Below are 72,089 nucleotides of genomic sequence, written 5' to 3' on the forward strand. Positions count from 1 at the left end.
CTATGCAACCTTCATTGAATGTAGTCATATTCTCTAATAACACTAATATCATGTCAAATCTCCCATTGGTAATCATTAGGTAACCTACTTCTCTCTATCCAGAACCAGCAATTCAGAAACTGGGCTCTGAAGTGGTGTCACCTGCGTCAAATCACTTAATTTTGTACAGTTTCCCCTATCTGTAAAATAAAATTAATTAGAAAAATGTGCCAACTAAAAATTGTTGCTTGCCATGTGGCACCAGAATGAAGTCACTAGCCACTGCATTCGCTGACCTTCAACACACCTTGAAAGGAGTTCACGGAGGAGGTGAGGAATGAGGCACTCTGCAATCTGGGAAAAACTAGCAAAACAGGCTTTCAGATAAGTATTTTCAGAAGATTTTATGAGCCCAATTTCTTGCCTCTTCTCATATCTAGAAAAGCAGTAAAATCATAAAGGGAGACACCTGCTCCTCATGACTAGCAGCAACCTTCTCGTGACTAGCAGCAAGCCTCTACCAAAACGTGTGCTTGAGTACACGTATTCCCCCTTCACTAAAATCATGTATGATACTGATTCTCCCCTGCCTCCTCCAAGCAGTTCCTCAGAGCAACCTGAGACTTGGTCTACCCGGCTATAGTCCTCATTTTACCCCCAAATAAAACCTAACTCACAACCCACAAGTTACATATACATTTATTTTCAGACCACAAATGGTAAAGCCTCTTTTAAGTCTGCTATTCTATAATCTTAAATTAAGATCTAATTAATTCTATGTCCTAGGAGGAAAATAAACCCCACATTACCAGTTTTGACTCAGTTCCTATTAATGATACAAAGTTTTCCCTTTCCCTCTGTGTTGTGCCGTCAGACAATACATACATATATAAATGCATATATTTGTGTATATATAGTTATTTTTAAGGTGGTCACCAAGAGCAAGGTTTTACATGTGATTCAACCCTTTTGCATTTTGCCAAATGTACCTGATAATTTAGCTACAGCATGAACTTCGCTGCCCTCTGCAGATTTTCTTTTCAGATGGTAAAGAGGTTGAAAAAGGATGGGGGGGGGGGGAGCGCTGACTGGTGCTTATTTTGTTATTGCCAAAACTTAATTTTTATTTTTCAAGATAAAAGGTCTCACTCTCCAAGGAGGAGTTGTGGTTAGATTTTAGACAGTTCCTGGGGCTAACGCTGGACATAAAGAAGGGCAGCAAACCACGGGAAGAGAGATCTAGTTTAAGCCCTAGAGGGGGAAATAACGAAGACTTCTACAATTTAGACAAAAAGAATACTGCAACGAAAAAAGGGCTGGACACAGAGATGGCCCTGGGGTATAGGACGCCTGCAGAGCCCTGGGTCTCCAGGTGACTTTGTACGCTGGGACCACGGGAGGCCCAAGTTCTTGCTGTGGGAAGGACTGGATGGATAAAGCGGGTCTATTTCCGTTTTAATGTCTTTCAAATATATTTTGCAAGTAGTGCTAGGTCGTCTGAGTCAAAAAAAAAAAAAACAACCAAAAAACCAAAAGACCCAACCCCGAAAACTGATAAATGTAAAATGTTGAGATATTTACACCTTTAAAAAACAAGTTGTATTCAAACCTCTTTACCCCAAGTATTTCCTTCGAAGCCAAAGATTTGAACTGTCAAAGAATCCATCTGACAGAGTTTTGCACCTCTCTTCAGCACTTTCAGTCCTCGAGCTTCCGCCCCGTCGGACGCCAGCGAGCCCCGCTACCCAACCCCCCGCCGGGCGCGCGCCCCCGGCCTGGGGGCGGGAGGGAGGAGAGAGCGTGGAGGTGGGTCCCTCGGAGCACCCAATCAAAAGCGAAGCCCGGCCGTGGCGCTAGTGACGTAGGCCGCGCTTTCCTCCGCCCCACTGCGGGCCAACGCTCGGCACCGTCAGCCGCGCGAGCTCGCGCGCGAGAGGAGAGGGAGGAGGAGGGCTCGGGGCCGGCCGGCTGTCGGAGGGCGACGGGTCGCGGGATGGGGTAGAGTGAGCATGCGCAGCGGCTCCGTGGATTTGGGGGAAGGAGGGGGATCGAGCGCGCGCGCGCGCGCGCACAAGCGGCCCGCCGGCGGCCGCGGGTGGAGGGGGCGGTTCCTCGAGTGTCGGTGGCTGGAGGGTGGGCAGGTTGGCGGCAGGTTCCGCCGCCGCCGCCTCCGCCGCAACCTCTTCGGAGTCCTGGGTCTTCTCGTCCTCTCGTGGTGATGAGCTGGGCCCCGTCGGGGGCGGCACCTGCCGGCTGCCCATCACCCCGGGCCTCCCGGCGTGACCTCGGCCTCCTCGCGTGCCCGGTCCCCGCGTCGCCGTGCTTCCCCTGAGAGGGAGCGGCAGCTGCCTCCTCCGCCCCGAGTCCTCGCTCGGGGGCCGCGCGAGGACAGCGCCCGGCCCCCTCCCCTCCCCCGTCCGCCGTCCTCAATGTCTCCCCGGCGGGGAGGGGGCTGCCTGGGAGACGCGCTGAGCGGCCCCCCCCGGAGGCCCGTCGGCGGCAACAGCAGCGCCCAGCCCGGTGCCCCGAAGCCTCCCCTGGCGGCGGCGGCGGCCTGGAGGAACCGAGCACCCGCCGCCGGCCGCGGAGCCTCGCAGCCGCCGCCCGGCGCCCGAGGAGAGGGCGGCGGGCGACCCCCGGGGAAGATGAAGGCGGAGGGTGGCGACCACTCCATGATCAACCTGTCGGTGCAGCAGGTCCTGAGCCTCTGGGCCCATGGGACGGTGCTGAGGAACCTCACGGGTAATTGATGCGCCTGGGGTGGGGACCGGGATGCGGTGCCGCCCCTCGCCTCCCTTCTCCCTCCCGCGGAGGGGAGCGCTCCTCTCCGCCTCACCTCCGTGCGCGCTCCTCTCGGGAGCTCGAGGTCCCCAGTCCCGGCCCAGAGAGTGTTAATAGGATCCGCTCCGTGCCTGTTCTAGGGGCGCGACTCCGGTCACCCGAGCCCCCCGGCGCTCCGAGGCTCCTGAATCGCTGGGGGAGAATCCATGACCCCCGCTTCCCTCTCTGCGACTGCCCTGCTTCTGTAGTACGCGCGGAATTGCTTTAGTGCTGAGACTTGAGTACAGCTAGCCTTAATTCCCTACCCCCCCCCCCATACACACGCACGCACCCTGCTATTTGCTGTTTAGATCTTTTTCTGGTTTAGCTCTTTTTCTTTCTGGCAGACCTCACATCGAATGCAGGGCTTGAATCCCGTTTGCTTCAACTGTTAAATTTTTTTTGGCTTTATTAAGTAGATGACAGTAGGTCACCGGCTGGACCAAGTGCATTCTAAGCATTTTTTGCTTTAACCGTGTTTGTCCTCCCTTTGCTATTTCCTTTTGTCTATCTGTCTCCTTCCCACCCTCTGGCCTCAAGCCGCCTCTTCTGTGACATTTGATAATTTTGTGTACTTCCCTTCGTATGTCAAGGCTATCAAGAGGGAATCTGACTTAACTACATTATAATATCAATTTCTGTTTATAAAAAGCAATAATACTCATACTTTTTAATCAAATTTGTTGGTTTGCTTTGTGAAGAAACTTCCGGTTTGGTTAATGTGGACATGCTTATACCTTGAGTTCTGAATTTTAAAAATACTCTTTAAAGATTAGTGTTTACAAGAAAAAAAGATTTCAGTTACATTTTGGTGACTCTTCAGCGCCTGCTTCTCAGGGAAAAAAACTTAAAAACTCTTAGGGTTTAATTCTTGAAAATGTATAAGACACCTAATTTTGATAGAACATTAGTATTTCAAAATACATTATGTCAAACTGGTTAAAGAGTATGAAGAGTATTTTACAAATATAACCTGTCTTGTTATGTTACATACATACGTGTATATATAATACAAAGATATTATAAAATCTGGTATTATATGGAATTCAGATATTCATAGAAAAAAATATAGGGAGATTTTATACCACAAGGTTGACTTTAAAGACACTGGTTACCTTGAATGTGGAAACTATAAAATTAATAGAGATTCTGTATTAATTTATGGTGTCTTCAGTTTTAATCTGTGGTCATTTAACTTGGAGCAGACTGACCTTACATGATGGTTGCCCGTCAGGAACATGTTTTTAGTTCTGAAAACCTACACTGACATAAAGACCATTTCAGAATTCAGTTGAATTTTGAGATAGACCCCTTTATCTTGCTTATGACTTTCCTTGTATTTATCCACTGTTAATATTTCAAAATGTTGTATCAATTATGTTTATTGCAGTAAAATGAAAAATAAGGATTTAAGAATATATATTTGTATCTGTTAATGACTAGCTTAGCTCATCAATGGGTATTTAAAAAAAATTAGCTCTGGGAACCAGAGTAAGTGTAAAAGTAGCTTACCTCTTGGCCAGATTTAACAACATTTTAAAATATTTACTTTAAGATTCTAAATCATTATAGTGGCTTCCAGTTTCCTTTGGCCAACCATTAGGTTAACAATAGTAGTTTAAATCCAGAGTTAGCTCTGATTATCTCCTAATATAGTCTTCAGTTGCTCATTGGACTTGGCCATTTTATGAAGGATATGGTGAACACCCAAAACTAGGACTGAGGTTGGACTGAGGAGCATAGGAACCTCTTCTAAGAAAGAAGCAGAGTCTGAGTATACAAAATTCTGTTTGTCAGGGTAAAAATGGAGGAAAACAGATTTAGAAGTATGCTTCACCAGCAGTTGAGTGTATCACATATTAGGAACCACATCACTTCTAAAAAGTGTACTCTGTAAGTGGTAACATTCTGATGTGGTTTATTTTGGCCTTCTCCATGCTGGTGACCTTCGTGATGTAGCTTAGCCATTAGTTAAGAGATGCTGCCTACAGTGCCATTTAGAACTTAGTCTATTAAAAACAAACACACACTTCTGAAATAAGATAACTCCTACTTATTGAATGCCTGCTGTGTGTTAGGCGCTTGACATACATTATTTTTAATCTTCAGAATAACTCTCCAAAGTAGAGTTACAAGGAAGCTCAGAGAGGTAAGTTAAGTTGGCCCACAGCAAATAGCTCAAAAACGGTTGTGCTAGGCTTTAAGTCCAGTCTTTGCGAGCAGAACTACTCTCTCCCCTTTTCCAAGCTGTTTTAGCTATTTCTTCTCTATCCTCTTGAAACAGAAGCAATTACTCACTTCATCCTGCTGCTTATGCTCCTTGTATGTGCTTTTATTATTGTATTTTCAGTTACATTATAATTTTTATTTGTCTTCTAGTCTGTGAGCTTTTTGAGGGTCAGGTCATTGTTTTAATCATGGAATTATGGAACCCTAGTATGTACCTGGCAAATAGTATATGCTCAATACATATTTATTGAATTGAACTTTTAAAACAGTACTTAGTTGCATGATTAAAACATTCTAGTTGCATTATTTTTCAGCTGCACTTATTGGAGTGAATATGCTGTTAATAGGACATGAGGTGTTTAAGCAACTTTTATGAATAATTATCATACGTTTAAAACAGAGGTGCTTATTGAATGTACTTTTTTTGTGCTCGTTACCATCCTTGCATGTATTTTATTTTATCTTTTCAACCATCTTGAGAGGGATTAGTGTTTAATCTTACTTTACAGATTCAGACATTGAAGCAAAGAGTAACTTGCTTAGATCTAATAGCTAATAAGTGAAAAATTACTTTTTTCAGATTATGATAACATATTAAGTTAGAAGGCATTTTTGTCATCATCATAAACTTGGAAATGAAACAGGTAATCCAACATGGTTTCCAAATCTTGCTACATATCAGAATCACATGGGGCTGGTTAAGGGGCCCGTGGCCCCAGTCCGTATCTATGGAATTAGAATCTTTGAGACCAGGGCCTAGGAAGGTACATTTTTAACCAGCTATTAAGGTGATTTTATTATTGAGAACTCAAGAGTTGGGAAAACGAGATTTTTAAAAATTAATTTTTTGATGATCTCTTTGTAACTATGTTGTGATATATAATGCAAGTTAATATAGAGTGTTCAGTATGGCTAAGGACTTAATTAAAATTCCAATATAAATGACTCATTTATTTCCAAGAGGAAGCTATAACCCAGTATTTTTAAAGTGACTATCTTTTGACATTAGAGGATTATATTAGAATTTATCTTTTAAAAATGTTTTCTTTATATTAGCCATTAGCTATAGAGAAAAATTCCTAGTAAATGGTAGTATTTTAAAAATTCTAAACAGTTTAGTTATATTTAATCTGAAATATAGGGGAAAATGAAACATTAACAATGTTTATGTAAATACTTATATACTGGGCAGTTATTGGAACTTCTCCCTACTAGGATAAATTTGGTTCTAGTAGATTTCTGTATGCAAGTAAAAAGTCTACAGACACAGTAGGACCCTTGAATTTGTGAGTCAAGACACTGAGTTTTATCCTTGAATGCTATTAATTGGCTCTTGTACTTCAGAAAAGCCACATACTTACTGGCCTTAGTTTCCTCATCTGTAAGACAATCTAATGCCAATAATTTTCACACTGATGTTAAAGTAAAGCTGATGTAAAATTTTTAATGAGTTAAGAAAAAAGTTTAGAGATACATGTTAAGAAAAACATTTACTCATTTGCATATAAACTTTTTTCTTTTAGCTTTAAAATCAAGAAATTTTCTTTTTTAAATGAGGCTTCAGACCTTTACTATACTAATTTGTAGGGTGAGGTTTGGGTCCTAGAAAATCTTTGTTCTCTGACCACCATTTAATAGTTCTTAGAATTAGGCCTTCTTAAAACTTAGTTTGGGAAACTCTGGATTCAATACCTGAAGATCCCTTCCAGTTCTGAAATTGTTTTTTGTTTGTTTGTTTGTTAATCCCACCGCAGCATTACTGCTGCCTTAAGATTACTATCAGTGATGTCCCAGGTGTGGCTGTTCTGACCATGCATGTGCGTTACTTAAGTTTCCCTGCTTGGTCTCTTATTTTTTGATTTGTCATTCATTTGGTCTCTTTTTTAGATTTAATTTTAGGAATTTGTTATATTGGGAATTTCATTGTAAGTTATGCTCATTGATGTAAAAAGTTCATTATTCAATATTCAGTGTAAATATCCTTTGGAAATACTGTATCATGAGATTATAAAACATTTTATCAATCACTGAAAAGATTTTTTTTTTTTTAGATCAGTGACTGATTCAAACAAATATGTTATTACTGGCAACATTTTTTTGGTAGGACATGTATAATTTAAGATGTTCAAGGGCATACAAGTAACAAAACTATTGTATATTGCTCTCATAAATTTCATAATAGATTCAGATTTTGACATTTAATCCTTATACTTTTATCACTGAGAAACTAATCAGTTATGAGGAAGAATGAATTGAATGGCATCTTTTAGGAAGATAGTGCTATGTCTTAAGTATAGAGCAACTTTTCAACTGTTTTGAGTAGCCTTAACCTGATTTTTTTTAAAGCAAATGATATTCTGATTGTTTTAAATTAAAAACTTGTTTTTCTGAGAATTTTCTTTTTCTCTTCAATGATGAGTACTATAATTTATAGTTTGAAATTATATAATTAGTTGGTTAAAGGGCTATTTAGTTTAAGTGGGTAATGAACAGTATTGCCATAAGCTTTGAGAGAGGCAGTATATTAAAGCAGCTCTTGAAGGTGTCACAGTTAAATTAAACTAATGTTTTTGCTCTTTTAAGAAGCGAAAGTAGACAACTATTAAATATCTATAATAGTTTTAACTTCTCCCTATGTTAAGTGAGGTTTTAGGTGAACAAATACAGCAACTAATTTTTAAAGCTGGCTAAAATATTAGAGTGATTAAAAATAAGAAAAACATAAGGTTTACCTTCATTTTAACTTTCTTTGTTGCTCATTTCTTTGTGGAGAGTTAAGTTTCCATCTAGCATTACATTCCTGTCTTGAGAGCTTCCTTTAATATGTTGTAGCACAGGCCTGCTGGCAGTTAATTCCCCCCAGTTTTTAGGAAAAAAACTTCATTTCACCTTCAGTTTTGAAAAATATTTCTCCTGAATATATAGGTTCTGGCTTTGGAGGTTTTCTTTTTGTTCCCCCCCTTTCAGTCTTTCAGAATCTTACTCTCTTGTCTTCTGGTTTGATTGTTTTTGATGAGAAGTTTGCTATCCTTTGTCCCTCTGTGTATAAGATGTCTTTTTTTCTCTGCCCCCTGCCTTTTCCTTATTTCTTCTTCAATATTTTCCTTTTATCTTTGGTTTTTAGTCATTTCACTATGATTTATGAGTAAATATGTGTGTGTGGTTTATTTTGTTTTGTTTTTTGGTTCTTTTGGGAGGTCTTTATCTTGCTTGGGAGAGTCTTAGATTAGTGGTTTGATATCTTTCATTATTTTTAGAAATTTTCAGCCACTGTCTCTTTGAATTTTTTTTTCTCCATTCTTTCTTTCTTCCCCTTCTGGGACTCCAGATTACATTTATGTTAAACTATTTGAAATTGTCCCATAGCTCTTGGATACTTCCTCTTTTCCCTCCTACTCCTCCTTTTTTCCCACTTTTTTCTCTTATTTTTCAGTTTGAATAGTTTCTATTGGTCCACCTTTAAGTTCACTAATTCTTTGCTTACCTATGTCAAATCTACTGGGGAGCCAATTAAAGGAATTCTTCATCTCTGATGTCGTGGATGTTTTTCTGTTTTGTTGTTGTTGTTGTTGGGTTTGTCTTTTTTTTTTTAATTTTAAGCATTTCCATTTGACTTTTTCTTGGACTTTCCATCTCTCTGTAGAAATTCTCTGTTCATGTAAGTTGTCCACCTTTTCCTTGAGAGTCCTTGACATGTTAATTATAGTTATTTTTAAGTCCTTGTCTATTCTAAAATCTGGGTCACCAGTGAGTCTGATTGCTTTATTTCTTGACAATAGATTGTTTTCCCTGCTTTTGAGAGTGTCTCATTTTTTTAATTGAATTCAGGACTTTGTATGTATAACAGTAGTGACCGAGGTACATAATATTTATGCCTGGAAATGGGCTGCTTCTGTTAGCCTGGTACAGTGAAGACTGATTTAATTTACTCAGGAGTGAGCATGGTGTGAGTTTTCTTGTTATGGTTACCCTCAGTGCACCACAGGCTTCAAATTCTCTAGAAGGTGTTGGTGTTGTTGCCTTGTTCTTAGGATGGGGACTGGGTGCTGCAGTGTTATTCTCAGTGTTAATGCTGCATTGTCAGCTCGTAGTCATCTGCATGCCTGCACCATGGAAGAGGTGTCTGTCCACATACTTGCCTTCCCCCAGGCACAGACTTCTGAAGCTCATTCCTTGCTGTTAGGCTCATAGTGGGGGCAGGGGAATTTTTCTACTGTCCTGGTCCAGTTTTAGTCTTTGGCAGGCTCTGTGTAGTGGGGTATCTGGGTGGGGCTGTCCACGTTCTTACCTTTCTGAGCCACAGTGGCCACACTCTCCTTCGTATCTGTGATTGGTCTTGGGCAGGAGTCTCCAGTCCTTCACTCAGCAGTAACTGACTCCGCTTAAAATAGGATCCTGGGCTCTGGATGGTTGCCTGCCCCTCCCCAGAGGGGGAGGACTTTTCCTTCTATTTTTCCCCAAGCTGGACCTGCAGTGGGTTTTGTTCCCTTAGGGTGACAGGATTTGCTGCCCTCCTGCAATGGCTAAGGCTTGTTTTGAGAAGAAGGGTTCCAGGAAGCAGGCAGGGTTGTCTGTGTTTCTCTTAGCAGCTGCTGATCACCTCCCATAGGCTGACATGCATCACCAGGGGTGGTGCTGTCCAGTCTCCTGCCTCGGAGTCCATTTTTCCAGGGAGTGCCCAGTAGTGACCCAAGGAAAAGAGCTCGCAGGTGACTGTGCACTTTCCGTGTGTTACTCCAGGCTGGCAGGTTAAGCGACCCCACTTGGACTTACAGTTGGTTATAATTTTAGCTGATTTCTTCTTACCCACTTGTATGGGGCCCATTTCTCATTCCTGTGCTTTGCCACAGGTGACATTGTATATATGTCTCTCTCCTTGGAGGTTCTTGTCTGTCTTTGGAATTCAGGTTAGTTTGTTATCTTGCAGTGTCACTTGACTGATGGGCTAAAGAAAAGTTATGATTTGGTAGTTTATTTTTTTTTCATTGTTGGGGTTAGAGTGACATTCGTTACAGTTTTCTATGTCCTAAATTTGATTCAAATTTAAATCTGACAACAGAACTTTGTAATAATTATAGATTTAAAATCTGACAAAATAAATCATGCATTTAACAAGATTGGAGACTCTCAAACTTGAGATTTCCTGCTTTTAAAAACATGGCCCATAATATAAACGTATAGGTAATCTTCACATTTTTCTACTTGACATTTTCTTGCTTTTAGCTTCTTTACTCCTTGCTTCTCACCAGCATTTGAACAGTATTGCAGATGTACTGAACATATTTTCCTGTGCTTCCAAATCAGTTAGCATTGTCATCTATTCCGCTGGTCGTAGCAGAAATCTGGGAGGCCAGACATCGTATGTCCCTCACCTCTGTCATCCAGGTCATCAGCAAATCCTAAATATTTCAAATTCTTTTCAATCCTAAAGCCAGTGCCTAAGTGCAGGCCTTAATAACTCTTTGGACTCTTGAAATATTCTGATAGTCTCTCATCTCCTTCCAGTATCACTTCCCCATATCTAACAGGATAATTAATTTTTTTAAAGGTAAATGTGATTGTATCACTTCCTTATTTAAAGCCTTTCATTGGCTCCTCAGAACCTTCGACCTTCAGTATAAAGTCCACATTTTCAGGGTCTGTAAGTAGCCTCCCCTCTCCCACAAAAGCTACTCTGGCTCCAGCCCATCTCTATAATCTGCAGCCTCTCCTCTCCATATTTCTTGGCTTTAGCCAAACCAGAATTTTTGCAAGTTCATATTCTTCATTGTACATAATCCTATGATTAGATCATTTTGTCTTAGAGCAGTTTTTCATTCTTGACTGTACATAAGAATCACTTGGGAATCTTAGAAAAATTCTGATGCCCAATTAAGTCAGTTTGTGAGGGTGGTATTTCTTTTAGGCTATCCCAAGTAACTCTTAACATCTAGTCACGGCTGAGAAGCATTGGCTTAGAGTGCCCCATTCCCCATTCCTCACCCTCATTCCATCTCCAGTGTTTATCATTCTGTTAAATCCTGTCTGTTTTTAAGAATTTAGGGGACAGTGGCTTCTCTTGGGATCTTTCCTGACATTCCCCTCTCTACGTGCCTTTGGGTACATGTGCCCCGTGGCATGGGCTGCATTTTGTGCTCTGAAGAACCTGAGGTATTAGAATATGCCATTGAAGCACCATTAATTAAATCCTCACGTGTCAGGTCTTGATATAATATGAAAGTACCATGACTAATTTCCATTGGGCTGTAGGGTGACAACCCAGACCCCTGGAATATATGTCAAAATGATATAGAACCAGGAGTCATCAAGCTTTTTCTCTAAAGGACCAGTACTAAACATATGCAGCATATAGTAACTGCAGGAAGTATCTTCAGCTTTGCGGGCCACAGGGCCTCTGTCATAACTACTCGATTTTGCCATCATAGTGTGAAAGTAGCCATCGACAATATAAATGAGTATGGCTGTGTTCCAGTGAGACCCAACTGCCATTGAACTTTGAATTCTGTGTACTTTCTATGTGTCATGAAATATTGTTCTGATTTTTTTCAACCATTTCAAAATGTAAAAACCATTTTTAGCTTGCAGACTGCGCAGAAACAGGTGGTGGCCAAACAGGCCTCGTGGGCCGTACTTTGCCGACCCCTGATGTCGGGGACTATTTCAGATTGTAAATGCGTCGTCTCTCTGAGAGTCTAGTAAGCTGCCTTTGTGCCTTCTCACAAACTGAGAAGTCACTGGTGTCAGAAGCCAAGGGGAACAATGGCCACACCTTAGATTTGATGGAATGGAAACAAAGCTTGAGATAACTGAATTTGAACACAGATTATGTAAACATATAATGAGGAAAGAAGATAGAAATTTTGAACAGCCTCCAGATTTAGTCTTACTGGCATGTTATTTTCAGCTTGAGGTTTAGAGTATGTTGAGTACATAACAAGTGTTCAGTATCTACTTGCTAATGATTTTATTAGAACGGCTAGTATGCTACATAGGATTAAAAAATATGTTTAGCATTTGTCCAATGAGATAGATTTTGTTGTTTTTATGACTTTTATTTTTTTTGATTTTTAAGTACGTCTTATGTAAGCTTAGCCTGGAGTAGTGACTTCCATCTTTATTGCACGTCATGAGTATCTGGCAGAGTTGATGAAAATGTTTAGGTCCCACCTTTAGAGATTGTTTTGGTTGCTCTGTGGGTCATTCTTGTGAGCAGCCTGAGTAGGGAAGCATTGGCCTTGTAGAGCATCTTCTCCTTTGGTGAGTTCTAGAATGAAAAATTCTTTTTTTTTTTCCCATCAAAAACTATTTCTTAAAGACAGCATATCTGCAGTAAGTTAAAAAAAATACTTCAGGCTGTTTGCTAAAAAAATAATCAGTAAATCATATATAAAATAGTATCACTCATCTCCTATCTTATCTTTAAAAGATAGCCATTGTTTTCTGTTTGTTTATGCATTTCTCTGTGCATAAACAAACACTGAATTTTTGAACAAATAGGATCATACAATGTGTACCATTCTTTGACTTGTTTTTTACTTAGTTAATATATTCTTGATATCTAGAGAAATTCATTTCTCATAAACAGTTTTGTCCAAGGATTAAAAACAGAAGCATGGAAGATAATTTTCGGTGGCTTGGCAACCAGGGCTGATGAGAGATACAGATTGGGAGCAGGGCTGTTTCTAGTATTGTTTGGAGGCTGGAACAAATCACAGCTCTGCTGCCTCTTATGCCACTAAAAGTAAACAAACACACTGCAACAATTCAGGCAAAATGAGTTTAAGAGAAGACTGTGGACAGCCTTGAAAAGGGAAAAATAATGAAAGGACTTTATGAGATGTGCCCAGGAAGATGGACTGTTTCCTTTCAGGGAATTAAGGTGATTCCATGGATGGAATGCTTTAAAGTTTTGTACAGTGTATTTTTAAGTTTTTGTTTTGTGTTTTGTTTAGCATTAGCAAAGTCTCCCTCTGGCTTCCTCCTTTCATTGTTGCTAAGTTGCTAGAAACTTGGGTTAGGCAGGATATGGATGGAAAGAGAAAACTGGGCCTCTGGGTGTTCATGTTAGCTGTACGTCCTGCACAGTTTAAGAAAAGGCAGTGATATTCCTCTCCTGTTCTTAGCACCTTCCTCTCTCCAGGGCTCAGGGGCTCTCCTGTTACAGAGCCTTTCCTCATCTCAGAGCTCCCTTGGTGAAAATGCCCCCTCTCCTTGTTACTCCCTTATATTGTCACTTTGTTAGCTTCACTCTGGAAAATTAAATCTTTTAAAATATAAATATCTTCTGGGCAAGTTAAGCTTTTTTGTCTTTAATTCATTTATTATCAATTGAAGGCATTTGTTTGAGAGCGACAGCATTAAAGCACTATTTCCCTGAAAGCTGGAAGAGAAAAACCTCTAAAAGGCAAACTTTGTCTGATTTCCTTAATCGCCAGCATCTCTCTGTTACGCCACTGAGAAGCATGCATGGTACTTTAACACACATTGGAAAATATATCAAATATCTCTTCCTTGAAGTGATTTTAAATTATGAGTACATTCTAAGTGTCAATTCTTAAAAATTTGGCAGGGTGAAACTGATGTTTTTAAAAATGTTTTTCTATATATTCTCCCTTTTTCTAAATTAAAGTTTTCATTTTGAGATAATTGTAGATTCACCTGCAGTTGTAAGAAATAATACAGAAAGAACATGTGTGCCCTTAATTCCATTTACCCAATGGGAACATCTTTGAAAACCACTGTATAATATCAAATGCAGGATATTGACATTGATACGATCTACCAACCTTTACAGATTTCACCAGAATTTTCTTGTATACTTGTACTCATTTGTGAGTGTTTAGTTCTGATAGCATTATCACTCCTGTATGTATCCATCACCACAGTCAAAATACAGCACAGTTCCCCTGCCACAAAGATGTGGTGTTACCCTTTTATAATCACACCCTCCTTTCTTTCTTGAGAGTTTTTTTGCCTTGTTTTTAAATGTTACTGATGGTCATGACAAAGTAATTATCTTTTAAATTTGTACACATAATTTTAAAGTTTTACTTATTTAATTTTTAAGTGTGGTTAAAAAATAACATAAAATTTAACCTCTTAACCATATTTAAGTGTACAGTTCAATAGTGTTAAGTATATTCACATTGTTGTGCAGAAGATCTCCACATCCTTTTCATCTTGTAACGTGGAAACTTTGTACCCATTATGAAACAAGTCCCCATTTCCCCTTCCCCAAGTCCCTGGCAACCACCATTCTGTTTTCTATTTCCATTCATTTGACTGCTTTATATACCTTGTATAAGTGCAATTTGTCAGTATTTGTCTTTCTGTGACTGACTTACTTTACTTAATATGTCTTCAAGATTCATATATGTTGTAGCATGTGACAGAAATTTCTTCCAATGAATACTTCTCCATTGTATGTATAAACCATATTGTTTGTTAATTCATCCATTGATAGACATTTGAGTTGCTTCCACCTCTTGGCTATTGCGAATAATGCCACTGTGAACATGGTTGCACAAATACTCTTCATGGTCTTGCTTTTCATTCTTGGAAAGATACCAACAGGTGAAGTTGCTGGATCATATGGTAATTTTTTTTTTTAATTTTTGAGGCACCACCACACTGTTTTCCATAGCTGCTGCACCATTTTACACTCCTATCAATAGTATGTATCTGTACTTTGATGTTTGGATAAATAAATTTTAATTCATCCATTTTGTTCTCTTTAATCGTGACTTTATTGACCTTTCTTTCCCACTTGATAGAGTGAATACTTGCACGAGTAGTAGATGAGACGTTTTGCTTTATAGCATGTGTACGTGTCACTTCAAGGTGACATATAAACATTTTAGAGTCAGTTCTTTCAGCTACAAGTAACAGAAACCTTACTTGGGCTAATTAAAAAGAAGGATTTTATTACAAGGAAACTGCATTGGTCTAAGGGTATTAATGTGGTAGGCCCTTAGATATCACTGGAGTGAGATGTTGTCTCCTACCTTTGATGAACCTATTTTTCTTTTATCCTGTATTGTGTTTTTTGTCACGTGATGATGAAATGGCTGTTCACAAATCCTGAGCCTTTCAGCTTCATCCACTCAAAGACTGAGGTGCTCAGTTGGTCCCAGTACAGAATTCCTAGGGGAAGGGAGTGATTGGCCCAGTTTGGATCAGTAGCCTGCCCTGCTGTACCGCACCACAGGCATGATCAAGGAGATGGAGTCAGTGCAGGGACAGGCAACATCCCAGGTACTGTGTGCATTGACAGAGTGGGCAGGGACCAAGAGGACAGGGAATGGATACTAGAGAGAATAAAAGGCTTGCTCATCAACCGTCTGTAAACTGGGCTTCAGTGAACAGTAACTGAGGATACATTGAAGAAAGAGGAATAGAGCTTGAAGAGTTCTGGGTCAGGACTATTAAATGACCTGAGACAAAGAATTTTTTAAAATTCTGACTGATTCTTTAAGTTGAGAACCAAGAGGGGAATTGCCTGAAATTCTTAAAATCATAAAAGAATACAACGTCTGGACACTTAGTGTAGAAAATAGAAAATTATGTATCAAACAGTAATTAATTATATAATTTATTACAAGAGATTTGCAAATGTATTCAGGCTTATTAAACAAACGAACAGATGATAGCTATACAATGGGGACACTGCGAGGAACTTAGAGTGTGGCCTTGACCTGTAGTCATGGAGTTATTTCCCCATCAAGCATTAGTGATCATGATAACCATTAAAATTTACTTAGAGGTACTATGTATCAAGCACTGTACTATGCATGTTTTTATCCATTGTCTCATGTAACCGTCCTCCAAACTATGGGTGCTCACTGTTTGTTAAATTGGGTTTTCTAAGACGTTTTTCAACAGAATAGTTAATACTTTGCCTTTCCTTTCAGAGATGTGGTACTGGATCTTTCTCTGGGCTCTATTCTCCTCTCTGTTTGTCCACGGTGCTGCGGGAGTGTTGATGTTCGTGATGCTGCAGAGGCACCGGCAGGGGAGGGTAATCTCTGTCATTGCAGTCAGCATCGGATTTCTGGCTTCCGTAACCGGAGCGATGATCACTAGTAAGTTGATGTTGTTTTGTTTAAGGATGTAATTGTATATGCATTTACAGTTTGGGTACCTTTATTCTAATTGTAAATATAACAGTGTCATCTTGCACGTAAAATGTTTTTCAGCACTAATTACACTTCATCTAGAAGGTGAAGATCAGCTCATTTATTTATTGAACAGATAGTTTTTGTATTTTTGCTATATGAATACTTATGCAAGGTTTTGGGGGAAATAGAGAAACTTGTAAAAATTGGCAAGAGGCAGAGCAGTTTGTGGGAAATGTAGTTCCTGCTTCAAAGGAGCTCACTGTGTGGTAAGAGAGAGGTAGGCACACAAATATGACAGTGATACTTGTCATTAAAGTGAAAATACAGCCCTTAGGTCCTCGATGTCAGCTGCTTGTGACCACAAAGTAAAAGTGCACTTGCTTCTTGAACGCAAATTATTAAGACATAAGTCTCCCCTGGGCTACTAGAAATTAGCCACTTTACAGAGTATTCTAGCTCCTTGCAAGTTTCAACTGTGCTGCCTCCTGTGCCTGTTGTAAAGGTCCTCAGGTTCATGTCCTCCGGGCTTCCGCACTGACAATACTTAGGCCTCAACTCCAGCTTTGGGTTCAAAGTTAGTTGCAGTTTCTACCATGCTGGTTAAGCCAGAACTTGGATGCGTCCTGTTGAGCCTCGGGGGGCCTCAGCTGCCTCCTTCACGTGGCCTGCTCTACACTGGCTGCTTGCTTCTCTGCTGTCGTCGGTCCCGTCGCCGCCAGGCACAGAGCTTCTGTTGCCCTTGACGCCGGCCTGCTTCCGTGAGGCTCAGGCAGCTTGCTGCCACCCCAGCTCTATCAAGACTCTTCAGCTAGGGCTTCTTCCTTTCTAAGTTGGTTCTTAGCCCCCAAGGTGAGAGGAAGTCCATTTCTTCTGTAGTTTGAAGGCCTCCCTCCTTTTGTGTCCCACAGTCACCTCTTCCCAGAGTGATACCTTGCCTTGAGTGGAAAGCCCTGTTCCCATGTCTCTGGGTATGTCCTGTGGCACGAATAAGACAGTCATAAAATAATTGTGGGAAATAGTAGGCTGTTTTTTCATCCTTTCTTGAGTTACTATTTGGTTTTTGTGTGTTCTCTTGCGTTAGGTTTTTGTTGTTGCTACATTCAACCCATAACTTTATCATGTGGTGCCGCATTCATTCTGCTATAGATAGGGTTTAGCTGAAGCACCAGGCGTGCTGAGTGGAGTAGTAGGAGCTTCAGCTGGAAAGATAGAGCCAGGTCCTCAAGGACCTTGGAAGGCCAGCCACAGTTTGAACTTTATTCTGTAGGCCATGGGAAACAAGTAGATAATTTTGAATGGGGTTGGCAAGGGGCAAGGCAGTTCAATAGAAAAATTTGTTTCATAGCTGAATATAGAATATATGTGAATAGAGAACCAAGAGAAGACTCTGAAAGAGTGGGGACCTGGTCTGTCTTCATCACTGCTGTATCTCCAGCAATAAAACAGTACTTGGAACATAGCAGATACTCAGAAAATACTGGTTAGATGGATGGATATAGTGAAGGAGGAAGAGCAGAAGAAAGGAGGAAAGAGGGTGGGAGAGAATGGAGGAAAAACAGGAAAGAAGAGGAATTGATGCATTAACTGTAATCTGAATTTGAGCCTGGATCTGAACTAGACTGGTGGCAGTGGGTTGGAAAAGGAGTTGATGTAAGGACTATGGCAAAAGGGAAAAATCCAAATTAGTTGATATTCATTGGTGGCATACAGAGAGACATGAAAGGAACTGCTAATGTTTTTGATGTGGGCCACTGCTGTAACTGTGGAACCGTGACAGAGGAGGAAGGAAGAAGGAACAGTTTGTTCAGAAGTCGATAGTAGTATGTGTATTTATTGGCATAAATCATTGTAAAACTTTAAAGAGAGCATGATTCTACTATTTATCTCTAATGATGTGTATGTATATTCAGTCAAGAATAAAATAAGCCAATGATTTTAGAAATTACAGTGTTATATTTAAAAATTCTTACTAATATGTCTGACAAAATTTCAAGTGAAAATTTGTACAAGTTAACAATAAGACATTTAAACCTTTCTGGCTAATTTTCTGACCTGCAAACACCTGAATTAAAACTAGCCACTGTAAATTTTTAATTACATTTATTTTCGTAATGCATTTTGTGAGTGCTAGCACACTCATAGCTGTATGTTCAATTCAGCAAATGATGGTTCTGTTTTACTACTATTATATTTTACTACTTCTTAGATTTTTATTTCCAGAATGGAGTGATTTTTCATTTTAGTTAATACCAGAATTGGGAAAAAGTGGCTTTGTATATAATGCTATTATTTGACATTATATAGGTATCTAATTTTAGCAAGTCTGAGGGTTAAGTGACATCTCTGTGTTGGTTTAATTTGCCTTTCTCTGATTACTAATACAAGCATCTCTTTCTATTCTTATTATATATTTAGATTTCTTTTTGCAAATTGCTTCTTTAAATTCTGTGCCTTTCTTTGGGGGTTCTTGTTCCTTATTAAATGATAGGTGTTTCTTAGAGATATTGATGTCATGTTGGTTTTGAACTTTGCAAATCACCTCTCTCTTTTTTCAGTACCGTCATCCATGATGTTATTTAATGAGCAGAAATCCTTCATTTCTATGTAATCAGCTTAAAGAGTTTTTTGCCTATAGTTTATAATGTAGAATTTTAGTTAAGAAGTTCTCCCCTACACCAAGGTTAAAAGATATTCTGATATATTTTCTTTTGTTAATTTTATAGTTTTATCTTTAAGGTCTCTAATTTACCTAGAACAGGACTGAGCAGCCATTTTCTTAAAAGGCCAGATGGTAACTATTTTAAACGTTGCAGGCCAGATGGTCTCTGTCACAACTATTCAACTCTGCCATGAAGGCATAAAAGCAGCCATAGACATAGGTAAATGAATAGATATGGCTTTTTCCAATAAAACTTTATTTACAAAAATAGATGTCTGACATTCAGGTCATAATTTGCCTTCTGGTTTAGAGTTCATCTTTGTGTTTGGAATTAGATAGGATTCCAGGTATATTTTTTTCCTCCCATACAGTAAATCAGTTTTTTATCACACCATTCACTAATGCATCCATTGATTCACCTTTTTTTGTGCATTATGTTCTTAAGGTATGTGGCTCTGTCTCTGAACTCTGCTCTGATTTGTTAGTCTTTTTATCTATTCTTGCAGCAAGTCTTCATTTCTGTCTCTATTGTTTTGCAGTATTTCTTCTGGTAGGGCTAGGTCTCTCATTTCTTTTCTTTCTCAAAGTTTACATAACTATTGGTGGACCTTTATTCTTTTATATAAATTTTAGAATATATCTACTGAGTTCCTCAAAAAGTGTAACTGTGATTTCTATGGGGATTTAATTGAATGTAGAGGTTACTTTGGGAAGAACTGATATATTAAACTATCCCACCCAAGAGCATGTAATATATCTCCATTTGTTCAGATTGTCTTCTGTGTCTTTTGTTAGAGTTTAAAAATGTTCTTCTCAATAGGAGGGTTGCATATTTTTGATCAATACCTAAACTCATGTTATGGTTGTTGTGCATGGTGTCTTTTTGATTACATCATTTAGTTTTATCAGGGTAAAGAAATGCTGTTAAATTTTATAAGTTGAGTTTATGAAAATTAATAACAAAGCAAAATTTGATTTTCTGGAAAGATCATAAGATGAATAACCTAGGGCTGAACAATTCTACCTTTTCCCACGTGTTGCAGAGAAGCTCTTGACTGCGTATGCATGCCAGCAGTCATGTTCAAGGATGTTCACAGAAACAGGGATTGTCATTTTTAAGAGTTAGAAACAGATATCATCCACAGTAGGGTGGATCAGTAAGCTGTGTATATTCATACTTGGAATTGTGTATAGCTGTGGAAATGTGTGAATTGTAGCCATGTACAACGACATGGATAATAATATTGAGCCAAAAATTCAAAATACTTACAGTATCAGTTTATATAAAATTAATTTATTTCAGAAACTAAGTAATAATATATTTCAGGTTTAGGCAGGTAGTAAGGCTGATGAAAAGCAAAGAAATGATAAAAACCAAATTCAGGAGGGAATGGATGTGATTGAGGGGAGTCCACAGGAACCTCAAAGGAAATAGCAGTGTTCTTTTCTTCATTTGGATGGTGGTACTTGGGAATTTGTTATTATTTTTATAATATACATATATTTCTATAAATATTCCTTCATAACTGCTCAATATTTAATAGCAATGTTTCCAGAATCATTTAATAGGCACACACAATTGTTTTCTTTCAGCTCTTTTAGATTTAGAGTTCCACCGGAACAGTCTTTTCTGAGTGGTGCTTCTGGGCTGTGAAAGGAGATGGTGTAATGGGAACTATTGTAAATCTGCTGCTTTTGGAGGGAAGTTGTAACTTACAAATTAGTTCCTGATTGTCCACTAGGAGGAAAATGGTAGTTTGTTTTATTTTCTGTATAATGCTATAAATGTCTACCTTGATTGTGGAAACTCTGGAGTTTTACAGTAGTTATACTTTTTCATTCATTTTTCTGCCTTCATCATTATAGGCTCGAAGATCTTATCCTCTGTTCCTTGAAAGATTATAAAGAAAAGTGGGTTATTTAGCAGTTTTACTTGTTTTTCCTCAAACAGTATGGCCTTTGAAAGTGAAATGTTTAACTTATTTTTAACATCTAGTTTTTTAAACCATCTGAAATTGATTTGAGGGAATAGTATGAAGTAGGGACCTAAATTTATTTCTTCCAAATGGCTACCAGTTGTTCCACACCATTTGTTGAATGGTGAATCACTGATTGGAGATACCTTTCTCATTTACTATGACAACTACTAATCAAATTTTGGAGCATATACTAGTACCAGACACTATTCTAAGCCCTTTGTAAGTATTATCTCTTAATCGTCATATCCCCCATTTTGCAGCTGAGGAAATAAGGCACAGAGGGGTTAAGTGATTGCTCAGTGTAACTGGATTTTGGATTTTAACCCACAAGTCTAGCTCTAAAATCCATGCTCTTAACCTTATATAAGCATAGGATGTTTGAATTAACAGATTTGTCCCTTTCCAGGCAGCCTGAGCTAGTAATTGCTTAAGATTTTTCACTTCTTGGATCATTTTTGAAAACATAGTGCTGGAGAAATGGAGGCCAAATTGTGTTTTTTTAAAACTGAAGATAGTCATGGAATTCTAGGGTAAATCCAAACAAAAACAGTATTTTCCAGGTTTATTTAAATATAATTTCTGATGGTAAAGAAGGTTTAAGATCTTTAAAATTTTTAAAGAATATCATCCAATTCTAAAATTTGAAGATCTGACCAGTTGTATTAGTGAAGTTTATTACTTGATTAAGTACATGTTGATGCTACTAAGAGTTTTATTTAATATTGAGATAATTATCAGTTACTTTATTATTTTCTGAGTTCCTATTCTCTTTTTCACTTGTTGTAAATGTGAAATGATAGAATGATTTGGAGATTTATAGCCAGACTAGCCTGGATTGAAACTCCAGCTCTCTACGTACTGTATTTACTTGGGCTAGTGATTGAAGCTCTCTGAACCTCTGTTTTTCCCTCTTTAAATTAGATAATAATACTCAGGGGTGGTATGATATTTAAGATGATATTTATAAAGTTCCTAGCAAGATACATAGTATGCTATAAATGTATTATATATTTTAATTTTCTTCTTAAAAATATGTATATGAAAGCCCTTGACTTAGATTAATAATTTACTTTTCCTATTTATATCTTCTGTAGAGGAATATAATAATTTTTATTTGGAAAATTTAAGTAAACTCTGGAGTTAATTCTTAGCTAATTTTTATGAGTAGATTTCTATCTCAAATAATTATAATTCAGTGTCTTCAAATAATGTATTTCTGTTCTTTTTATTTGACCATTCTAGAATATGTAGACAGTTTTTTTCTAGAGAAGTTTTCAGGCTGCCTCAACCTTTGAGGTGGCATAACTACAATGTAAATGTTTCCTCCTTTTATGATTTCTGAATATACTTTCAAAATCAGCCACTTAGATACCATTTATCATATTTACTATACCATTGTATATATGATACCATATATCATTATATATACTATACCAATAAGATGAAATGTTGGACCAGAGTCTCAGGCAGGGCTCTGAGGCTCTTTTGTGACCCCGAGATTCTTTCATTCTCAGAAGTGCACATTATCTAAATTTTCCCAGAACAGATGTCAGGTTCATCTTCCACTTCTATTAGATGTCAAGATGCTAGTCTCCAAGTAACTTTACAGTTGTATGCTTTATTAAAACACTTAATAAACTATTTTATATGGTAGACTGTCGAATACATTAGTCAACTATTCTGGTATTTTAAGATTTAAGAATTCATTTTACTGAAAGAAATAATTCCTTTAATACTAAATTTTTCTTGACTAATTTAGACATATTGTGTAGTTTTCTGTATTATTGTTTATAATTATTAATAAACTGTATTGTGTGTTTATAAAAGTGCTGATGAGGTTGGGCCCGTTCAATACCCAGCTGAGCGATTACAATAGTGAAAATTATTCATTTTTTTATGAACATATTTGTTGTTAAGTGCAGCATGTACCATAAACACGTATTTTGCAGGTGAATAGAAAAGCCTGTTTTACAACTGTGGGTAAATGTGGTATGTTAGAGTGTAACTGTTACCAATCACATGGAAACTCTTTCATAGAAAATTATAAAATGGGAATCATTGATAACTTATTCTGTTTGACTAAAATGAAAAGAGATTGTAAGTTACAACCATGCAGCGTGTTACAAAATGAATGACTGTGTTGTTTGTCTGTCTCTCACTTCCTCACCTAGGTGCGGCTGTAGCTGGCATTTACAGAGTAGCAGGGAAGAACATGGCCCCATTGGAAGCCCTCGTGTGGGGCGTTGGACAGACTGTACTGACATTAATCATCTCCTTTTCAAGGATACTCGCCACACTTTGAGGTTTCTGTGGGAATGTCTTACTTCAAATAAGGAAACAGATATACAGATTCTCTGAAAACGGCATTATTAGCAAGTGGGAATGAAATTGTACAAGAATGTGGAAGGAGCAGGTCAGAACATAAGGCCTTGAGCTGTGTGGAGAGATCGCCCTCTGGTGTTCAAGTGATTGCACTACCGCACTGCACCTTACGTGCCTCCGACCCGGGCAAGGCGCATTACACTCTGTGAAGCTACAAGAAAAAGCACCTTGTTTAGCTGCCAATCAGGTTAACATTGGTGTTGAATCATCATTCTTAACAGTGTTGTGTTAGGTTACAGGGACGTTTTGAAGAATCGATATATGTGCCAAACTCTTCTTTTTTAAACATTGATCATGTGAAATTTGCAAGTGTAGATGTAGATGAGTGCTGTGAACATATTTGACATGAGTTCAGGTGATGTGGTGAGATTTTTTGTTTTATAATGCTAAATCCCGTATGAATGTTGCGTACTGAATCATTTAATATGAGACAAATTGTTTGATTTTTACTGTTGAGCGTTTCTGGGATTGAGGGCTTTCATATAAATTAGGCATTATTGTTATTTAGTTCATGTGGAAAGTAATACTTAGTGGAAAACTGCTAAACTCTTTTAAGGATTCAGAGTAGGTCTGTAGGGTGCATCCTTTTCACCCACTTAAATAACACTCTTAATAGTTTCCCTCGGACACAAACATTCTACTGATATGAATTTAAAAACATGGGTCACACATTGATTGTAGTTTGTCAGAAAAATACAATTTGAGAAATTTCTTATAAATTTTGTAAGAAAATAAGTCTGAAATGCATGTTGCATTTTTCGCCCTTCTAAAGAAAGTTTTTGCCATGTATCTCATGGAGAAAACATCTTTATAATTCGTATCTCAGTGGAATTATATTACTTGTTTCATATGTCTTAATTTTTGACAAAACATAAACAGTCTTTCATTCTGGAGTATTAACTATATTTAAAGAGTGGCCTAAATTAGGCTGTGAAAACAAGAAGCTTCATTTGTAGATAAGTAACAAGTCATATAGGAAGAGTAATAAACTATCTTACTTTGGGTGTATGGTAACAATTTCTCTAAGTAAAAATTGGAGTATAGTAAATACTTTTAAAATTCGGCAGTTAATCTCAGCGTATCAATGCAGTATTGAACTATACTTGAGTGTTTCATTTCAGTTCTCCAGCTCTTTATTTATGCTGTTATTTAAGTTTACTAGCATCTGTGATGACATTTATTAGAATGAAAAAGTCCTTAGTATAAAACATTTTAAGAGGTTTTGGAAATATGCAATTGTTTTTAAGAGGATAAGAAGTAAGGGAAACACAGAACCTGGCTGAGTTTGTCTCCGACTGAGACTTTTAAAAATACCAGATACAATTATATATATGCTAACTCAAAGGAAGAGCCAACTGCAGAAAATATGAAGTTAAGGACAGTCCAAATCTGCATACTTTACCCTCACTGTTTTATAACCTAATTTGGTAACAATTAAGTTTCTATTAGTTCTTATTCAAATTTAAGAACTTTCTTACCCACGGCACCTTTTCTCCACCAAAAAGCAGGCTATATCAACAACTCAGCGATGAGGAGTTGGGGGTATTTTGCCAGTATGGAAGGCAGTTTTGGGGGTTTATAACACTGTGGCTTGGAAATTTGTTTTTAAAAAGCCAAGAAGCAGCTATGCATTCTTAAAGATCTTTGAAGTAAATCTTCAAATTGATTATTTTTTGTTATGTACAAGGCTGAAGTCATTTTCATGTATTCTTTATATTCCAGATGTTTTCCTAAATTAAATTTAGGCATAAATCTTCCAACTCCATTGGAGTTTCCCTTTTCTGTTAGACTTGAATTGTGTTCTTCCTTTACTTTGGTTATTCTCCAGTAATTTAAAGTGTCCCTGTTCTTTGGGAGGAGTTATGAATAACATGTTGAAATAGTTTTAGATCTACAGAAATGAATATTTATTTTAACATATGGTTATTGTATGATTTCAGAGAGCTATCACAGCAAGGTAACATGGAGCACATGATTCAGAACCTGAAATTAGCCAGAAAAATAACTTGGACACATTAAGTGTATGGCTGCATAGACCAAAGAGACTGAAACTCCTGTTTTTACTCTAGAATGAAAGTGTAAGGAGGTGGATCAGTTTGTAGAGTGTCCTGCAGTTATCTCATTATCAGGTTGCTTTATGTTATGAAGTGTGTGTGTGTGCACGTGCGCGCACAGGGACGTTTTTAACTTTTGGGGGAATCTTCGGTTTCTTTGCTGTTTTTAGTTACTTCCATTGGAACTTTGTGCAACTGTTACGTTTTTGATCTTTTGAAATGCAGTTGAATAGTGTGAATTGATGAAATGTCTTAATAGCTATTTCTATGCCAAGATTTTTTAAATGTTACTGGTTTTCCTATAGAGATAAGAAATGTTTAATGGTATATATCTACACACATATATATCATTATATACATATATATGTAAAGCTGCTACATATGAATATAGTCTTAATTGGAAAGCTTTTGTTCAATGAACACTTTTATGTTGTAGTGGAAAATTTGATATATTTGTTCAGTTGAATGATCTTTTAAATAGGTTTGAGGAAGTTTGAGATTTTTGAATTTGGGGAAATTTTTCTTGGTTTAATAGTGCTGGAGATCCTTGTTTGTGATACGACAAAAGCCCTCATGTATGTATTTGGGTTAAACCTTCTTAAAATTTGTATGTGACTTGGTAAATTTTCTTTGTGATAAATTCAGGAGGAAAGAGGAAAATCCTCTGTAGTTTATACTTCTTTATTTTAAAAAATGCTAAATAAAATATTGCTGACAGTGAAATCAGTTCCCCAAAGAAGAGACTCCTGTGTGCCCAAACTAACTGCTAATCAGTTAACGCACTGATTAAAAATGCCATAGAGCGGAGTTAGTCAGGGGCCTCATCTAAGCTACAAGTAACGCTTAAACCTTTTAAATGAGGGAGGCACAAGCGGTCTGCCCCGCGGGACAGTTCCACTGGAATGAGTCTCAGGTGGCTGTCATGCTCAGTGCTTGCAGGTTAGTTCTTCTTTCTTTAGACCTTAGTGTTCACAGTGTTACCGTTTGTCACCCGTGGTACTTTCTTAGTATCTGCAGCATACATTTCCTCTGTCCCCCAAAAGTGTAAGAGTTGTATTTTTACTTTAAGTGAGAAATAAACAGATGAGCTGCCCTGTGTATCATATATTTGTGATGTAAGGAACAGGAAGAATTTTTTAAATGTTCTGGAAGACATCTTTAGAGAATCTCTGTAATTAATATGAGGAGGGTGGAGCCACCATGTTAACGTGCCCAAGATGGCACTTACACACCAACTAATTCAATTTTGTAAACATTTTTGGTGGATCTACTGTGTACAAAGTGCTGTATCTAGTATTTTCTATAGTAAGTACAGGGATGACCAAGATGGGATTTCTGCCCTCAGTTCACCAAGAGCTACCAAGATGCTTTAAATCCTAAAGCAGCTGGGAGGACATTTTGCTTCTAGTTGACAGTTTAAGTTCTGTTTTCCCCCAATTCTGATTTTTCTCAGTTTATCCACCAAATGGAATTTTAGTAACTGAGATATTATGTGACATAGTGAAGAGAATGCTAGAATTTAAGCCAGGGACATAGATTGGAATCCAGGCCCTGTCACTTGTTGACTTCTTCAACAAGAAGAATAGAAAAGCAGTATAGTCGGCCCTTCATATCTGTGGTTCTGCACTGAAGGATTCAAACAACTTGGATTGACATATGCAGGGAAAAAAGTTCCAGAAAGTTCCAAAAAGCAAAACGTACATTTGCCCCACTCCGGCAACTATTCACAAAGAATCTGCATTGTATTTACATAGCATTTACACTGTATAAGAACGTTGTAAGTAATCAGATGACTTAAAGTATATGGGAGGATGTGCACAGGTTATATGCAAATACTACACTATTTTCTGTAAGGGACTTGAGCATCCTTGAATTTTGGTATCCACAGAGATCACTCCCCTGCGGATACTAAGAGACTAATAAATATTTTGCAGTAAGTGATCAATGGCTAGTCATAATTTTTTAAAAAACTACATTTTGGAGTACTGATCAAATACATTATTTTGTAAAATTCATTTCTTCCATTTCCACATTTTTCCTACATATATTTTAAGAAAGAAGCTAAAAAAATTCTTTTATAATGTTGCCTCCTTTACCTCCTCTCCACCTCTTTATTTTTTAAATCACATATTTATCTAAGAGCACTTTTGGGAATTGGTGGTGATGGAAATGGCCAGGGCAGGTGGGATTTAATACCAGGTTGTGTTTACCGTGAGTTACAAAAGGAGAAGGGAGACGTGGCCAGGATCTACTCCTTACTTTAGCTTGCTTGCTGCTTTTGGATTCATTCAACCAATATTAATTGAGTCTCTACTATATGCAACTTACTATCCTTGTTTTAGGGATGGAAAAGTGATTCCTCCCTCTGTCCACCTCTCTCCCGCCACCCCCGTGCGTGGCTTCCCTGTGTAGTGCCAATTCTGTGGGAGAACAGAACTGGGCTGCGGTGTCTACCATGTCCCTCCTTCTATGGACCAAAGGTGCTTTAGCCCTACTTCTTGTTTGTTTGTTTTTAACTTAAAGGGAAATACTTTTATTTTTAATTTATGTCTATTTTATAATTCAAGAAGTGACAAGATGCTTAGAGTACTTTCTGAAATATTCTTAAGGTACTCTTACTGTTACAAATGTTTCTCTCAGAAAGTCTTAATCAGAATTCTTCAAAGAGTGGCTACTTGTTTTTAAGATGTGAAGAATCTGGAAAGTTACTGAAGAAATTCTAGTGACCTAGATTGCAGAGAAGTTTGGCAACACCTGGGTAAATAGGCAAATGATTATTTCTTTTAATAATCAGGGGTTAGAATCTCAGTGGTTAAAATTGACTAGTAATTTCCCTTCTTATCCTTTTATAACATCGTGGAGGAAGACTCTAATAGCATAAAAAGGACATTATTTGATTAAAAAATGATAAATTTTTTTAAAACATGTTATAGCATTTATAGCGGAGGGAAGTTTAAACATAGGCAGAAACGTTGGAGGGGTAACGCACAAAAACAAAGACACACTTGGTGAAGCACCTCTATTAGGTGAATGCAGCTTCCCCTTAACCTGTTAAGACTATATACACTGAGTATGTTTACTGCTTACAGAACGCGGTGTTTCTTTGTATGTGAGACTGAACTTACCACAAAGCATCCTGAAATAATACTACATTTTTGTGTGTGGTGGTAGGTTTGCCCTTCTAACTTAAGGATCTCTGTTCAGTGTAGGCAATACAGTGTTTTTGAGGAGGTTGCTGAAGTTATCTAAAAATGTTGTCAGTGAACTTGTTAAGAGGAAGTGATGCTTACTGTAGAAACTATTTTGAGTAACTGTGGAAATATACCAGTTAATACTTTATTAATTAGTGGAAACACCTAAATTTCTGAGCACACTAAGCTATGAGCTGGAACTGTCTCCTCCCCCAAGTTTAGGGGACTCGTTTTCACATTCTTTACATTCACTGCATGTATGTTGAACTTACATAATAACCCTTCCTTGATTCTAAGAACTAATTTAGCACTTTCTTAAAAATATTCCTCCTCCTTCCAGACAGATGTCACATGGTATAGTTTAAACAGATGTACAGTTTGTTGATAGACTCAGAAGTGCTGGTTTAGAATAGAATGTTCTTAACAGCTTATGGTTATGCAGCTATAATCTTGCTGAAAAGTAAATACTATGAGCAAGTCAAGAAAGCATGGCCCTCCTACATGTTTTTTTTTAGATTATATCCTGCACCCATATATATCTCCCCTCAATGGTGACATGACTGTCCCCTTTGGGGGACTGTATTTAGGAATGTAACTGAAACTGGAAAGCAGTGTAACGTAAATACATAGAAAGAGGAACTAAAATACATAATCACTGTAACTGTAACACTTTTTCTCCTAAATGTAGTATATATTGGTAATTTCTAAAAATCATCGCCTTTTTTAGAGCCCTGTGTAAATGAATGGTAACTTGATAGTACTATTGATGGTGAAAAGTTTCCTTGTTTTTGAAGTATTTATATATCATCACTAAGTATCTTTGGGAAGGAACATTTTAAAGTTTTCTCCATAGAAGGCAAAATACAGGCACTTGTTTGAGTAGTAATAAAAAATGATCTATTTACTTTTAATACTGGATGGCTTGATAGTCTGCTTGTGGACACTTTCTTAGTATCTGTGATACTAGATGCATTAATGGTGGAGGAATTTTGAAAGTTCTGGCCCTGTCCCAAACACAGACATGGACACACAAACTACAAATTTAGATGAACAATATAAAATTCCACAGTATTTTTCATTTTAGTCAAATAACTTGGTAAAATTCATAGGATTCTACCATAAAGTATTAACTCCTGTCTCAAGTCATTCTAGAATGAGGGGATCAACTTTATCTTAATCAATTAAAATGTTTTTATTTATATAGCAAAAATATAGTTTACCTGGTAAGTATTAAAAACTCACTTTCAAATTGTGTTAATTCTCAGACCACTGATGAATCATTTAGCAAACCACAGTGCAGGTTTCAAAAGCTAAATGATGCCTTAGTGCCTTGGAAGTTAAGATACTTTTTGCAGAGTGATTTTAGCAAGGTTCAGAATTGGTACACCTGCTGCTGAGGATTCAAAGCTGAGGAACGCTGTAGTTACATGAGCTCTTTGTGGTTTAATAAAAAAATTAGTCCTTTCGCCATTGACTATGACAGATGACAACTGTTTGCATTACATTTTCATGATGTGGTATTTGTCTATTTTTTTCTTTTTCTAAGTAAGTTTGAAATGGGAAATGTAGTCAAGACAGTTAAATGTGGGATTTTAAAATTTGGTTTGGTTGTAAACTAGAGATTCTAGTGTGAACAGTGTGAGCTTTATATTGTGGTACAAGGGAGACACTTCACATAACTTTTAGGAATATGTTTACCATCAGGGATTTTTTTTTAACTATAGAAATAATGTACTGTGAAGCTTAAAGACAGGAAGAAGAAACAATGGAGGGGTAACGCACAAAAACAAAGGCATATGTGATGAAGTATCCTACATTATGTGAACACAGTTTTCCCCCTTCTGTTAAGACTATAAACTACCCTGTATGAGTATGTGTACTGCATGTTTACATAATACAGTTTAATTTTGGAGGGTTATTTAAAAAGTATGTTTATTTATAATACCTAACAAGCTGTAAATATTGTATACTATTGATTTTTAATTTTATATAAGCAATTTTTTATTTCCAATTCGTGTGTAAAGCTCATTGTGTATATAGCATAAATTTCCTGGAGAACACAAATTTTGCAGTGAATTTTAATTATTTAATTGTGGTAAGCATCAGGTTAGCCTTAGAAATGTTGATCTTTATTTTAAATTATTTTTCACCACTCATTTTCTTCAAGGGGCAGCAATAAATATATGCAAGTTATGTTTGATTTAGAAAGTTGGTCTGCAAAGACAAGATCTAGGTTCCAATTCATTGCTTTAAAAAAAAGATGCACAATTAATATCATCCACTGTCTAATCTCAGGACCATTTCTGAGGTCCACATGTGTCTCTCCTCTTTGTAATATACAGGGTGAACTCTTTACTGATACACACAAAACAACTGTTAAAAGTGAACCCAGCACTTAAATGTCATTACACAGAATTTATTGGATTAAAAATTTGTAATATACAATATTTTAATAAAGTTTCTGTATTCAATTTCATGCACTTATATATAAATAAACCTGTCTTAAAAGCTTTATGGGGAATTTGACTCTTGATGACATATCTTTGCAGCTCATTCACTGTAGACTCAAATGTTTCCTCTGGCCCTTTTGTCAGTTTTTCTGGGCCAGTTTTACATTGGATTTGGGAGGCAGCACTGAAAAGGTAAGTAAGAAATCTATGAGATGAACTTGACCTGGTTTGTAGTTTTGCCTAGCACCAGTGCTAGGCTACATAAGCATCTACTTCTAAGAGTTACTGTTCTAAAGAACTTTTAATAAATGACTACCATTTATTGAGTGCTTAGTATCTGCTAGACACTTCATAGGTATTCTATAACATGGTAACCTTTCAAATTACAGCGATTACTGAGGATTATGAAGGTAATCCTTCACTTTACAAATAAGACGCATTCGAAGTTCAGAGAAGGTGAGGAACTTCTCAAGGCCACACAGCTAATAATGCTGAGCTGGGATTTTCTTACTCTGTTACCTATGTCTTTCCCCACAGTGCTGTGTTAGTTTCTACAAAGTGTTCTGGGAGCTCTTACCTGTCATGAGATAAGATCTCATTATTGACAAAGACCAGGTGGCATTATGGGGATTTGAAAAATGATCAATTTAGGATTATTGCCAAATTTATGCATACTATGAATTTTTGTTAGCGATTTTTAAGATACGATACTAGGTACCCAGTTAGACTCCACTATCCTGCTTGAGAAGAGATTGGGACTGGCAGAGCCCAACTGTTTGTAATTGTTAAAAACTCTGCTGGAATAAAACTTGTTTAACTTTAAAAATTGTGCAAGGAAAGTGGAAGTAAACATTTTTTTCACATATACTGACATATATTTCATGTAATTACTACATTGAAATGTATTTTCTTTTTTCTAGATAACTTCAACCACAAGAATAATCAAATTATTAAATATATTTCCTTCCTGACCATGAGTTTTAAAAAGTTCTTGAATAAAATATAAATCTTGAGATTTAAAAGAAATTTTCTGTTTTGATTTTATTCTTTTTGGTTCTTGAGGTAATAGTTTTATAATGTTTTTGTAATGGGTAAGCTATCTCTGGGTATTTTGATATTCACCAAGCACTAAAAGAAAACACTGAATTTCAGATTTATTGCCACCTTTGTAGAACAAGACCAGAGGAAAAGGTGGTCTAAAAGAAAGATGATCAGGTCTTACACTGAGCTTTCTGATGGAGAATGAGTTCGTGTTGTGAAGGAAGACTGTCTCAGACTTACCAAATAGATACTTACGTCATTTATGTTCTGAAGTCGAACTCTTGTTAATTCATAAAATAGTACCTGAAGTATTAGGGTATAAAGAAAAAAAACAGGACCAATGGCAGATCTTTGAGGAGTAGAATTTGGGCTCACCTCTCAGCCCTCACCTCCAGCTTCTAATGGAATCTTAACAGAAGAGTCTCCCATTCCACTGTTGTTCTTGATCTGCTCTTAACCTTCCATTATTCATCACTGTCAGACTTCCTTTTGGCCAATTTTATGAATATTCTTCAGGTCCAGAGTTCTGGGGACTGATCTGCAAAATGGAATTCCATCAGGTGGCTTTCTTGCAAATCAAGTTTCATCACTAGATGGTGTAGTGGTTCTATTTTACTTTTCCTTTGTTTTTGGCCATTCTTATCTGTGAACCAGCCCTAATTAGATCAGTTTGTACTTTTGGACTCATTTGCATAGGATACATCTATGTTAATTTTTTCTGATTAAAAAACACGTGAGGAAATTAAATATAATTAAAATCACTATGTTATCACTAACATTTAATTTTAAATTTAATTTTAATTTTAAAGAATGTTAATATGGTAGCTCACAGAGAAAGGAATGTGACAATGAATATATATTCATGTGTAACTGAAAATTTGTGCTCTACACTGGAATTTGACACAACATTGTAAAATGATTATAAATCAATAAAAAATGTTTAAAAAAATGTTAAGATACAATGTTCAGGGGTTATTGACAAATTAGAAAATCACATTTTATGATTTTGGCAAGTCGTAGTCTGGACCTTGCTTTATGTATTTTTCATAAATATGTGTTCCAACTCAATACATAATGGTCTTTATCTAATTTAATAGTCTATAGTGATTTTAGTTGCACAGTTGGTCAACTTGTTGGGATAAAAGGAAATACACCAACATATCACAATTGGTCTTGTACCATGAGACTTGGTTTTAAATTTCTGCTCTGCCACTTAGGATTTTAACTTGTCCGAGTTGTTTTGCTCCTGTGATCTTCAGTTTTCTCATCAGTAAATGAGGATAATAGCTCATGTTGCATGCAGTGTGCTCAGCAAATACTCCATCCCACTGGCTTCTTCCTCTTTTATATCACATGCACAGAGAAGGATGATGTAGTTCTATACTTTGCCATCAGTCTTGATAGTGAGTTCAAATAACTGTTTCAAAGTCTGTCTCCATATAGTGCGCATTGCAGTTTTACAGAGGATTTGTTTCAGGTTTAAACTTTCCCATTGAACCATGTGCTTCGTTGGCAGCAGAGTTGACTGAGGGAATTTTTCAGAAACATACCTCAGTGGAAAAGAGTCTGGTTAGAAAACAGAACGGATAAACTTGCTCAGCTAGCGGATTCCTTGCATTCTGTAAACCAAATATGTACAAGACAAGGAAGCCAAAGCAGCCAACATAAATCCCCCGAAAGATGGTTGTGACTCGCCTGTCAGCTGTGCACATAGTCATCAGCCACCTCAGATCCTGTTGCAAATGGGCTTTTGTGGGTTTGTTTATTGTTCTGCAGAGACAGCCTGCAGTTCAAACACAGAGAAGCATTGGTCTCTTCAGCTCCAAAGTTTCTGACCTTAAAAGCACAAGTCTCATCACAAAGTGTGGTCTGTAGCAGCCTTGGAATCAAACGAGCACTCCCAGTCTTAAAGAAATCAGGACTGAACTTAAGGAACCAGAGAAGGGACCAAACATTTTCATAAAATGACACCTCTCCTGTCCCTTTTGCTTATTTTTTGTGGGAATTGGTATTGGTGGGTGACTCCAAGATATGACCCAAGAAGACACTTGTGTTATCTTTGATGTATAAAATAGGAGAAGGTACAGAGATGAGTGGGAGACATTGTAGGGCTGAGGAAACAACGATTTTGAGAGACTTCAGACTTTGGAAAGCCCTGTGCATGTTAACTGAGTGGGAAAGTGTCAGATCTGGGTCTTCTCCCTCGTTCTGACCCCTTGTGCACAGGAGACCTCATATCAGACTTAATTTCTCTGTGACAGTTTCTTCTGCAATAAACACAGAAATAGATGACCTTTTTTTGTTTTCTCTTAAATGCAGGTTGAAACTTTCAATGGGACAACATCAGTATAGGTCTGTTACTCTTGGATTTTTTTTTTTAGATTGGACCAGTTTGGCAACTTGAACTTGACATCTGCCATATCTATTATAGGTTTAAGCTTTAGTCCATCTTTAGATTTCTTATTTGAAACTTGGAGACTTTTTGCAATGTGACTGAAAAGGGATGAACATTTCAAATCTAAAGTATAAACTTCTGTTGTATTCTTTAATAAGTACCTGGAGGAATTATGCAAAGCCTGTATTATTGATAAGGTAACCCTTATATTAATGTTGGTATTCAACTTTCACTCTCAAACCATTTTCACATCTATAATCTTATTTTATCCTCACAAATTGTTCTTATTTGGAGGAAAGATAAAAATCCTTTTAAAAAAATTAAAGCCGTTTTGCTGGTTAAACACAGGTCTTTTCATGAGATCAGGGCAGCTATTTGGACAAATGCTAATAATAAGAGCAGACCTGAATAATAAGAGGGGACAGGTGAGCCTCAGAATCCTGAAGAGATCCCCTTGGAAACAGATCACTTTCTGGGTAACACCTGACTGGCTCATTCTCCTGCCTCAAATGCTTTGCCTTAAGACTTTCAAAGAAAGGATGCACAAAGGCCCAAATGTGTTCACACAAGATCTTATTTGGGACGTTAACCTGTTTTCTTCTATCAGGAATATCTTACTTGTGATGGACATCTCAGTCACCAGAGTTACATGCTGGTGTTGATAGAATGCTCACATCAGCAAAGGTGTCACCGTATTTGTTTTCCAAGATTTTGCTTAACTAAGCAGATTATTTCTTCCATACATAAAACAGCATGATTTGCAGAGACTTGCGTGTCACCTTAACTGGCTATGCACACCACCAATTATCTGGACAGGAAAAGTTGCCAAGTCAAAGCCAAAAACTTGAAGTCTTCCTGGACATTTGGAATCCAAAACAGACTGACAGAAAAAAGTGTAATTTTGGTGCTACAGAAATGGGAAGGTGTTTTATGTCTGTAGTGTGGGGCCTGCAATACGTCAGTAGCAGGTTTGTTGGCTATGGCGGAAAAAATGGAACAGCATGCCGCTTAACCTCAGAATCAGGACCCGGTGAAAACACATCCACCCGTGACACCAGGAGCCTGTCTGTGGTATATGGAACTGTGTTGGGGGAACTATGAAAAGCTTGAACAAAAATTGGTGATTACAGCACTGCCCATAAATAAAGACCAGCTCAATGTTATGTCAATCCCTCCACAATGGAAGGGACAGGATGCAGAGGTAATAAACTGGTGAGTCACTCCAAAAGAATTTTTGCCTGACATTGAAATTTGTACCACTTTACAATATCTCTTTATATTTTAAAGCACTTCTTTCTCAAATAGACATAAACCTTGTCTTCACTCACCATTTCCAGAAGGGGGCAGAGGTGGTCAAGAGTCAAAGGGTTTCTTTACATGCAGAGTAGATGGAGGATTAAACGGGATCAAGTAGACAAGATTTTTCCTTTATAACATATGCACAACCATAAAATGAAACTATGAGGGGAGAGACTTAAAAAAATAGCCCAGAAAGTTAACAAAATAAGCCCTTGAAATAGGTTCTGTCACTAAAGCAGAGCTTTTCCCATAAGTTAAAATGAGGAGCATCAAGCTAAAAATAACTAAATTTGTTTTTCTTAAATATACATTCGGTGTCTTGAATACTGGAAAGTATCAAATATCAACTTGAGAAGTGTATCAGGTCACTTGGTGACGTTTCAGTTGTGTGATGTACCTCAAACAATTCTATGGTTATCTGGGGTTACCCATCCAGTCTGGGCTCACCCTCTTCTCCAAAGCTACCAATAATTACGGCTTTTTATATACTGATCAGTTTGGTTTAAAAAAAGACCCAATCTCTCTAAAATTTCCCAGTTCTACCACTTTTTAAGCCACAATGAAACATGGGTCAGTCTACATAGTTAGCATGTACTAAGTGTGTTCTAAAGAGCACTCACTGGCAAAGGCTCTTGAGAAAAAGAACTCCGTGGCCAAGCAAGTGTGATAAAACTAGCCTTCTATATTCCCGCCTTAGAGATTCACAGCTCACACAACTATATTCAAGACTTTGAAAAGGTTTGAGCCAAGAGCCCTATCTGGCTTTGTTTAATTGCCATGAATTATCTGAAAAATATCTATCACAAGAAGAGAAATCTCATTAGCTGATTCTATGGTCTTCTGGAAAGCATTTCCAAGCACATTTTAAAGTTCTACCTGGCGTCCCCATCCCAAAGATCTCTGGCTCAATCACATGAAATCTGAAGCAGGGTTTTAATATCTGAGCTTTAACTTGAGGTTTTAATGCCCACTGCCCAGTGTTGCTCCTCTCTGGCCTCCAACATCTGCTTCCTGGCTCCTCCTCCTTCACTTGGCCTCCGGACTCCGGTACCTTCCCAGCCCTGTGATGTCATGTTTGGCAGGTCTGTGACAGATGCTTCCTGACATCCATCTGGGGCTTCTGGGCCCAAGCTCCCTGGATGGCACTTGCTCTTTATGGCCCAGGCTCATGTTAGTCATAGTTAGTGGGACCCTCATATAAAATCCAAGGTTGCATCTGGCAAGTGTCCAGGGAGAAGTGCAGGCTGAATGTCACAGCATTTCAGCCAAGGAACAGACCCCTGGGGGCTGGGAAGGGCAGGGGCAGCTTCACAGATGACTTGGCAACAGGACAGGCCTTGAAAGATGTTTCTAAAGGCAGAAATGGTGGCCCACAGTGAAGAGGAGAAAGGGTAGATGAGGACAGTTCAGATGGGAGAACAGAAACCCAGGTCAGGGATCAGGATATGTGAAGTGAATTTTAGACACAGGTGAGGCTGAAGTGGGAGACAGTGGGAGGTAAGATTAAAAGGTAAACACACACCAGATGTAAGGGCCCTAAGCCAGGCACATGAACTTGAATTTTATCCTAGAGATGAAGGAAAACCATTGCAACTTTTTCAGAAGGAAAAGTGCACCTGCACCTGAAGTCATCGGAAGGAGAGTGATGGGGTGTCACTGCTGCTGCTTTGTCATCGTTGTGTCTGCTCCCTACGTATTAGTGGGAAAGAACAAGGATTTTTGAATCAGAATCCTCGATCTAGTCCCATCTATTATGGCTACTTAGGAGCCTGAGAAAGTGACTTAATCTCTCGGAACCTCAGTTTCCTCACGCACAAAATGATTCTGAAAGCCACCTCAGGTTGTGAGGCTTAAACAGTACGGTACTTGTCAGGTGACAGTGCTGTTGGAACAAAACACGACTGCAGACTTGCTTAGTAAAGCCGTGCACTTGGCAATCATTCTGACCTGCAGCTTTCCAGCAACGCTGGCTGCTCAGCTGCTTGTCTCTCGCGGGACCCCTGAGCCCACGCTGCCCACAACAGGGAGAACCATGCCTCTACCATATTTTACCTTCTTAACTAAGTTGCTGCTTTATTTTGGTTCCCGTGGAGGCCCTTATTTCTCTGTTGTCCTCATTAGCACTAGCATCTGCTATCAGCAACACACAGAGGCAGCCACCTGGACAGGCTCAGGGAGTATGACTTCTTGAAACCCAATCCACCCAATTACCTCCCTTGCAAAGAAGCCAGTCAGAGCGTCAGAAGGAGGTGAAACCCATTGACCCCAAGCCGGCAGTTTCTGCCTAGAGCTGGAAAACTAAAATTCCCTTTGTAGCTTCTCCCTTTTTTCTTTTTAGAGTTAGTTAATTGGGGGAGGGAATGCCTGGTGAGAATTCTTTGTGATGTCTCTTATCTGGACACTACCTGGGGCTCAAGGCACTGCAAATAAGTAAGAATAACCTCTTATGTGTACAAATTTGTTTTAAACCATAAGATATTCAGCAAATAGCTATCACTAGCCAGAGATGTATTTCTGTCCTTTGATGTACTGCTTTTCTCCCTACCCTCTCTCTACATGCTGGGATTTTATAAAATTAATGTTAACTTCCTCCCCTCCACCCAGACTCTCCTTCTGGACTGAAGGCCTCACTTTCTCCTCATGGGGTAGCTCCCTCATCTTGTGCCCATGTAGCCCCTTGTCTCTGACCTTGCCGGCTCCCCCTCGCCACAGGCACAACACCCACCGTGGCAGCCTGCTTGCTCAGTGGAGCTGTACCTGGACTTGGCTCCTGGGGCAAGACTTGAGTAGGCTGCTAACGGTCGACTCTCAGGATGCAGAGCCCGAGGACCCAGGGGGCCGACTGTATGTATCTGTGTATGTTTATAATACACATATATAATATATCCACATTTTGAATTTGACCTTTAGACTGAGATGGCTCCAGCTGCTATTTTCATGAAATAAGGTGAGTGAGTCAGGTGATTCTAGTTTCAGGTGTATTTGTAATCTGCACTCCATATAGGGTGGCTGCCTCCCTACCAGGCATGCCAGGAAATGCAGGAGCCCTGAGAGTGATTTCTCTGGTTTCCCACCATGAGCTGACGTCTGCCTTCCATGGCTCACTGTGCTACCTGATTATCAGAGAGAGAGAACTAGCGGGAGCTCCTTTCCCAGCAGCTATAAAGTGCCAGCTAAGTGGCTTTATTTGCAAATTGCCAAATACAACCACTAGGTTGTTTCTACACAAGAATGCCTGCATAAACAAATCTTTAGACCCTCAGGATTCAAACAAGGTGAACTGATGAAAAAGTCCTGGGAGTGACAGATACAAACTACTATACACAAAATAGATTAGCAACAAGGATTTACTGTATAGCACAGGGAACTATATTTAATATCTTCTAATAACCTATAATGGAATATAATCTGGGAAAAAAGACTGAATCACTATGCTGTACACCTGAAACTAACACAATACTATAAATCAACTATACTTCAATTCTAAAAAAAATCCTTGGACAAGTTAACAGCTTCTTTTAAGTCAGAGCACTGTGCTCTGCCTTGCTTTGCTGAGCTCTGCCCAGAGCTGAGAGTTAAGACCTGGAAATTCCTGTCCTGATCTTGTTCCTTGAACTTTCAGCAAATATCTTCCCCCCCATCTCAGCCTCTGTGGCCTTTTTTCTTTTTGCTTGTAAAACTTTGTCATGTCCAGGACGGATCAGAGGATCTTTACCCAGTTCTGGAAACTCTGAGACGAGTATTATGTTAACAGGAAGCTCCTTAAGGGAGGAGATGATCCCAAGGGAAACAGCCTAAAAACAAACAGAACTCATCTTTTACTTTCTCCCTACCCTGGGCACCTCCACTTTCTACCATTTGCTCCTGGTCTTTCAAGTTTCCAAATCTTACAAGAATTTCCCATGGGGAATGTTTTGGGCCTGAAAGAGATTCTCAAAACATCTAAGACCTTGAAACCAAAAGAGGCAGACTGCTTTCTGTATTTAAATTGAAATTTTTAAAATGACAAACCAAAACCAAAACCAGAAACAAAACCCTTCTTGCCTAGGAAGCAGTAACACGTTGAAAGTTTAATTGGCTATGAGGAGAATTTGACACCTCCAGTGCAAGGGGCAGGGCAGGCATAGCTGGGCTGTGGGTGAGCCTAGTCTTTAGCGGGCCCCTACCCTCCCTCAGCACCCACAGCCTCAGGTGGCCAGAGCACCTGCAGTCCATGTCCCCTTGCCCCACCAGCCTCCCGTCAATGCCCTGGGTTTCGTGAGAGAATATGTTCATGAAAACATATTCACAACACTTGTTAAGAATGTGTGGCTGCCACCATCCGGAGGGAACCCGTAGGGCAAGTGTGGGGACGATTGCAGTGGGGAGCAGGTCTGTCGGCACCAACAGCATTTGCTCACTTCGTGTTTTTGTGTCACATTCTGGTAAATTCTCACACTGCTTCAAACTTTTCATTATTATTATATTTGTCGTGGGGATCTGTGATCAGTAATCTTTGATATTACTACGACTCGCTGAAGGATAAGATGACAGTGTTTTTTAGCAAGAAGGTATTTTTAAATTAAGATATGTACATTGTTTTCAGACACAATGCTATTATTGCACACCTAATAGACTACAGTAGCGCATAACCATCACTTTTACAGGAAAGGAAAGCACAGGAAAACAACCAACCTGTGGCTCGCTTTACTGAGATGGTCTGGAACGGGACCCACAAGGTCTCCGAGGTACGCCTGTACCTGTTTTTGCAAAGTGAGAGAAACCTGAAGAGGATTTTTGCTTTTAAGAACAAAAGTGAAAAGTGAGAGTAGCATCGGTGCTTTATCTCAATTTATTTTGTGCGTCCGTTTGTGAGATGTGTCCTGAGGTCATTGCTCCTTTGCTTTATGCCATTTGAGATTATGAAAGGTTTCATAGGAACACTCTACTTGCTGAGAGAGGGGGAGACCGCACCTCTCAAATCTCTCCACCTGGCGCACGGCTGCTGAGCTGTCCACAGGCAGGTGCACTGGGAGGCCCTGCCCCGAGGGAAACTCTCATTTCAGTAACTCACGTTCAACTGTGCCCTGCCTTTGCTTTTGTAAAGGGATTTACTAAAAAGGAACTTGGGCCCTTTGGCTTTAAATATCAAAGCAATGTTTCTCTCCTAAAAAATAAAATCTTTCTTTTGGCTCCTCTGAAAGTTACTGATAGACTACAGTGGGGAAAGCAGGGAAGGAGCAAGGGGAAGAGAAACCCTGGCACCAGCGCCTGGAAAACGGCTCTCCGTGGGTGGAAAATGTTCCAGTTGTTTCTCCCAGGCAAGACTTGAAGCAGAGAAATCACGAAGAAAAGCGCATGGAAAATCAGAGCAAAATATTTTTAGCTGGTTGACCTTTTAGTAAGACTAGTATCTCCTTTAAAAGGAAAAATTATCAAAAGAATGTTATGTTACTAATACTTGGAGGGAGGCAGGAGGTTGGGAGGATAAGCCAGAGGTAAAAATATCCAAGTTTGTGGTACATATTTTAGAGGCTTGAGTGCCCAGCAGCTCATCTTTCTGGGCCGGATGGTACCAGAGCTTCGCTCTTGCTAAAACTGCATCCCTTGCCTGTTGGAATGTGTCATTTCTTAACTCTCAAAATGTTCCCATACAGCTTCCTCCTTCCCTTCCTTCCTTCTCCTCCCTCCCTTCTTCCTTCCCTCCTTTCTTTCCTTTCTTCCTTCTCATTTTCCTCACTGCATCCAGAAAAAAGCAGCAGCTGGGAGCTGGTGAGGCTTCCAGTTAAGAGCACAGATTTCAGTCCTGTTGGCCTGAATCTGAGTCTGGACTCTGCTACCTACGCTATGAGTGACCTTGGACAAGTTACATACTTTCTCTGGGCCTCAGTTTCACCATCTGTGTGATGGGAAGAGTAATGGTGCCCGCCTTGCAGGGTAGTTGGGATGATTAAATGATAGGGCACGAAACACATGCCCTCTGTAAAACTGAGTTCTCGGGAGAAAGGCAGGAGCTTGGAGAAACCAAGTCTCAGGAGACCGTCTGCTGAGGTGAGTTGTATGTAGGGTAAGCCAGCCGCGAGGGCGCCCACCAGAGGAGGTGGAGCGAGCCACAACCCGCAGGAAGCACGCGGTCCTCCCGGCTCTTCTACCAGCCGCACCAAGGCTTTCCCTTTCCTCAGAAAGTCTCCCTGACGCCAGGGGCTGCTGGAAAGAAGTGACACCCCAGGGTCTGCTGTTATGTTAGGGGCTCTGTGGGGTCCAGACCTCCTGCATCTACTAACATTCTTTCCTATTTAACCAGAAGGAGATTTCCAAATCGTTTTCACCCCTGCCAAGACCCAGTCCCACCTCTGTCCTCCTCCTCCCTAATCCCCTCACTCTGCACATGACCTGGGCTCATCTGAGGGGCCTCCACTTCTCTCACCTGCCTGCTTTCCTCACCTATCCTTCCCTCCTTCCTGCCCCATCTTCCTCTCCAAGGCTCCCAACCGACTTTGAGTCCTCCTACAAACCCACTGACTTTCCTCTACCACCTGTGGCTTCTCTTTCCGGTCCCGTGACTGTCTCCCCATAGGTGATGAACAGCCTCCCATCTCTAGTCTCCTTGAGTGGAGATGCATCTACGCCCAGTTCTTCCTCGCAGCTGCCGGCACATCTCCCTCCTCCCTCCCAGGGCTCCCTCCCAGGACCTCCACCCGTGCACAGGTCCATCCTCCCTCTCTCGGACTCCTCCTACCCAGGCTTCCCGCGTGTCCAGGCCAAAACCCTCTTTCCCGGTCACTAGCCTCATGTTCCCTGCTCCACTGTAATACCCCCTTCTTGAAATCTCCTGTTTCCCCACCGCAGTGGTCCTTCTCTGTCTGGATTTTTCTCGGACACTTCAAGTCTTTGTGTTTCCTGTACTGTGTCCTCTTCTCCCTTCTTCCCCTCTCTACCTCCTCCTTTCTAGATGCACAGGTTCTCCAGGCCCACAGCCCATTTCTCCAGATACACTTTTTTTTCCTTTTCCTTTTTCTTTTTTTTTAACATTTTTTATTGATTTATAATCATTTTACAATGTTGTGTCAAATTCCAGTGTAGAGTACAATTTTTCAGTTATACATTAACATATATATATTTATCGTCACATTTTTTTCTTTGTGAGCTACCATAAGATCTTGTGTATATTTCCCTGTGCTTCCAGATACACTTTTGTCTCTTCTCTTCCTTTCTCTGACTTCATCTCTGAATAACGTGTAAATTGGCACTTTTAGGCCTCACCTCCCTCCCTTTCATCCTTCTTTCCTTCCTTTCTTCTTTCCTTCCTTCCCTCCTATTTCTTCTTTCTCTCCCGCCCTCCCTTCTAATTTGTTCAATAGCTATTCATTGAGACTCTTCAGGGAGCCAGCTAGTGTACCATAAAATTAAAACAGCAATTACAATAAAGCGTGGGAAGCGCTGGGCAGTGGGAGGGATAGGATACTGTGGGTGCACCCAGCAGGGGCACCAAATCAGAATGGGAGTGGGGAGGAGAGGAAAGGCGTTCCCAGAGGAAGCGCCTTTAGGAGAGGATGTGAAGATGGGGGGAGGAGCAGGTGGAGCCGGAAGGGTGGGGGCCGTGTTCTGGGCGGGGCTGGTGCCCTTGGGCCACCTCATCCTCCCTCACTCATTCTAGCAATCAGATCCCCACCTTCCCAGGCATCTTGTGACAGACACTTTGCACTGACAGGTTTCACACTGAACGTGTTACCTCGTCTCATTCTCTCCATGCTGCCGTCTCAGGTTTGCTCCCCTCTTCCGTTGGTTCCACCTTTGCAACGTCTGTCTCTCCTTCTCCTTCTGCCATTCCATCCAAAGTCCCTTGTTCTTTTAGCCCTTCTATCTTAGCTGGGACCTCCAATCTCTTCCTCATTGTTGTCCACATACTTCTGCTTTTAGATATTTTCCTGAAATATATTTGAATTGTACCACTCTCTTCCTCAAAAACTCTCAAATCACCGTAAAATAACATATCCAGCTCTGGCATCATGTACTTCTACCATTTGACTCCACCAAATATTGTAACTTCTGTCCCTCATGACTCATCTCCAGGGTAAGGTCCAGGCCAAGCCACATGGCTGCCATGAGGGATCAGACATGCTCACTGCTTCTCTATCGCCAGAATTTGCATAAACAGTCTTCCCTCCTGGAATACCCTCTCTTCCATGGTCTTTTTAAAAATTATGGCAAAATATATATAACAAAATTTACTGTCGTAACCATTTTAAAGTGTAGAGTTTAGTGGCATTAAGTACATTCCCTTTTTGTCCAGCCATAACTACCATCTGTCCACAGAACTCTTTTTCACCTTCTGCACCTGGAACTCACACCCGTTAAGCACCAACTCCCCATCCCCCTTCCCCAGACCCTGGAAACCAGTCTTTTACTTTCTTTCTGCCTCCATTGACTACTCTAGGAACCTCATATAAGTGGAACTATGCAGTATTTGTCCTTTTGTGACTGGTTCGTTTCACCTAGCATAATATCCTCAAGTTTCTTTGCTTTCAGTTCTTTTACGTATATATCCAGAAGTGAGATGCTGGCTCATGTGGTAATTCTACTTTTTAATTTTTTGAGAAACAATCATATTGTTTTCCATAGTAACTATACCATTTTACATTCCCAAAAAAGAATGTACAAGGGTTCCAATGCCTCCACATCCTCTCTAACACTCCTTTCTATTTGCCTTTTCTTTCTTTTTTTGTTTTGACAGTAGCCATCCTAATGGGTGTGAAGTGCTTCCACAGTCTCCTTTCAAAACCTTTATATTCTTCAAAAATTAGTAGATGATTTTTGTATCTTTATTATGATAGGTGATAAAAACAAGAGATACCTATTAAAACAAATTCAAAGTTTCTCTTTAAAAAAAAGAAAGGAAGGAAGGAAACCACCAGGCCCTGGAGTGGCTGTGAGGCTGCCACGGCCCGTCCCCAAACCTTTCCCTACTCCCAAACGTCCTTAGCGTCGTCTGCTCTCACCTCCCCTACCAGCTGCACCCCTGGAAGTGGGGATGGCATCAGGCACCAGCCTAGCTGTTTACAGTATGTCCATTCCCACTGCTAAGTGCCTGTGCCTTACTGGTTTTTTGCTATTTAGGATATCAGTCCTGCCTGGGGGGGCTTTTGAAAGCAGTTCTTTGGCCCTTTTCCTGTTTGCCCATTTCTGTCCCCCTCTAACCTTAAAACAACCTAATTATAGGAGTAAGATCACTAAGTAGTTGAAACTAACTCCTGACTTATGTTCTCCTAAATGCACACTATGCCTTGCTTAACCTATTGATTCATTTCCTAGATTAAAAAAAAAAGTAAGAGTGAAGAATTAAGTAGTTAAAGAATGACTAGCTCTCTACCTCCAAAAGCCCCTTAGCAATCCTGCAGGCAGATCACGCAGCCAGGATAACATCTGAAGAGAGTCAGCTGGTCTGCACACAGTCGAGAAGGGTGCAGAACCCAACCTCCTGCCTCGATGATTCACTAAGATTCTTCCCCCCTTTTTTCCCTTTAAAAACTGTCATGCTGTGCACCAGAAATTAACACAACATTGTAAACAGACTATACATCAATAAAAAATTAAGTAAAATAACAATTGTCATGGCTGAGCAGAATCTTTGGAGATGGTCTCTGGACAGGAGTCTACCTTCTCCCCAGATTGCCAACTTTTCTGATTAAAGAAACTTTCCTTTCAACTGACACTTGCCTCTTGAATTATTAGCTTCTGTGCAGCGAGCAGAAGAACCTGAGTTTGGTAACACTTTCTCAAGGTGCTTCAAACTCACAGCAGTACAAGAGAGGAGGAATTCTGGAGCCATGAGAAACAGCTCCCTGACAGACTTTTTATTTGGCTCATTGAGTAAAACTCCCTTCAAGACCCTGCCCACAAGTCCCAGGTGAAGGAAATCTCACCCACCTCCCTCTTTCTGCTTCCCACTCCCAATGGAAGTCACTTCCTTATTTGTGCTCCCACAGCACTTTGGTTGGGTCTGTAATCACACATTGTTATTCATAAGCACTCTGCCCTTTATTGTAGTTATTTGTGTATAGTATTTATCTACATCACTGGAACAGTTGGTTTTTCACTCCCTTTAGTGATGGCTGAACTATCTTGCATGTAACAGGCATTAGATAAATGTTACTAAATTCAACTGCATCAGGACTATTGCTGTGGGAGGCCTTGGCCATATCACTGCTGCACTTACGTGAACATAGGTGCAGTGTTTAGCTACTCTGGGGGTGCCTATGTGAGTTCCAGTAGCAACAGCCAGTCAGCTAATGCTGTTTTTTCTGGTGCCAGAAGAGGCTGACTGTGACCCTCGGACAAACAAACTGTAATGTACAGTGACGGACCTGACCACGGAGGACACTGTGTCTGGAGTTGGACAGACTGTCTACACAAGACAGGTGATGGCTCAGCCTCAGGACGTCACTCAGGTAGCAAGGGACTGGCCTTATGGCTGAGATAGTGCTTTCTCCCACGGCAGCTGTGCTGTGAGTGCCAGACGATTTAGAGGTTTTGATTGTAAGTTCTAGACCTTAAGCTTTTGATTGCCAAGAAAGTGGGAAGGAGGGAAAGATGTGGGAAGAGGAGGACAGGCAGTTCAGTGTTTGCGCTTCATTTGATTTGTCGTGATCAGAGTGGGTCAAGGCAGGAGAGCCCCAGCATCTTTCACCATCACATCCCTACACCTTCCTTGGCTTTTAACATTTCATCATGTCTATTTACAAGACTCTGTGGAAGAACACAACAGCATAAAAACTGATTTCTTCCTCTGAACCTAATGCAGTCAAATTTTATCAGCTTGCAGAGGTTTCCTTTTGGAATCATCTGTTAATCACTTTTATTTTAGGAACTTGGAATGGGTAACATAACTACAGAGGACCCATCAGAAGCCAAATAGGACTTCTAGATCCACACAAACCACCATCTCCCGGAATCCCGGGGCAGAACCTTCAGGAGTCTCATTTGGAGCCTTCCAGTCAAGAGTCAACGCCTGTTCTTGGCCTGGCTGCCCTGGGGGCGGGTGCAGGAGCCCTGGGAAATGAAGAAAACGGATTGCAACACCATTTGTCTTGTTTCTCCTAACACCTGCCTTTTTCCCACTCAAGTTCGGGCACTCCCGGGCACTGTTTGTTCTCATACAAAGGGAAAAATAGATGTGTTGTGAGTTCCCTGTGTGCCAGACTTGGTTACCTGATGTTGGGGTGGTTTGTTTTCTGGGCTGCCTAGAGCTGTACATGTTCCTTTCTGGAGTGTGTGCTCTGTACGGACATAAACAGCTAACTAGGCTCCAGCGAATCAATGTGTAGTTGAGTTTTTTTTCTTTGGAGCTACATTCCTGCAGAGATAAACACATAGAAAGACAGACATTATAAAGGAGGAAGGATGCCATGTCAGCATGAGCGCTCCGAAGAGAACAAAAGGGTTATCGTGTGCAGAGGCTGAAAATAGAATATAATGCAATCAGAGCTGGGGAAAGAGTGGAGTCCTCCCAGTGAGTAATCTGCAAAGAAATCCTGAACCTCCCAGGAAAACAAACGCGGGTAGAGTTGGTGTGAAAGTGAAACTTGAAAATCCACGTCGAGTAATGTCATTGGATGGAGAGGAGAGAAGTCAGTTTCTGCTCTGAGCAAGGCACCCTGAACTTGGGCAAAGGGCTTATTGGGAAGCTACCCTGGTTGAAGGCCGTGGAGCTGGGCTGGTGGGAGGGTGAGGTAGGCCTCTGACATGAGCCATGCTAACTGTTCAGACAGAAAGATGATGGCAGAGCTGCTGCGATGTGCATGTGTCTAAAACAAGCTATGGTATCTTAATTTTACATTTAAGATCCTTTTTAAAAAGCAGATGCTCCCCCCTCACCTACTTCAGATTTTTGGCAAGCTTGCCAGAACCCAGTGAACCAAAGTGGGCTCTCCCTGGCCCTTATCCTGTGCAGTATCTGTATTCCCTTGCAGATCAAGCAGCTAATGAAAACCTGCTGAAGCAAGGTCAGGTCTCAGTTTTGACTGCATTTCAATGGGTAGTTAACCTTGGAGTTAATGACTCTGCACCCGTGGTCAGTTCCTCCCCCGGTAGGCACTTCCCTCCACACTCCTGGAATTCAAATACATCTTGTTTACAGGCCACTGGATGATTTAAGATCCAGTTGGCCACCTGCCCTGTCAGGACAGAGGCTGCCACTGAACTGCACTGAGAACTATCAGCTGTGAGCGCAGCCAGCCAGCTGGGTAAAAAAAAAGGGGGAAAGGAAGCAGCCTTTTAAGAACCCTCAGCCTCTGACTAAAGTAAGAATTAAGCCATTGGGCCTACAGGAGGGTCTTGGGTCCGCTGCGAACTTTTCCAAACAAAAGTCCTCATCTAGATACTCAAGCTCAGAACCGCATCATCAGTTGTCGGGGTTGAATGTCAAGATCAAAGTGGTTTAAATTTTAAACACCTCTCATCTACCCACGTCCACTTAACGTTCACTTTCAAGGTGGAAAGTGCCCTGCAACAGGAAGTGGGACTGCCTCATTCTGATCTTGCCTTGAAAGCCAAAAATGACCCTCCTCCTCAAATTCAATTCCAAATTTAATTCCAAGCTATCTCTGCCTATAAATAAACTTGTATTGCCTTTTGTTGCTATTGATGGGGATGGTGATTAATGATTTAATTAATTCTCATTCTTAAGATTACTGTCTTAAAGACATAAAATACATATAGTCTGTTCTGTCCCACTCAGAAATGCCAAAGGAAGCCCTCCAGTGTATCTTTGTAGCATGAAACGAATCCACATCCACAACCCCACAGAGGTACATCTTATTTAGGGAACCCAAAGGTAGTTTAAGGATCTCACTGGCCTTATTAAAACAGACAACCTAAGGAGTGGAGAGAAGAAGGACTAGATAAGGTAGTTTGCATCAGTTCTGGCCTTGTCAGGTGGGCAAATGGAATGGGGATTTAGTAAATTGTATGGAATTAAGGTCTTACCCCAAAGGCATCCTGTCTTGCTCCCCGTGGACCCAGTCTCATGATCTGGCTCCCGCCCTTGAGTCCTGAGGTTCCCTAAGGCCTCCATCCCTACATTACAGTCTACAGATGGAGCTGCAAAATTCGTAGTGTTGATTTTGGAGATGATCTGAATGCTGCCAGAAAAGGCTTGCTGAAAGCACTGCAGAACTAACTTGTGCTTTGTGGAAACCGGAACACGTAAGCAGAGCAAAGCCAGCTCTCACCCAGCTCTCTCCCCAGGTTGCTCAGCTGGGTTTTTGAACTCGAGCTCACCCTCCTCTATCTCTCCTTGATCCAAGTCCAGAATCCCTTTCACACCAGTCACACTGCCAGCATTGTCAGAAGGTTTGATGTGGTGAGAATTCCTGCCCCTAGAATGGACCGAGAAATCCACAGAATCTCAGAAAAAGAGAGCATGGGAAGCCTATGAAGAGTCTTTCTGTGCAGCCTGTGTCCTACAAGCAGACTCCCTGGAAACTTTTGGTCCCTCCAGATAAGTGGCTTCAAAGCTATCTGAAAGTGGGGACCCCACAGGCTTTGTGGGGGCTCATTTCTGTGGTTTGTTACAGGTGGTCTCAGTTTCTTCCATTGATCCTATTAAAATCTATCCTGTTTGACCTGCACCCTCTCTGACACCTCTTTTGTCCAATCTTAATTATGTGTCTGTGAGTTTGAGCCACCTAGCCTCCGGTAAGTACTTCTACCCAAATACCTACCTAGTCTTCCATTTAGATGCACACTGACCAGAAGTATTCATTGGTTCTGTGTGAATACCTGATGCTTTTGAATTTTGGACATGAGACAGATTCATTTATTCATTCAAAAATTAATTTTGAGTGTTTAGTGTATGCCAATCACTGTTCTGTGTACTTGGGATACATAAAGGAACAACAAAAACTGCTGTCTTGAAAGCTTACATTATAAGAGAGGAAGGGGAGTGTGGAAGACAGATGGTAAACAATAAACAATAAATTGCAGGGCATATTAGAAGTTATAAATACTGTAGAAAAAAATAGAATAGGTAAAGGGACATCTGGTGTGCAGGTGGAGTGGGGAAGGGAAGACTGTAATAAAATTTTCAAGTGCAACTTTACTGAACGAGTGAGAAAAATGACAAACGAGTGGTTCTATTCCTTCTTATGAAGAACTGGTCTTGCCAATTAAGAAGTATTGGGATACTGATATATATATATATATCATATATCACTATCTGCAGAATTATGTTTTATTTTCTGCAAATAAGTATATTTATAAAATAATCTTCAGAATGTAATTATATAGTGTATATGTACACACACACACACATATAAAATCATATGTACACTACAATTTAATTTAAAAATATGTACTTTCAAGGAGTTTTGATATCTCTTTCAAGTCAGGCTGATTATACAGGAAATTTCCCAAAGAGTCTCTTTGTTTATTCAGGAAGAACCTTCTAACCTGACCAATTTACATCTCCTGGTAACATGAACCACAGAAGCATCTCCTGCCTTTTGACCCTGCCCTGCTGATCAGGCTTACAGCCGCTTCACACTGGCCTTCAGCCCAAGATGGCTATTGGGAGCAGAAGGGATTCCGGACAACAGAGCTGGCACAGTGAGCGGAGACTCAGGCTCACCTTAAAGGAGGAATGACACTGGGGGGCACGGCCACTGCTAACGCATTTCTCATTCCTGCTCTGAAACCCCAGTCGGGACTCCAGTTTCTGGTTTCTTTGAAAGTACATGGTGCACAAATAAGCAAATGGGGGATGTGGAATGTCCAGTCATTGTTTGAGGATTTTCTGGAATTTGGAGCATTGTGATTTTTGTTGTTTAGAAAAAGCTTCAGCTGCCTGTTTATCATACAGCTCAGGCTCATGAATAACTTCCTGGGGGACTGGCCCACATTCTTGGTCCTATTGGCGTCTCTTGCCCAGCAAGGCTCACTCAGGGCGTCCTCCCAACATCCTGTCTGAGAATGACCTTCTTTTCTCCGTTTACTAAGCTCTGAGTCCTTATTGAAATGACCTCCTGCACAGGAAGGCCTGCTGTGGCGCCTGGCAAGAGAAAACAGCCTTGGTTTCTAGGAAGTTACACACACACACATACACACACACTCACTCACTCACTCACTGGAAGTCTTGTTCAGAAAAGGCGAAATGTTTATGTTCCTCCACAGGCTTGATACGGAAAAACCAGCAGACATTCCAGCAACGTGCAGAACAGAGGTAAAGGCAGGCACAGCGAACACAGCTGGAAACCAGAGAGCACGACAGGCCACGTCCAGGGGCACAGCAGCTTGAGTGACCATACCGCGTGGATGTGAGCACCCAGATGAAGCCGAAGGTGTGTGTGTCTGTGGCAATACTCAGGCTTAAATCCTACTCTACGAAAGCCTACAAAACCTTTGGCATTTAAGAGAAAAATAAGCATGGAATTTATCTTAACATCTAGAAAGAATTATGCTTCTGCCAAATGTGTTCTAAAGCAGTGGGGCTTTTTTCACTTTTCTAAGTGGTGCCAGTGAGAGCAAGGGAACCCCAAAGAAAGGGGCAGGCATGTCCTTCAAACTCTTCCTAGGTCTTCAGTAAGACCTGCTCAAATATGACAAAGAACTTTAAGGAGCCATCTCACTCTGGTCAGATGATACCAATTTAGAAATAAGACCTTTATAAATATCATGTACAAGACACTCATTTCATAAGGACTCTGATGGCAAAGGAGTTCAGTGATTTGCCCCTGCTCATCCCACTGGGTAAAGCATGGTTTGTAATGCAGAATCGTGATTCTCACCACAGAATCGTGTTCCATGTGCCCGCATTCCCTCTCTCTGTGGCCTGGTGATGTGGGCTAGCGGGTGAGCACTGCAGCTGTCCAAAGGGATCCACACTTGGTTTAACCCACACCTGGCTGTTGCCATTTGGAAATCCTTAATCACGTTATCTTTGAATTCGTATTTGTAAATGAAGTCCGATGGGCTGGCAGAGCATGCATGTGATCTGAATTGTTACAAGTGGCACGAGTGTCCCCTGCTCCTTGCTGCCCATTCTGGGGTAGCGTTTGTGAGGCCCCATGAGCCCAGAATTCCACAGGACCCGTGATGTGACAGAGTTCAAGGAAGACTCCAAGCAGATACAAGGGAAGCACATCTATGACTAAGGTGGGGATGGGAAAGGAGGAGGGGGACTGACAGTCCCAGGAGGGCACCCTTTCCATTGGAAGCAGAACATGCTTGGCACGCAGAAAGAAGGCATGTGTTTCCTAAGAAACACAAATGACTGGTACCCCATCATGTCCTTTCTTACTCTCATTACTTCCCTGTATTAGCTAAATGCTTATGCTGAAAATGATGATATAGAAGGTAACAGAAAGATTTTTTTTTAGCCCTTCAGCACTTACTCATCAGTAAACCAAAGGAAGAGACTGTTAGTAGAATGTATGAATGTCAAGAAGTAAAATAAAAATAGGTGAGCTAGTTTTGTGCAGCATTTCCACTCTTTCATAAAAACAAAATATATATATGTCCATGGGCTACAAAATATGAATTAGGTAATTTTGATGAGTCTGCATATTAGTTACATGCTCTTATATTTGCATTTAAAATTGGGGTTACACCCCTACTTCAAAAAGACACCTGCACCCCAATGTTCATTAGCAGCACTACTTACAATAGACAAGACATGGAAACAGCCTAAATGTCCATCGACAGATGACTGGATAAAGAAGTGGTATATTTATACAATGGAATACTATTCAGCCATAAAAACTGACAACATCACACCATTTGCAGCAACATGGATGCTCCTGGAGAATGTCATTCTAAGTGAAGTAAGCCAGAAAGAGAAAGAAAAACACCATATGAGATTGCTCATATGTGGAATCTAAAATAAATAAATAAATACAAAACAGAAACAGACTCATAGACTCAGAATACAAACTTGTGGTTGCCAAGGGGGCAGAGGGTGGGAAGGGACAGACTGGGATTTCAAAATGTAGAATAGATAAACAAGATTATGCTGTATAGCACAGGGAAATATATACAAGATCTTATGGTAGCTCACAGAGAAAAAATGTGACAATAAATATATACATGTTCATGTATAACTGAAAAATTGTGTTCTACACTGGAATTTGACACAACATTGTAAAATGACTATAGCTCAATAAAAAAAACCCCCAAAGTTCTCTGTAGAGTACAGGGAACTATATTCAATATCCTATAGTAACATATCATGGGAAAGAATATGAAAAGGAATATATGTGTGTGTATATATATATATATATCTATAACTGAACTATTATGCTGTACACCAGAGATTGACACAACATTGTAAATGGACTGTACTTTAATTTTAAAAAAAGTATGAAAAAAATTTTTTAAAAAATTGGGGTTGCACAATGTAAAGATGAATGGTAAAATCATGCTAATAATTAAACCTTTTTTAAAACTTAGAATGATAGTAAATAGCAAGTGAAAAAAATACAATGGTGAGTTGGGAGGAAGGAAAATGCTGTCTATTTTATCACCTTCAACAACACTTTTCCCTCTGTTTTTAAAAGATTTTCATTTTGCCCTAAACCCCACAAAATATGTAGCTGGTGATGAATCCAGATGTCTGCAGAAACAACTCACATGGTTGTTGGGTTCAATCCTGATAAACGATTTGTATAGTTCAGGTCTATGGGCAGAAGCTATAAGACTCTTGGGTCAGAGAAAAAGGACTCTAGTACTCACGGCACAGCAAGCAGTATATGCCACCTCTCACCACAGAAACACAGTGTGGCCCAGATGGATGCCAGTCACTCTGTGGGTTTGCATTATAAATGACACTAAACTTGGGGGACCTGCTACAAGCAGTAAGCTGACTTGCTCCTTGTTCAGGGAGAAGTGTTGTCATTTATCAAGGTCAACAGATGCAAAAACAACTTTGAGAAATTGCCTGGGCAAAGAGTAACAGAGCCTTGCAGTGCTGGCATACCAAGCAAGAGGTATAGAAAATATTAATATAAATATAATTTATCAGTCAGAATGGCCAGAATTAAAAATGATAAATGCTGGAAAGGCTGTGGAGAAAAGAGAACCCTCCTACACTGCTGGTGGGAATATAGTTTGGTACAGCCATTATGGAAAACAGTATGGAGATGCCTCAAAAAAATAAAAATATACTTAACCTATGATCTAGCAATCCCACTCGTGGGCATATATCTAGAGGAACCTCTAATTCAAAAAGATACATGTACCTCAATGTTCACAGCAGCCCTATTTACAATAGCCAACACATGGAAGCAACCTAAATGTCCATCAACAGATGACTGGATAAAGAAGTTGTAGTATATTTATACAATGGAATATTACTTAGCCATAAAAAAGAATAAAATAACACCATTTGGAGCAACATGGATGGACCTAGAGATCATCATTTTAAGTGAAGTAAGCCAGAAAGAGAAAGAAAAATACCATTTGATATCACTCATATGTGGAATCTAAAGAAAAAGGAGGACACGAATAAGCTCATCTACAAAACAGAAACAGGCTCACAGACACAGTAAACAATCTTATGGTTACTGGGGGAAGGGGGGTGGGAAGGGATAAATTTGGGAGTTTGAGATTTGCAAATGATAAGCACTATATATAAAAATAGATTAAAAAACAGATTTCTTCAAATACACAAGAGTATAGCACAGAGAACTATACTCAATATCTTGTAATAACTTTTAATGAAAAAGAATATGAAAACAAACATATGTATGTATATGCATGACTGGGATACTATGCTGTACAGCAGAAGCTGACACATTATAACTGACTATACATCAATAATAAATAAATAAATACAATACAATTTACAAGTTTAAGAAGACAGAAGAAATCATGAACATACTGAGGGAAAGTATGAAATCTAGTTCAAAATAAAAAGACCTGAGTCAACTATTTTGATATGAAAAAACAGTGTCTGAGATAAAATTACACTGGATGGCACTGACAGCAGATTAGACACTGTGGAGGAAAATACTGGTAAACTTGAGGACTTAGCAATAGAAACTATTCAAAATGAATCACACAAAGGAAAAAAGACTAACGGACATCAACAGAGTATCAGTGAACTGTGGGACAACCCCCAGTAGCCCCATTTATTGTGTAACTGGAGTTGTGAAAGGTGGGGACAGAAAAAAATATTTGAAGAAGCAATAGCTGAAAATTTCCTAAAATTGTAGAAAACTAGAAACTCACAGATCAAAGAAACTCAACAAAAATCAAGCAGACAAAATGTGAAGAAAATGACTCCAAGGCACATTATAATCAAATTCAAACTGGAGTAAAAATGCTGGTGGGGATCAAGTCTATGAAAAAAATTTTTCTAATTTTAGATTTAAATTTTTTAAAGTCATATTAAGGAGAAAAATCTTAAAAGTAACCAGAGGGAAAAAATAAGCACTATATACACAGGAACAAAGATAAGAATTTTAGAAGACTTCTCTTTGAAAACAATGCAAGTTAGAAGATAGTGGAGCAACATTTTAAAGTGCTAAAAGAAAAAACAAACAACTGTCAATCTAGAATTCTATACCCAGCAAAATCAATTTTCAAAAGCAAAGGTAAAAATAGAGACTCTTTTAAACATATGAGAGTTGAGAGAATTCATCACTGGAACACCTGCATTATAAGAAATGTTAAAGGAAACTCTACAAGCAGAAGGAAAATGATACTAAATAAAAAGCTGGGTCTATACAAAGGAATGAAGAGCACCAGCCATGAAACCAGTTCCTCTCCAGATTCGAACCTCCACTTGGAGCAGAAATGCTCAGGAAAGCACTTGATCCTGAACACTGTGACGAAAGCAAGAAATACATTTTATTCTTGCTGTAGGAACAAAAGAAGTGGACCCTGGAAGAAATGATGTGGGATCACAGCATGAGGGCATGAAAGGTGGCAAGTCTGTGCACCTGGCTCCAGGTGGGAAGAGCTCTGAAGGTCATCTCTGCCACTTAGTATATTTGTGCGCATGGGTAAAATACTCTCTTGGTGCCTCGGTACCTGCAATTGTAAAATGAGCTTCGTGACATTGTGTGTGTTATGGAGATGCCATAGGATTAAAAGAAAGAACTCATGCAAAGTGCTCAGCACACATTACATGCTGCACATGTTAGCTCATCTCCCTGTTTTTCTCCAGACAGCAAAAGTTCCTCAAGAGCCAGCATCATGTTCTCTCCTGCTTTTGAAATGAACTGGAAGCATTCATGGAGTGCCTCCTCTGTGCCAACCTTTCACTTCAAGGAACCAAACCTGTGGGGAAGTTGAAGTCTAGTTGAGGAAAACCAGATACGTAAAGACAATGATGAGGGAATAGTGGGAGGTTGCATCTTTGAATGCTTACTAAGTGCCAGGCACCATGCTTTGCACTCAATTTACTGTCTACCTTCACAAAGTTATGAGATAGAAGTCTTCATCTCATTTTCAGAGATGTGAAAATTGATGACCACAGTAGTTAAATAATTTGTCCAAAGCCTCCAGTAAACAAGAACCAAACGTGTGTGTGGAAATCAAACCCAACTATGCAATGATTGTTAGACTAATGCCTCCTTCCAATGACCTTCCTAACAACCTTGGGAAGCAGGAGAGGACCTACTGCTCATATCATTTTATGTATTAGGAAAATATGACCTAGGAAATACTGAATCAACCACAAAAGTACTCAGTGTTAGAAGTAAACTCAGCTCTTAGACACACTGAGGTTTTTTGCCTATTAATCTGACAGATTAGATACTTAGATACTGTTTAGATATGCAGATTCTCAGTTAGTGACTCTGGCGATGGTGTCCATGCCCTGTGGGTGGATTTGATTTTGAAGGAGGCTTTGGAATGTGTGGGATGGGAGACCCCCTTGGTGTCAGCCATGATCTGAAGGCAGCAGGAGGGCAGTGGACCCATGGGTTTGGGGTTAGAAGACAGACTCTGGCTCTGGTGCTGGCACAAACTGGCAAGATGACGTTGGGCACTTCACTATTCCTGGCCCTGGGTTTCATCTTTAAATTGAAGAGACTGTGTTTGATGACTTCTGAAACGTATTAAAAATCTGATTCTATGATTCTGAATCTGAATGGCCCTAAGAGACTGTAAGGGGCCCACAGACATATGGAGGCAGAGATTTGTCCCCTGTCATTTCAACAAGAAGAGAAACCCCCACCATAGGAAATGCCTTTTTATGGCCAGAATTACAGAGAAGCAATGGCATAGACAACATCAGGCAGCCAAGTCTTTATTAATATCTGAGTTACAGGAACAAGCCTAGTGGGGACTTAAAGGAATTCAGTTTGCACTCCAAGGATCCACAAGCAGAAATCCTTCATGAACTCCCTGGCCACAGAACAGAAGTCCTAGAACAAAGCCCACTTTGGTCTTCTGTTTTGGTAAGTGCTGATACCATATTTCCAGCATAAACTATGGTGCTTGTACTGCTTGCGTGCCAGCAATAAAAAAGGTTAGTTCCGGCATGTGCAATTCAGGGTGGGAAATTCCCTCAAGATTCTAGCTGATCATCTAGTATTTAACTTTTTTCGTAAGTGTGCCAGTTTCAAAATACCAGAAGTTCTCATTGAAGGATAAGCACAAAGAACTGGACATCCTGGTGTTTGGAACAAACATTCCAGCTCATTGGCATCACAGTCCTTACTGTAATATCAGGGATAACAGCAGTGACCACACTGCAGTGTAAAAATCCCTGCGGACCTCCCAGGGAAAGCCCTTCCATTTATGGTAAAAGACAGTAAAGAACTGGGGAGCCAATGTTTAAACCTAGGCATTTTGTGCTTGTGGTCGCACTTGCAAGGTGCTCCAGTGTTGACATCAGTGGGCCTCAAGAAACTGCCTCCAACTTCGGAGGCCCTGGGACTTTGACCATTAGTTATCAATTTGGTTTTGGAATCCACTGTCTGGTTTTGGGCAGACTTTGGTCCTAGCTTTGGGAAGCTTCTGATTTGCTGGTTTGCTCTGTGTTCAGATCCCTAAATTGGAACACATGACTTGATAGCTTGTCTGACAATGGTCTGGGCCCTGGCAACCCACAGCTGGTCCATGGACCAGCAACATCCGCATCCGTGGGAGCTGTTAAGAAATGCAGACTCTCAGCCCCACCTTGGGCTTACTGAATCAGATCTACACTTTAACAAGACCCTGGGGCGATTCACTTGCACATTTCGGGTTGAGAAGCCCTGTGCTAGAATACCTGAAATAGATGCACATCCATGAGACAGATCTGCCACTGCAATGGTCCACGATAGTTTGGATGTAAGAAGAAAAGCCTAAATTCAGGAAATTCAGTGGGCACAATCAGAACTTTACCTGTTTTCTGTTCTGAAGTGTTACCACTTTTTTCAGCCAAAAGGAGAATTTTCTTTTCTATTAAATGTATTTGGGAAAATAAGCCAAAATGAAACCAAAAAAAAGGAAAAGCACTCGTGATATCGCCACTCAACAACATGAACAAATAAATGTAAGTGCCCTATTGCTTTTTTAATCCCACTCACCAAAGTATACACTGCTAACCAGTTTCACTTGTATCCTACCCAACATACACCTGTGCTTATATGTTTGAGAATATACATGTACATATAATGTAAACCATTCTTAATGATTACTGTTCCATATGCTTTCTGAGCTAGCACAATTAAAACATATTAGATGGAGCTCACTGAAAAGTCTTCCATTTAAAGCAGCAGCTCTGTGTGAAAAGCATTTTGCTGGAAGAGAGGACAGCAGGGGGGCCTTCTGCAAAGTAGGACAACACAAACCAAATGGGAGTCCCGGGTGTCAGCCAGACAGACAGCGCCCCCAGCTTTCCTTTCTGTTTTCTTCAGGTCTCCCTGCCAACTGCACAGAACACACAGGACTCTCTCCAACGACCCGTGTCCTTCTGGAATTTATAAATGTGGCTCACATTTGGAGGGAGGGTGGGGCCAACAAAGACTATGAGGTTCAGGCTACACACCCCGCAAAGTCATGAAAGAGCTCCAAGACTCCTGCGAGGAGGGGATTGTTTCTTAACAAATAGTTTCCAATTGCTTGACAACATTCTTAATGTGTTCTAAGCTGGAGCTTTTATTCCTTCTTGGAAGACTAGGCCATAATTCAGTTGAGGTCATCATTTTTGAATTCTTCTCTAATATTTATTAGGAAAATTCTTCACTTAGTTTCCTTGACCCACTTACAATGTCATTGCTCTGAGCCCCTCTAAAATTAAAAAAAAACAAAAAAACAAAACAAAAAAACCTCCATATATACACACACCACCTGAATTCAACAATCCTGATAGCTTACAACTTTCTTACACACTAAACCTCCACCCATTTCCCTTCTTCCTTTTATATTCCTTGACTTAAATTTTATTTCTTTTATGTTCTTGGAAAGTTTGGGGCCCGCTGGTAACCAGTACTTTCCTGCTCTGAAGAAATCTCATCTGAGGAAATAACACAGTCATAGGCCAAGGAGACTGTATCTTTTCTTCTCACGTGTGGGGTTTGGAGAGAAAGGATTGCTTCCCTTCTGACCCGTTTCTTTCTTTGTCTGTGTATTGGTTTCCTATTGCTGCTGTGACAAATTAACATAAACATAGTGACTTAAAGCAATGATTTGTTATCTTATAGTTCTGGAGGTCAGAAGTCCAAATCTGTCTCATTGGGCTGAAGTCCAACTGCCAGGAGGGCTGGTTCCTCCTGGACGTTCCAGAGGAGAATCCATTCTTTGCCTCTTTCAGCTTCTAGAGGCTGCCAGCATTCCCTGGCTCCTAGCTGCTCACTTGAATCTCTGCTTCCATCATCACACCTCTGATTCTGACCCTCTCTCTCATAAGGACCTTCATGATTTCATCCTTAACTTAATCGCATCTGCTAAGTCCCTTCGCCATGTGTAAGATAGCAGTCCTATGTTCTGGGGATTAGGATGTGGACATCCTTAGGGGGACTTTATTCTATCTACCACAGCCCAAAAGGCAAAAATACTTAAACTGTGACCTCTCAGCATGTTCCATCAGCTTAGGTGGAATTTTACTTATTGCATATAGCTTGAGCTGCTTGGAATCATACCACATGACAATTCCCAGACGCCTCAGAGAGGGAGAGGCAGAATAATATTTTTGATAGACCTCTGGGGTGTGTTTTTACTAGGATAGAGTCTACATGAAAAAGGAAAAATGTATAAAAAAGGGATGTGGAAGCTTGAGAGAATGTATTAATCATCAAATATCTATTATTTACTGAACATCTATGTTCTAAGCATAGTGCTAGGTACTCTGCACATGTTATCTCATTTAATCTGCACAATGGGTCAGAACAGCAAGCATTGGGTTCTTTGCTTTAGAGATGAAAAAACTGATTGTACAAGTATTATGGGCTGTTTGTACAGCTTCCGTCCTAGGTCAGTGCTCAGGGACCACTACTTACCAGTAGAGATGCTGTTTCTGAATGTAGTTTTTAATAACTAGACTTACATTCCCTGAAGGAAGTGTATTTACAGATTTCCCAGAAACTCTCCACTGTTGGTAAACTTAGTCGAACCTAGAACATCAGCAGAATGAGTCCAGCATCATGAGAGAGGATAGGGTTTATCTTCCTTTCCGGCGGATTCACTCACTCACTCACTCACTCATTACTTTCCTTCCCCACTTAATTGGCCGGCAGCCTGTTGTATCTGCTTAACTTTGATCAAAACTGAAACTGTATAGTGTCCTTACGGTTGGAATTAAGACCCTGTTAAAGAATACATCCATATTTGATTTATTTTGATTAAATACCTATCACAGGCTGGGGGTTGAGCTGGTTTCCTGGTACACAGCTCATTAAAAGTCTGGTGGAAATGGGGCTGCCGCCGGCCTGTGCTACTCCAGTAGGTAAGAGGTCAAGTGGCTTAAAGTGATAAGGAGCACTTCATGGTCTAACTACTTCCATTATTCTCTGACCTGCAGAAGAGCCAGATTGATGCAAGAAAAACGGATGTGGGGCGTGAGGAGGTGCTAAAGCCTGTGACACCACCAAGGGCTCGAAAACCTGTGACCCGTGAAGAGAGCACTTGCCGGCAACTCTTGTTCAGCGGTACAAAACCCGTGATCCACAAGGGGAGTGCCCACACGCAATTCCCGCCTACGGATGCAATGAGGCTGTGCACCCCGAGGGCACTCGGGGAGGGCCGGGCCGCAAATTTTTAAAGGGGAACTCCCGGAGTCCCCTAATTGGGGCCCCCTTTTGCAGTTCCGGTGTCCTGGAACCAGACCAAGACCGTGTAGAGAAGAGGAATTGGGCTCAAGGAACCACGGAGGGGGATCTCACCCAGTCAGGTTGCCAATTACTTGCCACATGGTCTTAGTCTGGATGTCTGAGTGGTCTCCTTGGTGGATCTTCTTGAGTACAAAGAGATAGAGTGATAAAGGAGAGAATGAGAAAAGGTTGAGGGGAGAAAAGCCTTGGGCTCAGTGGGCTCCTTCACAGCTAGAGAACTGGTCTCTGCCAGATCCTGCAGGCAGCGTCAGCTGCCACCTAAAGGGCTACTTGAATCTGCACGGCACGGGAGAAACTCCCTGCCACCCTCTGAAGATAGGGGAGCCGTAGCCCAATAGGTGGATCGAGATTATGCCCTTTGAGCCCTGTTTCTTTACGTAAATGCCCCATGTTGGGCGCCAAAGATATGATTCAGGAAAAGCGGATGTGGGGCATGAGGAGGGCCATGTCCCAGGCTTCAGTTGAGCCTGTAGGACATGCCCTGCCAAGTGTGGGTCCTTGGCTTCACGCAGAAAAGAATTGAAGAGCAAGCCACAGTTGAGTCAAGGTAGATTTAGAGAGATACATTGAAAGGCAAGAGAAAGGCCATGAGGTGTGGGGGTTGAGTGCTCAGATTAGAGTAAAAGTAGGTATATACTCCACAGGCAGAGTGCGGGCCATCTCCAACGGGGGAGACAGAGAGGGCGGTGGCGAGGCACCGTGTTGCCAGTTTTTATGGGCTTGGTGGCTTCATATGCTAGTAAGTGGAAGGACCAGTCTAACTAGCCTGGGGAAGGGGCTGGGATTCCCAGGAAGTTGGCCATTCCCACTCTTTGACCTTTTGTGGTTAGCCTTGGGATTGTCATGGCGCTTGTGGGCATGCTATTTACTAAGTTACTACATTACAATGGGTGTATAATGAAGCTCAAGATCTGCTAGAAGTCAAATCTCCCACCATCCTGAGCCTCAAGGCCTATTGGGGGTTGAATCTTCCACCATTTTGATGTTAATTGCTGTATCATTCCTTGAATGGCAGTGCCCTGCCCCATTCCTGTCTCAAGATGACTGGACCTCAACTGGGTTTCAGTATTTTTACCTCTTATTCTCCAATCCCATGGAAGTTCAGTTTCAAAATACATGTCTGTTCATTGTCAGGCTAGACTCACCTGTCGTAAATTTTTGTGTGTTCTAAGGAGAAAATAGAAAATAAAGCCATAATATAAGAATGTAAACCAATTCCAGCCAATCTTGACATTTCTTAGGCTATACCCAACTGTTGGTGTGTTGGAGCTGGCCTGTACTCATGTCTTGCCAAGTCCCTGTTTGGTTGCTCAGTAATGTCAGGTCTGAAGCTTGAAACTGCCCATGGTAGGGCTATTCACACTCTGCAAATCTGCAAGAGTTTTCCCTTGAAGACCCGGTTTCCCAGCTTACCACTGTTGCCAGCACATATATTTTGTGTGTTAAAGAGTCAATTAAAATAAGTAATCAATTAGCTATATGAAGAAAAGCTAATACTTGTTAGCATTAGTAGTTTAATAATGCTTAAAAGAGCAATATTTTAAAATCACAGATCTGTGTGCTAGAAGAGATCCTACATCAGCCAGAATATTTTTCCATTTGCCAGATGAGGAGACAGAATTGACTCAATAAGAAAAACTCCGTATAGAATAGATAAACAAGTTTATACTGTATAGCACAGAGAAATACATACAAGATTTTGTGATAGCTCACAGTGAAAAAAAATGTGACAATGAATGTATGTATGTTCATCTATGACTGAAAAATTGTGCTCTACACTGGAAATTGACACAACATTGTAAACTGACTATAACTCAATAAAATAAAGTAAAATAAAATAAAGAAGAATAAAAAAATAAGAAAAGCTCTGAATCCTTCTTTTTGGACAATCCAAGACAGATCCTCTTGGAGATGCCTTACTGCAGTTTTCCCCAAAGTTTTAGCCCTTAGGGTTCAAAGGTTATGGGTATCTGCAAGAACAGGGTAGTCAAAGCTCTGGGGGAGACAGGGGAGGCAGAGTGAGGGAGTGAATCCAGGATTCAGTGATTTTGGTGGACATGTCAGGGATGGTTTGCCTCTGCCTAGACTTGTAACAATTAACAAGAAAAAACAATTCCTGTTTTTTTACAAGTCCTTTATTAATTCAAAACCACCTTTGCATGTCAAGCATGGAGATCCTAGGCCCAGAGTGAGGGTCAGCCATGGGCCATTACTCTCAGCTACAGAAACTTCTGTGACACATGCAGGAACGTGGTCTTAGGAAAAATGCAGGACAGAGGAAGGTGCTTTGTGTCAAGTGTTCAGGAAGTCATCCTTCCATGGCTAACCAAACCAAACAGACTAATTTGCTTTAAAAATTTACATAAGCAGAAAATCTACCACGAAACAGCCTATAGAGGATAGGCTTTCAGTAATTAGCATCCAGAGAAGAACAAATAAATGTTTTTTCTGTCAACATTCCCCTGCTCTGCACTTCCTGCTCTGTTTGCTGGCCTCAGCCCCACACTGAGCCTGTTGGAGCATGAAGCTGGGGAGGTCAAGCATCTCATATGGACTCAATCACAAATGTCACTTTCCTTCTTCCAGCCCACAAGCCACTGGACCATGTAGGGCGAAGGTTAGAATTATAGTTCTTGGCATTACTCTGTGTTCCTGGGAGCAGTCTTCTCTCCCCATGTCCCTCTGGCCTCCACATGTCACCTCCCACCCCCAACCCTGCCCCAACATATAACAATTCTTGCAAAAATAAACGAACAGGAAAGATCGTATAATTAACAGTTTACATATGAACTCTGCTATGTTGGAAAAGCTGAGTTCTTGTAGCCAACAACCTAAGGTGAATCTGGTTATGTATATTTTATATAGTAGCAGCTGGAAATGGGGTTTCTGATTCCGGAAGACCCTACAGCAATGGTTGTGGATTAGCGCAGCAGATTATTTCCAGCAATTTTACTAGCCTCCTACTCCCCCTCCTTCTTCAAACTTTTTAGCAATCGCTGCCAGGCATTGAATGACGGGGACTAACTTTTTTACTATCTATCCAGGGCCCCTCAAAAGAGTTTCTGAGGCCTAACAAAGAAGAGTCTGGCAGCAGAACATATCATGTAATGGAGAGGAAAGGTTAGGGGCGGGGAGATCAGTGAGGATTCCCCTATCATGAGGCGGGTTGTGATGGTGATGAGCCTGGAGACGGAGAGATAGGGAGTGAGAGGAAAAATGGAAAAGATTTTGTTACTGATGGGACTTAGGGATTCCAGCATTAGGAAGAATCAACTCTGACTCCAAGGGTTTGAGTCTGAGCCATGAGAGAATGGGGATACCATTGACAGACGTGGGGAGAAATAAAAAGGAATCAGTCCTGGAGCAATGAGTACATAGGGGAAATTTTGGGGATAACACTAGTATTACTAAACATGGACTCTATGGTACCAGCCCATGGGACAGTACCATCAAAAGAAATACTAAATAAGCACTGCCCTGCCTAAGGCAATCGTGCAGAGGGCGGAAGAAAAGCAAACTAAAAAGGGTTAGCCCCTTTCCCTCCCCAGAGGCTTGTTCTCCTTGACAGGTTACTACTGCTATGCATTTACAGCCCCTTGGGACAGAGCAAGATTCCTGGCAGCCACTCAGATAAGACTCGCTGGCCAAGTGAGACCACCTGTAAAGTTTCAATTCCAGAAAAGTTGATTCTGGGTCTTTCACTTATTCCACAAACACTGATTGACTATCTCGTAGGACAGGCTCTGGGCATGGCCCTGGGGCACAGGGTAAACAAGACAGACACAGTCCCTCCACCATGAGCACACGCAGGTGCGTCTTAAAACCCTGACAGATGGTGTGTTGGTCTGCTAGGACTCCACAACAAAGTATCACAGACTAGGGGGCTTAAACAACAGAAATTTATTTCTTCATGGTTCTGGAGGCTGGAAGTTCAAGATCAGGGTGTTGGCAGTATTAGCTTCTCCTGAGGTCTCTCTCCATGTTTTGTAGATGGCTGGCTTCTCCCTGTGTCCTCACATCATCTTGCCTCTGTGTGAGTGTGTCCTAACTCCTCTTAACTCCTCTTCTTCTAAGGATGCAGTCATACTCAAGTAAGACTCACCATATGACCTCATTTAACCTTACTCACCCTTTCAAAGGCCCTGTCTCCAAATGCAGACAGATTCTGAGGTTCTGGGGGTTAGGACTTCACCATACAAATTTTAGAGGGACACAATTCAGCTTAAAACAGATTGTTCCCTGAATGACTACCTTGCCAAGGATTATTATGTGACATTCTGTGTAATCAACAGAATGTCTCCTGGCTCCTAGTTTTGGGGAAGGCTATCTCATGGGCATGGGGAAGCCAGCATGTCTGAGCTAGCTCTGATCAAAAAGAAAATCCATATGTGTCAATGGACAGGCTGTCCTTCTGCACAGGGAAGTAAGGCCTCTTGTTTCTTGAAATTTGTGGACAGAACTGGGCTTTCTGTTCAAAGAAGTGGAGTGGTTGGTGTGGTGTGGTGATGTGCGTGAAAGGGAAGAACTGCTGACAACAGGGAGGCCAAGCCACCTGCCTTCAGGCCTGCTCTCCAACTCAGGGGACACTTGGAGGAGCGATTCCCACCTCCATGTGGGGTTTTGAGGGTTCCTCTACCTCTGCCCAGGTCCCTGAGGCACTGCTCTTTCCCACCTGTCACTGACATAGCACTTGCCCATTTTGTCCTCTTCAGCTAAGATACTCTGCTATTCAATACAATGTGAGAAAAATCTCAAGATTGGCATGAATAACCACAACTTTCATAGCTGTTTCCTGTTCTATTTATCATGACAACAAAATCTTTCTCTAAGACCTTTTCTACACTCCATTCTGAGACCAGGATATTTCCTGTAGATTGCCTCCTCTGGGCTGCAATTGCTCAAACTGAAACTCAGTGACTTCTTAGGACTTAGCTCATGAAATTTCCCTGAATCAAACTCAGTCCTCCTAGGATCATATTTCCCATGCTCAAGTCCTCTGTACTAAGCTCATAAAGTTTTCTCATTTTTCTTCGAGCTCATAGTTCTTTGTAAAATTCTTATATATTTTTACAGTTCTTTCCTATGACTACCCAGAGTTCCCAGCCCACCTGGGTGGTATGGAATTCAAATTCATGGCTCCATGACTCAAATACTGGCACAAAGTCATTTTATCTAAATTATACATGATTACTCTAGTCTTAAACAGAATTGCATCTGGTTGACAATACACCTATGATTGTAGAAGGGTGAGCACACATGGCTTTGCAGGGGAGTGTTTATATATGGGAACTATTTTTCTCTGGAAGTATAAGTCCCATGAGCTTACTGGATCTTTTTGATTTGTTTTCAAATTCCAATATTCACGCCTGAATTGCTGACAAAACCAGATCTTTTCCAGCAGGCTTGGCCACAGTGTTTAAAAGTCCATAAAAATCAGACAATGTGTTGTTAACATTTAAGCCAAGTGTTAAAAAGTTAAAAGAACCAACCCATGGTAGGCTAAGAAATCACTTCAGGCCCTTGTTAAGCCAGTATGGGATACTACATAAGATCTCGCTTAGTGTTAATGCTATTTTTACAAAACTATTTTATAACTTGATTGTTGAAAAGGGAAAAAAAGTTACTTTCTTGTAAAAATGAGAATGTCTTAATGGGAGCACTTTAGATTGCTAAGCGCAGGCTGAGATTTCTCCTTTTCACATTTTGTAATTAGGACAATTCTCTGCAGCTTGGCTTCCAGGAAAGCAGACTCTGAGACGTGCCTCCAGGGACAGGACTGGAGAGCACTCTCAGGATCAAGGCCTGTGGGGACAGAGTGAGAAGCTGGGCGACTATGTAGTCATCACAAGGTCTCAGCTAACCCCAAGGGTGGGAGGGTCTCTGAAGCAGGGATGGCCCTTCAGAGATGTCCTGAGTTGGGGAGAACGACCCGGCATTTATACCCTGAGTCAGCCACCTACTGGATGGGTGATGTTCCAGAAGGGGGAGTGACCTCTGGTGTGTGACTCTCTTTAGCAAGTTAATTCCCAAAAGGGACCAACAGCACCAGGCACTAAATTCTTCATTTTCAAAGAGGGGGTCTCAGACTCCCCTTTTTTGCAAGAATGTGGGCCAGTTACCTAGTACCCTGCTCTGAGAGCATTTGAGGGACACTATTGGAGTTTATATTGTAGCCCCCAAAAGATATGCCCATTGGAATTTTAGACTGTGACCTCATTTGGTATGTGTCTTACTATAATTAAGATAATTAAGGTAATGTAATTAAGGTAAAGAACTCAAACTGAGATCAACCTGATTTAGGGTGATTCCTAAATCCAACACAGAGTGTTATTACAAGTTAGAAAAGGAGCAGACACAGAAACACAGAGAGGAGAATACTATGCGAAGATGGAGGCAGAGATTGGAATAATGCAATTTACAAACCAAGGATCATCAGAAGCCACCAGAAGCTGGGAGAGAAGCATGGAACAGATTCTCCCTCAGAGCCTCCAGAAGCAAACAACAGTGCTAGACACTCTGGCTTCAGATATCTGGCCTCCAGAACTGTGTGAGAAATAAATTCCTGCTGGCTTCAGCTACCTAGTTTGTGGCAATTTGGTGCAGAAGCCTTGGGAAGCTAATGCAGGCTTGCACCTGAAAAATCCTGATCATCCAGGGTCTGTGTTCCTTCTGGCACTGCTAATGGGGCACCAGGACTCCCCCACTCTAATTTTTATTGCTACTTTCTGTAGGTCTTGTTAGCTGACCCTTTACTCTCTGGTGTAGCTTTAGGAAGACTTACAAAATAGGTATCTTGTTGGCTGACCCTAAAACCTTCAGGTAGGCGGGCTCCCAGAAGAGGCTCCTAGCATGGTGCCTGCTACAGTAAATAACCCACAATTTACAATTTTCATAGTGCTCTCACATACAGACGTACCTCATTTTATTGCACTTCACTCCATTCTACTTCTTAGATACTGCTTTTTTTTACAAATTGAAGGTTTACGTGGCAATCTTGCTTCGAGCAAGTCTATCAGTGCCATTTTTTCAATAGCATCTGGTCCCTTTGTGTCTTTGTGTCACATGTGGGTAACTCTTACAATATTTCAAACTTTTCATTATTGTTGTATTTGTTATGGAGATTGGTGATCAGTTATCTTTGATGTTACTATTGCAAAAAAAATTATGACTTGCTGAAGGCTCAAATGATGGTTAGCATTTTTTAATAATAAAGTATTTTTAAATTAAGATATGTACACAGTTTTTTTAAGACATAATGCTATTGCACACTTATTAGACTACAGCATAATGTAAACATAACTTTTATATGCACTGTGAAATCAAAAAATTCATGTCTCACTTTATTGCAGTGGTCTGGAAGTGAACCTACAAAATCTCTGAGGTCTGCCTGTGTGTTATTTTATCCTCAAAGGAGCTCAATGAGGAGGGAAGCCAAGGACAGTAACTTATTCTACCCTAGAGAAGACTGAAACTTAGAGAACATAGGACTATTACATTTGTTCCATTATTTGCTAATACATTTATGATGGAATCAGAGGGGGTCAGATTATTTCTTTCTCTTGCATCAATTAGGAATGTATTTGGCAAGAAGTATCAAATATAGCCACTAGTTGTGGCTTTAAGAAAAAAAGCATTTGTTCATCTTACAAAATAGTAGTCTGAGGAGGCCAGATCAGGGCTCCCCATGCCCCAGGGACTGGAACCTTCTGTATTTCCATAGCGTCATGCTTAGCACATAGGAAGGGTCCTCATACTTGCCATCCTTTTTTTCCAGTATGGCAGTTGCAACTCCAGGCTGTAGGGAGATGGGAAGGGGGAAAAGAGGGGTAATGAAGGCCACAGAATGAAGAGCTTCCTCTTACAGAGGCTCCTTCTCCCTAGTGGCTTCTGCCTGCATATCACCAGCCAGGATTGTGTCACATGGTACATGGCTTCCTTAAGGTGGAAAGTTGGGGAGGGAGAGGTGGATTTTGCTAAAGAGCTAGCCAGCTGCCTTAACCCTATTCAAAGCATTGGGCTGAATTTAGAAGAGGAAGTGCTTCATGGCCCATAGTATCAGGAAAGGCTTCTTGGGTGGAGATTGGGATTGAAACCTCAATTGGACCAGCATTTCCAGTACTCTTTGTTTCCTAGATTCTGCTTAGATTGATACTTGATGAATTCATTCATTATTCATTTCACTTGTGAAGTCTTAGGGAGAGAGCTGGTTACTATTATTATTAATTAGTATTAGTAATAGGTGTGGTAACAATAATAAAAAATGATGCTAAGAGTTATCAATATACATCTGCTCAGGAGACTTTTTTCCCCCTAATCTTTAGCAATGCTGTCTGTTAGAGGAAAACAAATAAGTATGGTGCTGCCATTAATACAAGATGTTTGAACTTCTGACCTTTGTAATCTTCAAAAAAAAGGAAGAAAGGAAAAAAGGAAAGAAAGGAAGGGAGGGAGGGTAGGAGGAAGGAAGGAAGGAAGGAAGGAAGGAAGGAAAGAAAGAAAGAAAGAAAGAAAGAAAGAAAGAAAGAAAGAAAGAAAGAAAGAAAGGAAGAAAGAAAGAAAGAAAGAAAGGGAAAGAAAGAAAGAAAAAGAAGAAAAAAAGAAAAGAAGGAAGAGAGGAAGGAAGAAGGGAGGGAGGAAGGAAGGAAAGAAAAGAAAAAGGAAGGAAGGAAGAAGGGAGGGAGGAAGGAAGAAAGAAAAGAAATGAAAGAAGGGCATTAAGGGCAAATATTTTTGATATGTTTTTTAAAAATTAATATCTTCTGTCCTTGGCTCATTAGAGTAACAACAAAAAGCAATATGAAACCTGTTTTGTTTCCACCCAGTACTGTAATTTGTTTTGCTGTGAAAATTCCAAGAAGCCAAACTGAAATGCTGAAGAAAGTCTGTGCTCCAAAAATAGCATCACATCTTTCTGGAGACCCACAGGAACAGGCAGAGGAAGTCCCCTCTCTGTGTCCGAGGCAACCTGCCACTCTGCATTTGCAGTTCAAAGATGGTTAAGTTATGAGAAGATAGGTGGATCCCCATTCTTTCCTCCAGAGAAGGACCATTTCTTGGTCTCTGAGTACATGTAGGTTTGCCGTGAAATCCATGAAGCTTAAGCTCTAGGGCCCCTCACTGGCAAAGGCACCCCTTTAAGCAAAGGACCCACCCAAAGTGTTCATAGGTCAGATGTCTTTGACAATTTATGGAAGGAATTTTTTCAAATTCTTTTTATCAAAGAGGTCTCTCAAACTGTCTGAACTCCAGGGTCCAAAACAGCCCTGGCCTCTGGGTTGACATTGTTGACTAGCATTTCCTGAGATTCAGCTAACATTTGCTTTTTCCACCCCTCACACCTTTGGCCCTTGACACTTGGCATTCCTCTCCTTCATGGGCCTGAAGCTCGCTGGCCAGGCAGGACAGGCAGTCAGTCCTCTAGCTGAATTGGGGTGCTCTCCTGCTAGAGGGGCTTGAGGCACAGTCAGCTGCTCTATGAAGGGAGGGGATGAAGGAGAGCCAGGTGGAGCAAATCTCTTGCATTAAATTACTGGAAACCAAGCCAAATATGTCTTTTAATGTGAGTGAAGTCTCTCTGGGGAAACTTCTTTGAAATCTCTGGCGAGGGGTGGGTTGTCTATTCATGTATTCCCTGATCCTGTTGGTTTCATGAGACTGGGTACATGATATTGACAGTATATTATGCTTATGTTTCACGAGCTACTTGAGGGCATTAATCCTTCTTTGTGCCCAGAACCAGGGCTCAGCAGAGTAGCTGGTAAACAGTAGGTCCTGAAACTATTTGCTAAACACCTCTCCCTATTTCTACCTCCCTTTCTCCTACTCTCTCTCTGCCCACTCTTCTCCTCAAACAGATGGTATAAAAAAGGATGCTGACACACCCTGGTAACTCTCAGGTGAGGCTGTTATAATGGGGACCTCCTTATACACAGTCTGTCATAGAATGTGGGCAGCACCAGCCTTTTGAGCAGCTGTTCCAATTAATAGCTGCCAATGTGTGATTTTTAGAGAAATTAGGCAAGGATTCTTGACCTCACCTATCCCAGACTCACTGATTGTCTCCTAATCATAGCTGTCTTCCTTAGGTTATGAGAGTTTTCCAGTATGAGTCCTGCTTTTAAATATAAATATTCTACTTTAGTTATCAATTAATGCCTTAGTGGGATATTTAAAAGAATGAAACACCGGACACCGAGAAGATTAGGAACAGAGAGGAGGGCAGGCAGCAGCAAAGATAAATGCTTGCACCACAAATGTCCAGGACCAGTCCTGAGTGGCTTCTCATCTTTGAAAGGTCCAGGTTCATATTCTGAAAGCCTCCAACCCTAGCAAAAAAAAGCCTTCAGTCAGGCCTGGGAGTGGGAAAAATCAGTGGAGATCAGCACATGCACCCATGTGCATCATGCTTGGCTTTTCTGGTGGACTCAGCTGGAGATGACAACTCAGGAACCATTTGACAGCCACAGAATCAAGGGTCTCTTGAGAAAGCCCAACTCAGGAACACAGGGAGATGGAGTGGGGCTGCTCCCACTTGGCCAATAAGAGTTTCTGGCAAAGAATCAGTAATTCAGCAGGTATTTGTTGAGAATCTATTATGTGCCAGGTATATGCTATGTCCCAGTTAATCGGACTGCAAATATCACTTTGGTCTTACAACTTTCTAGATCACAGGATGCCTTGGAGTCAGTCTGAGGCAGGCCAGTCTCAGATAAGCCAGAAGTGGAAGGCTGGGCTGGAAAATGAGAGGCTGGATGTTATAAGGGGTTAGAAGTTTAAGTAGAGAAAGCTTATGTGTGGTGACTTCCTTTCTATACAGTTCACACTCAAGTATCTTGCAGCCAAGCTGTGGTTGTGACTGGCTTCAGGTGTCAACTTAACCTGGTTTCTGAAGTTTATCTGATCAAAACTGTATGCTCTGTGCCTGCATAGGTCTTATATTTTGCTCAGGTAGCATTATTGTCTTTCATCTATCACAACACAGAGAAAAAACAATTCCCAGGGAACTCTGAAAAATAACCTGTAACAATATGCATTACTCACATCAGTAGCGCCATCCTGTTGTGGATTTGTTATTCTATTTGGGGTGCCGCCTACATACCATATTTTTATTTCTATAAAATTGGAACAAACCCCATTCTGTATAATTTCCACGAAGATTAGATGAGCTAACTGACTTTAAGAACATGACTGGTCATATGGTAAGCCATTAGTAGAATGTAGTCAGTAACATAATTAACACTTATGTGATCTGATTAGTAA

General features: G+C 40.4%; 1 protein-coding gene and 1 long non-coding RNA gene across 2 annotated transcripts; one reads left to right on the forward strand and one right to left on the reverse strand.

Moving 5' to 3' along the window:
* The first annotated feature begins 2,048 nt into the window (after window positions 1–2,048).
* Window positions 2,049–27,160, forward strand: TMEM170B (transmembrane protein 170B). The gene is made up of 3 exons (XM_032462497.1): window positions 2,049–2,721; window positions 15,939–16,109; window positions 22,955–27,160. The coding sequence occupies exons 1-3, from the start codon at window positions 2,409–2,411 to the stop codon at window positions 23,083–23,085; spliced, it is 615 nt and encodes a 204-aa protein (XP_032318388.1). The 5' UTR covers window positions 2,049–2,408; the 3' UTR covers window positions 23,086–27,160.
* Window positions 27,161–46,422: 19,262 nt separating this feature from the next.
* LOC116658198 lies at window positions 46,423–48,684 on the reverse strand. Its single transcript, XR_004313420.1, has 3 exons — window positions 48,559–48,684; window positions 46,783–46,927; window positions 46,423–46,623 (listed from the first exon to the last, which is right to left on the reverse strand). It is a non-coding gene; the product is annotated as an uncharacterized LOC116658198 (long non-coding RNA).
* Between the last annotated feature and the right edge of the window lie 23,405 nt (window positions 48,685–72,089).

This window comes from Camelus ferus, chromosome 20 (genome assembly GCF_009834535.1).
Source record: "Camelus ferus isolate YT-003-E chromosome 20, BCGSAC_Cfer_1.0, whole genome shotgun sequence".
Taxonomy (NCBI): domain Eukaryota; kingdom Metazoa; phylum Chordata; class Mammalia; order Artiodactyla; family Camelidae; genus Camelus; species Camelus ferus.

Bases quoted from the DNA above. Each gene is read 5' to 3' on its own strand.
- TMEM170B (XM_032462497.1), top strand. From the start codon at position 2,409: ATGTCTCCCCGGCGGGGAGGGGGCTGCCTGGGAGACGCGCTGAGCGGC. The intron at 2,722-15,938 runs GTAATTGATGCG...CTTTCCTTTCAG, and splicing joins GGTGCTGAGGAACCTCACGG to AGATGTGGTACTGGATCTTT. The intron at 16,110-22,954 runs GTAAGTTGATGT...TTCCTCACCTAG, and splicing joins AACCGGAGCGATGATCACTA to GTGCGGCTGTAGCTGGCATT.